The sequence below is a fragment of the Lolium rigidum genome, chromosome 2 (assembly GCF_022539505.1).
Source record: "Lolium rigidum isolate FL_2022 chromosome 2, APGP_CSIRO_Lrig_0.1, whole genome shotgun sequence".
Lineage (NCBI taxonomy): Eukaryota > Viridiplantae > Streptophyta > Magnoliopsida > Poales > Poaceae > Lolium > Lolium rigidum.
The window spans coordinates 128,026,420-128,098,508 of NC_061509.1; the positions used below are offsets into that span (position 1 = coordinate 128,026,420).

Here is a 72,089-nt window from a genome sequence, read left to right on the forward strand (position 1 = left end):
ACCTCCCATATGTGGGAAACCTACTCAAGGAGGGAGTCCTACCCAAGGTGGGACTCCCACCTTTCCTTGAGGTGGGTTGGCCGGCCACCCTAGAGGAGTCCACCTTGGACTCCTCCCCTTTAGGGTTGGCTGGCCATGCAAGGTGGAGTCCCTCCGGGACTCTACTTTCCATGGTGATTTCTTCCGGACTTTTCTAGAACCTTCTAGAACCTGCCATAAATGCACCGGATCATTTCCAAACTTGGAATATGACTTCCTATATATGAATCTTATTCTCCGGACCATTCCGGAACTCCTCGTGATGTCCGGGATCTCATCCGGGACTTCGAACAAATATTCGAACTCCATTCCATATTCAAGTTCTACCATTTCAACATCAAACCTTAAGTGTGTCACCCTACGGTTCGCGAACTATGCGGACATGGTTGAGTACTCACTCCGACCAATAACCAATAGCGGGATCTGGAGATCCATAATGGCTCCTACATATTCAACGATGACTTCAGTGATCGAATGAACCATTCACATACGATACCAATTCCCTTTGTCACGCGATATTTTACTTGTCCGAGGTTTGATCATCGGTATCACTCTATACCTTGTTCAACCTCGTCTCCTGACAAGTACTCTTTACTCGTACCATGGTATGTGGTCTCTTATGAACTTATTCATATGCTTGCAAGACATTAGACGACATTCCACCGAGAGGGCCCAGAGTATATCTATCCGTCATCGGGATGGACAAATCCCACTCGTTGATCCATATGCCTCAACTCATACTTTCCGGATACTTAATCCCACCTTTATAACCACCCATTTACGCAGTGGCGTTTGATGTAATCAAAGTACCTTTCCGGTATAAGTGATTTACATGATCTCATGGTCATAAGGACTAGGTAACTATGTATCGAAAGCTTATAGCAAATAACTCAATGACGTGATCTTATGCTATGCTTAATTGGGTGTGTCCATTATATCATTCATACAATGATATAACCTTGTTATTAATAACATCCAATGTTCATGATTATGAAACTAATCATCCATTAATCAACAAGCTAGTTTAAGAGGCATACTAGGGACTTCTTTGTTTGTCTACATATCACACAGGTACTAATGTTTCGGTTAATACAATTATAGCATGATATATAAACATTTATCATAAACATAAAGATATAAATAATAACCACTTTATTATTGCCTCTAGGGCATATCTCCTTCAGACAATCACTGCCCAGACCCCTGGTGAAATCAACAACGCCGCAGCTACCACTAGCATGGCGAAGAAGCCAGAAGATGCTGTCGAAGATGAGAAGGACCCCTTCCTTGATTAAGCACCTCCTTAGCATTTAAATTTTTTCCCTTTACTTTACACGTGGCCTCCTCGTTTCGCCCTCTAGTTTCGTACTTACTCTATTAATGAGCACTTAAGTTTCGATTCCTTGTTGAGCATTGCAGTAATTTAAAGCATCTATGACCGCACCACCGTGAACCTTGCTTACAAGCAACGGTACAACGTAACGCGCGGCAGAAGATCGCGCCCCAAGGGAAAAAGCTTCTACGATCGCCGCAAAGAAAAACAAGGACATTAATCCTTCCCTCTCGCTTTAGATGCCTCCACGAGTGCCGTAAAAAGCAAGAGTTTGGAAAACATATACACAACCCACGTTCGATATTTTACTTATGGAAATATCATTGAACAACGGGCTCATCGGCAGAATCATTGCACCCGAACTATTCGGGAGTGACTGTCGAAACTTACAATCGGTTGAAAGCAAAGTTGCGCATACAACAGGTTTAGCAAAACCTGCAACACGAGCTGATCACTCATAATGATTTGCTGACCAACCAGTATACATGCATATAACGGGCAATTAAGATTTGCTCCTTCAAAAACTTGCCAACGGCACGGTAAAAGTACATATCCATGTATTTACCAACTAACAAGTTTCGGCTTAACAATCCTAACACTTGGATGGATTAGCCAATGCAATTCATACACCCTAACGTCACCCTTGCGGAGTTTCCCTTTCTTCAGGTACATTTGACTCCTCCTCAAGCCTGTCGACAATTATGTTGGCGGGCACTAAAACCTTCGGGTACAATTCTTCAAAATCACCAGTTGCGTTGGCGATAGATAGCAAACATGCTGAGGATAACGAGCAAGCACAAGGGCAAGCGTACACTTGGCCCCTGCGAAAACTTGAGCTCGCACCAAATCCCGAACCTTCTTGGCGTTTCCAAACTCGGACATCAAAGTCAAAAGCGTGGGGGGAACTGCATTCAAAGGAAACATTGTCTTCCAAACCACTCTCATAGCTTTATAGCACTTATCAAAGAACTGGTAGACTTGTTGGACCCGATCCTGAAATTTTGCAACAGCCGAAGCCTTCGAGTGATCCCGCCAGAAAATCTCTTCGGATGAGGAAAGCTGGGTTAAAGCATGCACTCACTCGTGTATCCGCTTGTTCTCTTCCGCACGGTTCAACGCTATGACTGGCAAAATAATCAGTAAAGAGTCAGACAAGGTGTTGTTAGCAAAAGGGCAAAGGAATCAGGAAACTTACAGTTCAAACTCTCGGTAGCTTTATGCAGCTCAGTAAGAGTGTACCGTTCCACGTCGGCTGCAATCTCGCTCTTCTTACTGACAATAGCAGCTAAGGCATAAGTGCTGCGCAGGTCCTTTTCCATCTTCGTAATCCGATCCTTCATGCGCTGGATCCGATCACTTTCAGGAAGGGCACCCGAAGAGTCGTCAACAAATGAGGGTACTGGGAAGACCTGCAGGAAACACCGTTACAAAAGGATGATGGATATGGTACAGCTGAACATCCGAAATAACTCCCATCGAGAGAAGTACAAGAAGAAATATCATAACAAAAGTGTGCTAACAACATTGATAGCACGGAGTTTATTACAAGCATAAGTTTTGCGGTAGAATAATGTTTCACATCAGTTCAAGCATAAAGTTTGCTACAAGAATCAAGGGGCTTGGGTCTGAGTCGATAAACTGGGTCCAGCCGACGATTTCCTTGATGAAACCAGTTCAAGGAGCTGGCGGGCACAGGTAAGGGCGGACGCTTTAAAAGCGCTTAAATCAACAAGCTGCCCGTCTTGCTCTTTCGGCAGCTCCTTGGTCATTTCTTCGATGTCACCCTTAAAGTCGTAACCCATCATAAGCTGGAAGGCAAGGACGGCACCATAAGTGCGCGATGTACGCTTGAATACCTCGATAACCTCCTTGGTGTCAACCGCGAAGGCATCGACCAGCTGCCCTGTGGTCTTCTCCCGCTTGATCTTGGGGAAAATCATCGAGTGCATCCGCGCCAGGGCACCCTTCCCCTTTACAAGAAGCTCCCGCGTAAGCCGGTGAGAGGCAAGAATCATCGACATAGCATTTGCTCGGAGAGTTGTTTGGAACTCTGTCCGGGGCATCGGCAGGGATATTCGCCGCTTCACAGGAAAAAGAAAGTAAAAAGTACATTGGCAAAAGGATCGAATCCATAAGTACATCAATCGACAGAGGTGTATAAAAATTATCAAGCAAGGCCAAAGAAGACTGACGAAGGACTTCATCCTTTTCGGCTGCCCGAGCTTCAGCCACCAGCCTGGATGCTTCCTCCTCCTTCAACTTCTCTTTCAGCTTGCCCAGTTCCACCTTCGGAGAGTCAACCTCTTGGCGAGCCTCGGCAGCCTATCTTGATCTGCGCCATCCAATTTCAAGGAGGAAGATTTGACTTCCTCTTGTAGCCGAGCCTTGTCAGCTTCCAGAGAAGTGAATTGGGAGGCGAAAGCCTCCAAAGAGGAAATAACGCCTCGCAAGTCCTTAAGAAAGAAGGATATTTTACCAGAAATTGTCAAGCAAAGCACGCTCCAAGAGATTGGCATCACAGTTAGAAAAAGACTTACAGAAGGAGGAGTCGCGGTGGCAGCGGTTGGAGAGACGTCTCTCCCTTTGGAAACGGAAGAAGTAGTCGATGCTTGAGCCATAGGGGCAGTCTTAGGAGCCGAAGCTTCGGAAGCCACTACGACCGGCGAAGCAGCATCAGATTTGGCTTTTTTAGACGGAGGCTCGATAAAGCCTTCGTCGCTGCAAAGGTGAAAGGTCGACAATGAAGAGTAAGAAAAATAAAAGGGCAAAGTATAACTTCAGAAAAGAAACTACTTACATGTCGAAGAGATCATCTTCATCGGCAAAGCCGCCGGTTGATCTCTTCACAGGTGAAGCCCTGGCCTCCTCAGCAGCTGCATCAACAAAGGTATCATGATCGGCGTCGTCATTACGCATTGATCCATCTCGCGACACCAGCGTCATCGGCCGAGGAAGGAAGGTCGGTGTGGGCAACTTCAAAATCTATCGGACCATTATATTTGTCCTCTCGGGCTCGTGTGCTCGACAAGTGTGAAAATCTACGGGGATTGAGGATCCTCTCCCCTCGAAGTATCACCCGGCGAATCATGCATATTTTCAGAAACTATGGGGATCTGTCAAAGAAAATAACAAGTAAGAACAATGGAAACCATGTCAGCCAAGAAAAAGCAGCCTAATGAGGACGCGAAGAAAGAAAAATACCTTTGATGGTGGATGGTCAGTGTCAAGGGGAGTATAAGAAGAAACCAACGGAATCGAGTCTTCCTGGGTAAAGGAAGTAAGACGACGGACTTCATCAAGCAACTCCTTTTCCGACAGATCGGCAGCGTTAATCCTGGTCTCGTCCTTTGGACCTGAGTACAACCACATCGACGTTTCAAGAATACCGCTGCCACCTCTGTGCCGATCATAGTTTGGCCATCGGCCTCTTTGATTCGAAGGAATTTGGTAAATAGTTCTTCGGTTGCTACTCTTTCATCGGGTGAGAGGATATTCTTCCAGGAATTCTTGGGCTTGGCTTCGGAAACATCGGCAAAGCAAGGAAGCTGAGATTCAGGTGACAGGGAGTCCTTGATATAAAACCATTTCAGCCTCCACCCTTGCACGGACTCTCTCATTGGGAAATTGAAGTAATTGACCTCCGAACGAGCTACAAACCCCACTCCTCCGGTGACAAAGTATCCATTGCTGCTGCTGTATCTCTTCACATAGAAGATCTTTTTCCACAGCCCGAAATGAGGTTCGATACCCAGAAACGCCTCGCAAAGGGTGATGAACACAACAACCTGGAGGATTGAGTTGGGGGTAAGTTGCCATAGTTGAATTTCGTACGTCCGCAAGAGGTGGAGGAGGAATCCATGAGTAGGAAGCGAAAGGCCTCGGTACAGGAAAGATAAGAACATCACGGTAAAGCCAGCAGGGGGATCAGGCCGAGAAATCGCACCTGGAAGGATCACGTTTCCCTCTTCGGAAGAAATCAATCCCAGGCTTCGGGATCTCTTCTCGTCACGCTTGGTGACGGTTGATGCCACCCAATCTCCGGGCTTGACCTTTGAACTCGACGGCGCTGGCGGCGCCGGAGCTGGGGGGAGGAGCGCTCCCCTTCGGAAGAGAAGAAGAGGACTTGGCGGCGGCGCCTCCGCTGGTGGAACTGGCAGCGGCGGCAGGATTCTTCTTCTTCACCATTGTGAGATCTGATGAAGATTGGAAAAGCAGTGGTGGCGGCGCAGCAACAGCAAAGGGAGGAAGAAGGAGAAGAATGAGAAGACGCTACGGAAAACGTGGAGAAGTTTAGAGATTTCTTGCCCTTTGGAGATTTTGAGGAAAAGATAAGTGTTGTGTAAGCACGTGGCGCTTGAAGAAAGAGTGGAACCGGCGGCCCATTGTTCCCACGTTGTGCGAAAATCGAGGAGACACCTCGATCGCCACGCGTGCAATGGTCAAGCCCTAAAAACTGCCCTCGCAGAACTAGGGTAGGCCCGTCAGGTCACGTCCTGTCAATCAGCTCACAGCAATTACACGTCATCAGTGACGTCATAAAAAACTAGAAGCATTCGAAGGGAAAATGGAAAGTTATCGGATGAAGGACTTAAGTCTACGCACGGATTGTAAGCATCCGTACCTAGACTCGAGGGCTACTCCCATCGGGAGCGCCGACGCGCACCCGATAAAATGAAGACTCGACAGAACGAGTAGTCGAAGGAAGAAGGTTTGAGTCTGCACTCGGTTGCAAGCGCTCGCACCCAGACACTCGGGGGCTACTACTCCCATCGGGAGCGCGTGATGCTCACCCGATAGAAGTTTTTTGCACTCCAGGATCATGCCCGGGGACTTGATTCTGTGTAGGGTAACGTTGTTTTGCCATCGGCAGTTAACCGACAAAAGTTGGGCACGTTACTCATTATCCCTTGCATAAAGAAAATATGTCGAAAAACTTCGGCAGAAGAGAACATTCGAGTGGTACAACTTGAGTCTACGCACGGATTGCAAGCATCCGTACCTAGACTCGGGGGCTACTCCCATCGGGAGCGCTGATGCGCACCCGACAGAAGAAGATGAAGCAGATTCAAGATGAACAAGGGCAATGAAGGAGAAGGACATCAGGAGAAGACATGTTTTAGTCTCTACCCGAACTATCTTCGGCTAGACACTCGGGGGCTACTGATGTGGGCACTACCCTTCGTCTAATCGACATTGTCCTATCCTATATTGACTAATTGGAAGCCCATGAAGACACCCGAAGGCGAGATGGGCCACCTGGACGGCGCACCAGAGGAATCCTTGGCGAGCAAGACAAGGAAGCACCCGAACAAGGAAAGATTAGATCTAAAAGTACTGTAAACCTAGTCGTACTCGGTTAGGACTCTTGAGACCTGGCCTCCTATATAAAGGCCAGGAGAGGGGCTGCCGAGGGACACAATCAATCTTAGCAATCTTAGCCAGAAGAAGTTTAGAGCTAGGTCACCTTAGCAATAGCCATCTCGACGAGATCTCAGCCGAACTATTCGGCACCCCATTGTAACCCATTATCATCATAATCAAGAACAGACGAGCAGGACGTAAGGGTTTTACCTCATCGAGGGCCCCGAACCTGGGTAAATCGCTCTCCCCGCTTGTCTGTGAACCGATGTCTCGTGTCAGCTTGCAGGATTCCATCAACCCTAAGCCCCTATCGGAGGGCATTGGCGAGGAGTACCCTCGACAACAGTAGTAGCAGATAATTTCTTCAAATAGCCAAAGAATAAGCCAGTAACCAGCTACTAGCATTTAATTGATCAAATGGATCAATTAGATCAAGCCAAGACATAGTAGAGCATCATAAGCATGCAGTAATCCAAGGATTGGATCAACTGCAACCTATAAGCCATGGGTGAGCATCACTGACACTAAAGTGTCAGTAGTGCAAACCTAGGTCAATCACAAGTCTAATAAGTCTATGAATTAACCAGTAAGCCTATGAGCAAGTCAATGAGCATAGGAACAAGCCAGTAGACAGATGAACATGAGACAGTAAGCAATTGCACAACACAGAGTCATGCACATAGAGATTGAGCACATCACAGTGAGCCAGTAGGCATAGGCATAACATCAACAAGCTTAGGAGTAAAGCATAGCATGCGCAGCAGCACAACAGCATGGCATGAACAGCAAGAACATCAGCACAGGCAGTAGCATGGCAAGCATGGCAGCATATCAAGCTTAGCAGCAGCATACGCTGGATAGCAGCAGGCATAGATCGAGTAGACGTAGAAGGAGCAGAAGAGGTAGCCAGAGGAGGTAGAAGAAGCATAAGGGGTTACCTGGTGAGGACGGGCGGTAGTAATGGCGGCACGGTGGCACAGGCCAGCCACGGCGGCGCCAAACCGCGGCCAGGCCCGTGCCAGGCCACGCACACCACCAGGGAAGGCGGCGAACCACTAGGAACGACGAGGAAGCGCAGATCGGCGGAGATCGCCATGGATCCGCCGGTGTCTGCGAGCACCGCACACGCGCGCGCACGGTCGAGGACGAGATCGATGAAACTACTCGGACAAGCAGATGCGCCGTCGCGAGTTACGTCGGCGAGCACCACGGAGGGCCTTGGTTCAGTCGGAGTTGGCTGGAGCACGGCGGCGACCATGGTGGCGACGCGGTCGCCACCGAATCGCCTAGGGTTAGGGTTCGCGAGCGAGCGAAGCGGTGAGCGAGAGAGAGAGAGAGGGTGGGCCGAGTAACTCGATGCCACCGAGTCGTTTTGGACTGGCCCTGGTGGGCTATCCAGATGGGCCTAAACGGTGGGCCGGCCCAATTGGGCTAGGGAGTATTTTAGTCTTTTCAATTTTTGAAACAACTCTTGAATTCTACCAAATAAAAATAAATGGAAAATACCTCTAAAATTCTAAAATATGATTAATGAATAACAAATTATTCTTAACCAGAATAAAATAAGAAATGGAAATATGTTAGACAATTTCAAATTTTGAAATTTTTGAATTCAAAATTAAACTTTAAATTTTAATTGTAATTTTCCTTGGATTTAAAAATCAAGGAAAATTCAAAAAAATGAATTAAAATAATTATTATTCAAATAATTTCAAAGGGAATTCTATTATTCCAAGTCATTTCTTTTAAAGATTCATATTTTCCAAAAAGGGAAATATCTTAATAATTCCAACTCCATGAATAATTCCAAAATGAGGAAAATTCTATTTTCAAATTCCTTATTTTGAATTAAATATTTTCCAAAGGAAAATATTAACTATATTTCATTATTTTCTTAATAGAAAAGAAAACCATGTTAAAGTACTTAAAGAATTATAAAGTACCACCAAAGGAACCAATCCTTAACTCAACCCTAAATTTGTAATAACCATGTCGGGGTAAGGGATTCAACATGAAATAATATATCCATTCATGCATCATTTGGATCTTATAACATTGTATTTACCAGACAATGATGCTTCTTTACAGAACCCGAGGTTCAGGTTCAATCCAACACTTCGAACTGCATTATCTCGCAGTCACCAGGCAAGTTCACTCTTGCTCGTGTCACCTTGATTATTTTCTATCAATTTACCGCAAAAGTACTATACTTATCATTCCTGCATTGAAAAGCAGAATGTTACTTTTCCAATTATGAATATGACTATGTGGTGGGCAATGGAACCATGGTATGTGTTGATATGGTGGAGGTTCCATTGCAAGGGTTCTATAAATCTAGGACTAATCACCAATGCTGTCTAGTGATTCTAGCGCCGTTCAATTCGCGTTAACCATAAGATCTATAATGACTCTGGGGAAGTCAGTTGTATCTTTTCCCTCTTGCATATCAACGGACCTGGTGGAGCCTGGTTGGGTGTTGGAGATAACACTGCAGTAGGTTGGGAAATCCTTTAAAATCCCCATCCATGTGGATGAGAGGCTCTATCATCTATGAGGGATCGTCTGTAGTACACCAGGGGTAAAGCCGTGTGAGTGGGAGATGTATACCGGGGGTGTACGGATGGACAAAAGGGTGGGTATGCAAGGTCGCGGAGAAGGCAGTGATTGGCTTGGATCTTACACCTGGCCCCACACCAAGGAAGGGTGGACGAGAAACGCGTCTCGGTTGGTATCAAGGTTAAGTTCTCTTATGGGAAAAGTAATGCACCTCTGCAGAGGGTATCAAACTGTGGCAGTCACTCCTTGTTCCGGGAAGGTAACTACGAACGCGGCAGGAAAGGAACTCCATGAAGTTCTATTCAACCTGTGAAGACTGACAGGCATAGTTTTCTGAATAAAATAAACCTTTTGAAGAAATGTTTGTGAAACATGCATTGACCTGAGATTTTCTGATCAATGGTCGTAGCTAGTGCATCAAACACATTTTCCCTTTTGAGCTTGCTGAGTACCTCTGTACTCACTTTCTTTCGACACCCTTGCTAGACTGTGAGAATGAAGTGGAGGCCATTGACGGAGCACCGGAAGGCGACTACGAGCTGGTCTACAAAGAACCTGATCTGTCTGGAGGAGTGGAAGACGTGGACTATGGAATAGTCTACGGGGCCGACAACAATGAGGCAGAGCAGTAGCGTCTTACTCTAATATCATAGAGCCGAGCAGCGTAGAAGCTTACCTAAATAAGTTGCTGAGCTCAGTTTACTATTTATGCTGGTTTGTAATGAAACTTAAGTAGTATCTTAGGGTGTTCTCATCGGACCTGTGAGAATACCAACTTGTAAGTTTGTGATTGTAATATAATCTCGAGTGTTATAACCTGCAATGTTTCTGTTGTACCACTCTGAGGGATGTGATATTTGTGAAGAAGTCCCTTCAAGATCATATCAACGACTTGTATACTACAACATGCAGTGGTATGCTAGGTCACCGCATAGGGCCACCAGGCCTCCATCGACCTCGCCCTTCCGCCTATATAAAGCGCCCGATGCAAAAACCCTAAATATACAAGCCTCCGTCCACGAAAAGTTCCGTAGCTCCGCCTCCGTCGCAGACAAGATCTGGGGGACAAAAGTCTCTGTTCCGGCACCCTGCCGGGACAAGGAATTGCCCCTGGAGCCATCTCCATCGACTCCACCGCCATCTCCATTGCCGTTGCTGACTCCCATGATGAGGAGTGAGTAGTTCTCCCCCGGGGCTGAGGGCTCTACCGGTAGCTATGTGGTTTATCTCTCTCTCCCATGGTGTGATCTTTATGTGACCATTAGCTTTGTAATCTAGATGCCGTTATGCTATTCAAGTGGATTTTACTTACGCGATCTCCGGATACTCCTTGTCCCATGTGTGTAAAGGTGACGGTGTGTGTACCGTGTGGGTCTCTTAGGCTATATTTCACAGAATAATTGTTCACTGAATTATGATTTGAGTTGGATGTCTCTATGAAATTGTGGTGTGTTAGTACCTCCTATGAATGCTCAAAGTGACAGAGTGTGGTGTTCATTAGTACTTGGAAATACATCTTTAAGGTTTGCTTTTGTATCCCTACGTTCGTTATCCAACCGGAGAGTAGTTCAGAGTAGCATAGTGAAGTGCTTATATTTATATTCCTTTATGATATCATTGTTGAGAGTGACCACTAGTGAAAGTATGATCCCTAGGCCTTGTTTCCAAACATCGAATCACCGTTTATTTACTGTTTTACTGCATGTTTACTTGCTGCCATATTTATTTCAGATTGTTATTACCACTCATATTCATCCATATCACGTGCATTTTACTATCTCTTTGCCGAACTAGTGCACCTATACATATGACACGTGTATTGGGTATGTTGGGGATACAAGAGACTTCTTGTATCGTAATTGGAGGGTTGCTTGAGAGGGATATCTTTTACCTCTACCTCCCTGAGTTCGATAAACCTTGGGTGATCCACTTAAGGGAAATTTGATGTTGTTCTACAAACCTCAGCACTTGGAGGCCCAACACTGTCTACAAGAATAGAAGCGTGCGTAGACATCACGAAGCTGGCGACCAAGCCTTCACACGAAGTTTCCCTGGACCTCCTTGAAGCGTCCATTGTCGTGTTTTGCGTTTTCCCTGCCCCCTATGTCGTGGCACCTACAAGGTGTTCAACACTGGGTGTGGACGTCAGCAGTGGCAGAAACCCTGCAGCGCTCACCTCTACGTCATGGGGTTGCACAGAAGCAGCGCTCCTGGCACCCCTGGAGTCCTCACTGGACAAGCACGTCGACCTCGAGTTCAACATGTTTAGATCCACCAATGGTTGCTCAACTAATTGAGGCCACGAGGACACCGACAACCTCAAGCCAAACATGCTGACACCTACCAACTGGAGTTCTTCCCCGAACCATCCTCTGCTGGTTGGTGCCAACTTTGGTCCCACGTCACCCGTCCCGTTGTTCGAATGGGTACTAACATCAGCTTTCATCTTGCATCTCGCACGATTGACAGAGTGACTGATGAGGTGTTCACTCATGTGGGAGGCATGTCCTTGTTTTCGGAGCTTGATATGCATGATAATGCTAGTAGGACAATGCCTATGGTTTCTCACGGTGTGACTCGTACAATAAATGTGGCGGGTGTTTTTGCATACTGCAACCCCACGACATTGTTCTCGGTGGATCCAGTGTGTGACAATGCCGAGGACGTCGCTGCATATGGGTTGTTCGAGGAAGTGTTGCAGCGCGATGATGTCACGTGGGAACCATGGGTTATGAAAATAGCTTGTATCATCTCTCTCGGTGTTATTCAGTAATTAAAGCCACATGAGCTGCCATATATAACTGTGGTTATATATGTTGAATGGATCGTAGCGAACAATTTTTATGCCTTTTTCAATTTTAGTGCGATGCATAAGTAAAGGTGGGGACTTTGGTGATAGGGGTGTTCCTAGTATGATCCTGGCTATGCAACGAGTAAAGGAACTGAACAAGATAGTAAAGAGAGGGAGCGAAACAACCGGGGACGCGGAGACGAGGCGAGGTTTGTTTCTCGCAGTTCCTCCCACAAAAGGGAGTACGTCTGTGTTGAGGAGGTGCTAACCGCGAAGGCTAGGCGGCCACGAAGGCCTCACCTTGTTCCTCGAGAAAGCCCCACGAAGGAGCTTCCCCTTCTCCACTAAGTAGTCGGTCGAAGCGGCGGTTCCTTCACAAGGTTGGGGCGAGCTCCACAAACACCAGAGGCTCCCAACACCCTGTGGGGCTAGCACAACTCCAAGCTAGCCTCCATAGGAGCACTTCCTCCAAGATCCCACCATAGGAACCCTAACTCCAGTATCCACTAAGGACTAGATGATATTGGTGAAATCTATCTTGGTAGAACAATAGATCGGGGTCTCCTCCACCGCTCCTCAAAGTTTGGGCAAGATTGATTGGGTAGGTAGGGAGAACCTCAAGGTTTGAGCTCAGAAACAATGGAGGAGAGAGAGAGAAGAGATAAAATCGAGCTAGGGAAGAAGGGGCCCTTTTATAGGCCCCCCAATTCCAATCGTTATGTGCTTATTCCGCACGACCGGTACTACCATTTAGGCAAGCGGTAGTACCGCTCTGGATTCGAATTCTGCCCACAGATCTGCCACGTGGGCTCGAAGCGGTAGTACCGCTGCCGGTACCGCTGAGGTACCCACTACTAGGAAAAGGCTTACCGCCGGCGACCTGAAAAGACTTACCGCCGGCGTTTTCGGATTCGCCGGCGATAACCTTGCCGGTGGTATAGTCCTACCGCTGGCGCTTTTGTAACCGCCGGGGGTATTCCTCTACACCACCATCGCATCAAGTTATGTAGTTACGTTCGCCGGCGCTACGTTATTTTGGAAATAAAAAAAAACTGGTCCACCGCCCGCTCCGCATCTCTGCACATGGTTGCAGACTACATGCAGTCCACAACATTTACAATTAGTAAGTAAATTTACAGAGAACACCCTGAGAAGAAAATAAAAAAGCAATCAAGTGTCACGCCCTTGCCACGCTGTTGGCCGGAGCTTCGTGCCGCTGACCTTGCTGATGTCTAGGCACGCTTCTATTCCTGTAGACAGTGTTGGGCCTCCAGGAGCAGAGGTTTGTAGAACAGCAGCAAGTTTCCCTTAAGTGAATCACCCAAGAGATAGTGAAATACAAGTGATATGGATGAATATGAGTGGTAATAACAATCTGAATAAAATATGACAGCGAGTAAACATGCAACAGAACAGTAAGTAAACAGAGTTTCGATATTCGGAAACAAGTCCTAGGGATCATACTTTCACTAGTGGACACTCTCAACATTGATCACATAACTGAATAAACAAATACTACTTTCTCCACACTCTCTTGTTGGATGACAAACACCATTCATTGTGTAGGGCTACAAGAGCTCCCTCAAGCCGGAGTTAACAAGCTCCACAACATTCGGTGTTCATATTTAAGTAACCTTAGAGTGCACGATAGACCATTGCAATTTAGACCGAGTACTAACATAGCATACACACTGTCAACAATAGCTATGAAAGGGGGAATAGATCGCATCAATACTATCATAGTAATAGTTAACTTCATAATCTACAAGAGATCACAATCATAGCTTATACCAAGTACTACATGATGCACACACTGTCAACATTACATCATGAAGGAGGAATAGACTACTTTAATAACATCACTAGAGTAGCACATAGATGATATTCAACTAGATCACAAAGCTCATGATCACATAAATATCACATGGGAGAGAGAGATGAACCACATAGCTACGGTACAGCCCTTAGCCTCGGGGGAGAACTACTCCCTCCTCATCATGGAAGACAGCGATGGCGATGAAGATGGCGGTGGTGTCGATGGAGATGACTCCGGGGGCAATTCCCCGTCCCGGCAGGGTGCCGGAACAGAGACTTCTATCCCCCGAATTGGAGTTTCACGATGGCGGCGGCGTTCCTGGAGTCTTTCTGGAGTTTCGTCAATCGGTGTCGAAGTTTTAGGTCACGAAGGCTTAAATACGCGAAGAGGCGGAGTCGGAAGGGTCCTGGGGCCACCAGACCATAGGGGGGCGCCCCCCCTTGGCCGCGCCGCCTTGTGGGGTGGGGCCCCCGGCTCCTCTCCGGCCCCTCTTCGGTGCTCGGAAGCTTCCGGGAAAAATAAGATATTGGGCATTGATTTCGTCCGATTCAGAGAATATTTCCTTTGTAGGATTTCTGAAACCAAAAACAGCGAGAAAACAACAAGCTGGCTCTTCGGCATCTCGTCGATAGGTTAGTTCTGGAAAATGCGTAAATATGACATAAAGTGTGTATAAAACATGTGAGTATCATCATAAAAGTAGCATGGAACATAAGAAATTATAGATACGTTTGAGACGTATCAAGCATCCCCAAGCTTAGTTCCTACTCGCCCTCGAGTAGGTAAACGATAACAAAGATAATTTCTTAAGTGACATGCTATCATAATCTTGATCAATACTATTGTAAAGCATATGAGATGAATGTACCGATTCGAAGCAATGGTAAAGATAATGAATAAACAATTGAATCATATAGCAAAGACTTTTCATGAATAATAATTTCAAGACAAGCATCAATAAGACTTGCATAAGAGTTAACTCGTAAAGCAATAAATTCTTAGTAGAAAGCTTTGAAGCAACACAAAGGAAGATATAAGTTTCAGCAGTTGCTTTCAACTTCAACATGTATATCTCATGGATAATTGTCAACACAAAGTAATATAACAAGTGCAATAGGTAAACATGTAAGAATCAATGCACACAGTTCACACAAGTGTTTGCTTCTAAGATAGAAAGAAGTAGGTAAACTGACTCAACAATAAAGTAAAAGATAGGTCCTTCGCAGAGGGAAGCATGGATTACTATTTTTGTGCTAGAGCTTTTCATTTTGAAAGCATAGAAACAATTTTGTCAATGGTAGTAATAAAGCATATCTGTTATGTATAAGATATCCTATAAGCTACCAGCCTCATGCATAGTATACCAATAGTGCCCGCACCTTGTCCTAATTAGCTTGGATTTACATGGATTATCATTGCATAACATATGTTTCAACCAAGTGTCACAAAGGGGTACCTCTATGTCGCCTGTACAAAGGTCTAAGGAGAAAGCTCGCATTGGATTTCTCGCTTTTGATTATTCTCAACTTAGACATCCATACCGGGACAACAAGGACAACAGATAATGGACTCCTCTTTAATGCATAAGCACTCAACAACAGATAATATTCTCATAAGAGATTGAGGATTAATTGTCCAAACTGAAACTTCCACCATGGATCATGGCTTTAGTTAGCGGCCCAATGTTCTTCTCTAACAATATGCATACTCAAACCATTTGATCATGAAAATCGCCCTTACTTCGAGACAAGACGAACATGCATAGCAACTCACATGATATTCAACAAAGGTGAAATAGTTGATGGCGTCCCCAGAAACATGGTTACCGCTCAACAAGCAACTTATTAAGAAATAAGATACATAACTACATATTCTTCACCACAATAGTTTTTAAGGCTATTTTCCCATGAGCTATATATTGCAAAGACAAGGAATGAAGTTTTAAAGGTAGCACTCAAGTAATTTACTTTGGAATGGCAGAGAAAAACCATGTAGTAGGTAGGTATGGTGGACACAAATGGCATAGTTTTTGGCTCAAGGATTTGGATGCACGAGAAGAATTCCTCTCAATACAAGGCTAGGCTAGCAAGGTTGTTTGAAGCAAACTCAAGTATAAAACGGTACAACAAAACTTACATACGAACATATTGCAAGCATTATAAGACTCTACACTGTCTTCCTTGTTGTTCAAACACCTTAACTAGAAAATATCTAGACTCTAGAGAGACCAATCATGCAAACCAAATTTCAACAAGCTCTACAGTATTTCTTCATTAATAGGTGAAAAGTACATGATGCAAGAGCTTAAACATGATCTATTTGAGCACAACAATTGCCAAGTATCAAGTTATTCAAGACATTATACCAATTACCACATGCAGCATTTTCTGTTTCCAACCATATAACAATGAACGAAGCAGTTTCAACCTTCGCCATGAACATTAAAAGTAAAACGAAGAACACAAGTGTTCATATGAAAAAGAGGAGCATGTCTCTCTCCCACACAAGCATGAATTTATTCAGAGAATGAAAATAAAAAAATGAAAATAAAAGCACACAGACGCTCCAAGTAAAGCACATAAGATGTGACGGAATAAAAATATAGTTTCACTAGAGGTGACTCGATAAGTTGTCGATGAAGAAGGGATGCCTTGGGCATCCCCAAGCTTAGATGCTTGAGTCTTCTTAAAATATGCAGGGATGAACCACGGGGCATCCCCAAGCTTAGAATTTTCACTCTTCTTGATCATATTGTATCATCCTCCTCTCTTGACCCTTGAAAACTTCCTCCACACCAAACTCAAAACAAACTCATTAGAGGGTTAGTGCATAATTGAAAATTCATATATTCAGAGGTGACATAATCATTCTTAACACTTCTGGACATTGCACAAAGCTACTGAAAGTTAATGGAACAAAGAAATCCATCAAACATAGCAAAACAGGCAATGCGAAATGAAAGGCAGAATCTGTCAAAACAGAACAGTCCGTAAAGCCGAATTTTTCAGGGGCACTTAACTTGCTCAGATGAAAAAGCTCAAATTGAATGAAAGTTGCGTACATATCTGAGGATCACGCACGTAAATTGGCAGATATTTCCGAGTTACCTACAGACGGGGCTGCTAAATTTCATGTCAGCAAGAAATCTGTTTCTCCGCAGTAATCCAAATCTAGTATCAACCTTACTATCAAAGACTTTACTTGGCACAACAATGCAATAAAATAAAGATAAGGAGAGGTTGCTACAGTAGTAACAACTTCCAAGACACAACAAAACAGTATTAAAATAAAAACATGGGTTATCTCCCAAGAAGTGCTTTCTTTATAGCCATTAAGATGGGCTCAGTAATTTTAATGATGCACTCGCAAGAAACAAGAGTTGAAGCAAAAGAGAGCATCAAAAGCAAGTATGAAACAAATTTAAGCCTAACCCACTTCCTATGGGAAGGAATCTTGTACACAAATAAATTCATGAGGAGCAAAGTGATAAGCATAGGAAGATAAAACACGAGTAACTTCAAGATTCTCAACATAGAGAGGGGAAACTTAATATTATTAAGATGCATATAACCATGTTTCCTTTTCTCATAATAATTCAGTAGCATCATTGATGAAATCCACAATATAACCATCACTTAAAACATTCTTATCATGGTTCATATGCATAAAAGTATCATTAATTTTGGCATAAGAAGAATTCTTCTCATTAATAGTAATTGGAGGCAGGATCATTATCAAGAATTTGAACATGGTAAACAAGTTGCATACTAAGGGAATTGTTTTTGGCAATCCAATCATAACTATGACAAGTTTCATAAGGATAATTATAACCTATGTCATAGCATTCTTTATAATAATTATCAAAGATTGGAGGCATAGTGTCATCATAAGAAATAGAATAGTTATCTTTCATAGTATGTTCATCTGTAACCATACCATCATTGTTACTAGAAGGAGATGTATCAAACATATAATCATCAGTAGCAAAAGGATTTTCAAACACCTCATCCCCAAGCTTAGAGCTTTCTATATCATTATGGGAAGAAGCATGGATAATACTAATATAATGGCAATTATTAACATCATCATTTTCAGAATTTGTTTCCCAGAGATTTTCAATATCAAAAGTAGTGTGCTCTTCTAAATCATAATCACTAATATAGGTAAAGGGCATAGGAAGATCATTGTACTCAGATTCATTATCATAATAATCATTAGGAGCAACATACTTACGGTTACCTATCGTTATCTCATACACGCGGGGATATGCCGTTACCTCTTTCTTTTTATTTCCCCTCTTCTTCTTCTTCGTTCCCTTCTTCTTCTTCTTCTTTTCCTTCTCCTCGTTCCCTTCTTTAGAGGGGAGAGGCTTGATGAGGGCTCCTCCACATAACCTGATTTATTTCCGAAACAATAGAAGAAACTTGGGAGGATTCCTCCTTTTCGATAATAAGTTCAAAACACACGAGCGGTCCTATCATATTTTGGCAAAGTGTCATCTTCTAAAATATTTTGTATGTAAGTATTTGTATGGAAATTATCAATGCAATAAGAAAGACACTCATGCAGGACATCATCAATATCAAGATCACTCACATGTAACAAAGAGATTTTTCTTGATAACTCTTCACACCACAAAAATAAAGTAAGTTCGTCATGCTGATTAGGAGTAATTTCATCATCACAATACAAATTTGCAGCACTCATGGGGTTCGAATTATCATTGGAGGAGCATTGAAAATTAAAATGACCCACTCTATGGCAAAGTTCACAAATAAAAGGATAGAGGGCACAAACTTTTTTACCAAGATCATCTAGAGCTCTAGACCACTTTCTAGTTTTTTCATTCCCATGATGGATACAATATTCATCTTCGATTTGATTAATTCCACAAGGTCTATGCATTCCACAAAAATTAACATGCTTATAAGAAATAGTATTTTCAGAAGTTTGGGCATGCTTATTGCAATCATTAATAACAATTTCATCCTTCATGCAAGCGTCTTTAAAAGGTTCATGATACTTATCAAAATTCTTCATAGGCAATTCAAAATGAGAGGCAAAAGCTTTATAAAGATTTGCAACAACTTGAGAGTCAAGACCATAAGTAGAACTCATATTTCGAATTTTATCGAGTATCCATAAAAGTTTCAATGCATTCATAATCATAATTTATACTGACTCTTTACCTTTGTTGTTCTCCCATCCTTCGGTATTCTCCTGAATCCGATCAAGAAGGTCCCTTTTAAACTCTTCTTCATTGCGTGTAAATGATCCAGAACAAGTAGTATCCGAGCAAGGTTTTATCTTGAAAAGAAAGTCTTGCATAGAAATTATCAATGATGATATTACCAGGAAGCTCATGAATGGGGCATTTGAGCATTAAAGACTTCAATCTCCCCATGCTTGGGCAATACTCTCTCCATCATGAGGCCAGAAATTATATATGCGGTTCCGGTCTTTGTGAATTTCACTTGGAGGATAGAATTTAGAGTAAAATAGAGGCACAATATCCTTCCAATCAAGAGAATCCCCATTCTTCAGCAATTTATACCAATGCGCCGCTTTACCAGACAGCGATATAGAGAATAGTTTCTTCCTAACTTCATCCATAGAGATACATGCACACTTGAATAACCCGCATAATTCATGCAAAAACAGTAAATGATCTCCAGGATGGACAGTTCCATCCCCTTCATAGCGGTTATCCATAACATGTTCAATAATTTTCATAGGTATTTTATATGGAATACTTTCGACGGGTGGATTTAAAATATCAGAAGCATCATTAAAGTTATCGCATATGGGAGATAAAGCATTATCAGAGCAAAATATTTCTTCCAAAGCTGAGGAGCAAAAAAGATTATTTTTATATAAACTAGCTTCCCCAAGCTTAGACTTTTCCATAGCATTGGTAGTAATTGCATTCATACTAATAACATTGCTACTATCATGCAGATAAAGTTCCATAGGTTTTTTAATTTTCGCATCAAACAATTCATGTCTTAACTCAGGAAATAGATTAAAAAGCTCACTGTTGTTTTCCATTATGCCTAACTAGTGAAAAATAAAAACAAGAAACAAAAAAATGCAATTGCAGGATCTAAAGGAAATAGCTTCGAGCACTCACACACCAGCAACAATGCTAGGAAATAGCTTAGTAGTCGGAGGATGTGAATACATTTTACCTTACCTCCCCGGCAACGGCGCCAGAAAATAGCTTGATGTCTACGCACGCTTCTATTCACGTAGACGAGTGTTGGGCCTCCAAGAGCGAGAGGTTTGTAGAACAGCGAGCAAGTTTCCCTTAAGTGAATCACCCAAGGTTTATCGAACTCAGGGAGGTAGAGGTCAAAGATATCCCTCTCAAGCAACCCTGCAATTACAATACAAGAAGTCTCTTGTGTCCCCAACACACCTAATACACTTGTCAGATGTATAGGTGCACTAGTTCGGCGAAGAGATAGTGAAATACAAGTGATATGGATGAATATGAGTGGTAATAACAATCTGAATAAAATATGGCAGCGAGTAAACATGCAACAGAACAGTAAGTAAACGGAGTTTCGATATTCGGAAACAAGGCCTAGGGATCATACTTTCACTAGTGGACACTCTCAACATTGATCACATAACTGAATAAACAAATACTACTTTCTCCACACTCTCTTGTTGGATGACAAACACCATTCATTGTGTAGGGCTACAAGAGCTCCCTCAAGCCGGAGTTAACAAGCTCCACAACATTTGGTGTTCATATTTAAGTAACCTTAGAGTGAATGATAGACCATTGCAATTTAGACCGAGTACTAACATAGCATACACACTGTCAACAATAGCTATGAAAGGGGGAATAGATCGCATCAATACTATCATAGTATTAGTTAACTTCATAATCTACAAGAGATCACAATCATAGCTTATACCAAGTACTACATGATGCACACACTCGTCAACATTACATCATGAAGGAGGAATAGACTACTTTAATAACATCACTAGAGTAGCACATAGATGATATTCAACTAGATCACAAAGCTCATGATCACATAAACATCACATGGGAGAGAGAGATGAACCACATAGCTACGGTACAACCCTTAGCCTCAGGGGAGACAGCGATGGCGATGAAGATGGCGGTGGTGTCGATGGAGATGACTCCGGGGGCAATTCCCCGTCCCGGCAGGGTGCCGGAACAGAGACTTCTGTCCCCCGAATTGGAGTTTCGCGATGGCGGCGGCGTTCCTGGAGTCTTTCTGGAGTTTCGTCAATCGGTGTCGAAGTTTTAGGTCACGAAGGCTTAAATAGGCGAAGAGGCGGAGTCGGAAGGGTCCTGGGGCCACCAGACCATAGGGGGGCGCGCCCCCCCTTGGCCGCGCCGCCTTGTGGGGTGGGGCCCCCTGGCTCCTCTCTGGCCCCTCTTCGGTGCTCTGGAAGCTTCCGGGAAAAATAAGATATTGGGCGTTGATTTCGTCCGATTCCGAGAATATTTCCTTTGTAGGATTTCTGAAACCAAAAACAGCGAGAAAACAACAATCGGCTCTTCGGCATCTCGTCAATAGGTTAGTGCCGGAAAATGCATAAATATGACATAAAGTGTGTATAAAACATGTGAGTATCATCATAAAAGTAGCATGGAACATAAGAAATTATAGATACGTTTGAGACGTATCACTTGCCACGCCGGCGCTCGCGCTTGGATTCATCGACGATGAAGACGAAGCATCCTCCGGAGCCCTCGACGAGGAGCGAGCCACCACGGCCCTTCACGAGGTTGAGGTCCGGGTCGACCTCGTCAGCGCTGTCGATGGAGAGGTGGCCTCTGCGGCGTCCGCCAGCACCGTGTGCTCGTCGGGGGAGTCCCCGTGCCGGAGACGGAGGTCTCCGCCTCGCGCTCGTCGGCGGAAAGCTCCTTCTCGTGCTCGTCGGCGGCGGGCCGACGGGCTGACGCTGCGTGCTGGTCGGTGGAGTCCCCGCGCTCCTTGCAGAGATCTCTGGAGAAAGAATCCATCCATCGTGAGGCAGCGAGATGTCGACCTCGGCGGCAGAGGTGTTCTGCCGCGGCGATCGAGGGTTCGGGGCGGGGCAGGGCGGGACGATCTGGGCCTGGATGGGGAGGGAGGAGGCGGCGGCGGATTTTCTCCCGTGGGAGTTTGACCGAGAGAGACAGAGAGGGGAGAGGAACGATGGACATGAGAAGATGAGGAAGAGATAAGGCTGGTGCGATCGATAAGTCGCGTGGATGCGGTAATTTTGGCTCGGATGGCCCATACGAGCACGTCACCCCCGGCGCTCTGGACGCGGTTTCGCTGGTGGCAGGGCCCATTACCGCCGGCACCTACGGCCCGCAAATGCCAGCGGTAAGTGCAGCCTGGGTGGCCCACCCTGCTACCCGTTGCCCCCGACATCTTCGTTTCAAGCTCGCCGGTGATATGCAGGTACCCCCGGCATCTTCGTTTCAAACTCGCCGGCGGTAGGGTGAGGCGACCCTGGAAGGCCTTACCGCCAACATCTTTAAATCGAACTCGCCGGCGGTAATAAATCCGGCTATAAGCTTATTCCTAGTAGTGACCGGCAGGGCCTCTACGAGCCCTGGACTCCACCCAGTACCAGAGCGGTACCAGGGCGGTAGTTCCGTATCTCATAGTTACTGTACCAAAGCGGTACCTTGACGGAACTACCGCTCGAGAGCGGTACTTCCGGTCGAGGTACCGTCGAGGTACCGTAACATGTATTGTGGGCATATCGTCGTGCAAGTCCAGAGCGGTACCACTGACCGGTACCAATAGGGTAGCGGTACTACCTCTCTTGGTACCGGTAGTACCGGTCATGCAGATTCAGCTTTTTCCTCTTTCTCTCTCCAACCACGTCCCAAGATTGAAAGAATTAAAGTCTCAGAAACCCATGCCCCCATCTTTCTTCGGGTAGCAAAGCTTCCACCATGCCATCCAATGCATCTTCTTGGAGTTTTCATCATCGCCCTGGGATATAGCATCCATCATTCCTTTACACACTCCCTTGGGCAATTGGAATACAGACATGGCATACACCGGAATAGCCTGCACCACTGCCTTTAGGAGGATCTATTTTCCACCCATATAAAGCAATTTTTCCTTCCATCCATTAATTCTCTGTATTATCCTTTCAATAAAGTGTTTGAAGCAGTCGCTCCTATCAGCCCCAACTAAAGCCGGAAGCCCGAGATATTTATCCGAGAGAGCTTCTGTGTCAATATGAAGCACGATACAAATTTCTGATCTCACCAATGCATTTGTGTTAGGAGAAAAGAAGATACTCAACTTTGTCAAACTCACCATCTGGCCTGAATTTGCGTAGTAGGAGTCTAGAACATGTTGCAAGGAAGTTGCATTATTCATATCCGCCTTCATGAGAATAAGGGAATCATCAGCAATTAATAGGTGTGAAACTGATGGTGCATTTCTGCACACCCTGACCCCATCAATTCCACCAACTTCTTCTTCATGCAACAACAAACTAGACAAACCATCCGCACAAAAGAGGAACAAATAGGGAGAAAGGGGGTCCCCTTGTCGAAGGCCCCTAGTAGGTACAAACATCTCCGTTTCTTCAGAATTGAACCTTACTTGGTAATAGACTGAACTAACACATGCCATCATCATACTAATCCAGCTTTCAGAAAAACCAAACCTCCTCATCATACTTTCGAGGAAAATCCACTCCACCCGATCATAAGCCTTGTGCATATCAAGTTTTACTGCACAAGTCCCATTACTTCCAGATCTTTTATTTTTTATTGAGTGTACACATTCATAAGCCACTAGCACATTATCTGTAATAAGACGTCCAGGGACAAAGGCACTTTGCGTAGGAGCAATAACATCAGGGAGAACTTCCTTCAGGCGAATAGCAAGCATCTTAGAGATTATTTTATATATAACGTTGCACATGCTTATAGGCCTAAACTGAATAATTCTCTCTGGATCATCCACCTTAGGAATAAGGACAACTGTGGTATCGTTCCACCCTTCTGGGATCACTCCTGAGTTAATGGCCGATAAAACTTCTTAGGTAATCTCCGTACCACAAACATCCCAAAATTGTTTATATAACACAACATGCAACCCATCCGGACCGGGAGCTTTAAAGTCTCCAATACTGAAAATCGTTTTTTTTTGACATCATCCGCTGAAAAGGGGCCAGAAAGCTTTTCATTCATAATGTCAGAAACTCTCAGTTGGACTTTATCCATCATATTCGGATCAATAGCCTGAACTTCCGAAGTGAAAAGATTAGCAAAATAATCAAAAACGAGAGGTTTTAGGCAGTTGTACCTTCCACCCACACATTAGCATCATTTAACAGTTTCTTGATGTAATTCTTCTTTCGCCTAGCCGAGGCATAGTGATGAAAGAAAGAAGTGTTTCGGTCGCCAAATTGGAGCCAATTAGACCTGGACCGTTGAAACCAATGGATTTCCTCCTGTTCGAGCAACAACTCCACTAAGCTCGCCAACTCTTTAGCCAGATTCTCATTTTCTTCAGTTAAGGGACCATTCATCGCATTTTCTAGCTTATGCTGAGCATCACGGAGGCGTCGCTTCGGCTTCCTCAGAATAGAACGATCCCATGCATGCAGGGCTTCATGCATATGGCCCAGTTTGCTCAACACTCCATCAGACGTAGCCAAGCCCGCCGAGGCCCAGGCCTGCTCGACCGTATGAGGGAAATCTCGCTCGCGTAACCACTTAGCCTCAAAGCGCTTTGGGCCCATATGTCTCTGCGTCGGAACCTGCTGATCCTCAGTTTCAAGCAGAATTGGTCGATGGTCTGATTTTATAAACTCCAGATGCTTGAGAGATACTCCAGGGAACAAGAATCTCCACTCATTATTAACCACAACTCTGTCCAGCCGTTCTCTTATCCTTCCTCATTTCCAAGTAAAAGGTTCACCGGTGAATCCTAGATCTTCCAACCCACAATCAGGTTGACAGCCTCCTTCTTTTTCATGTGAGAAAAGGATCTCATTGAAGTCGCCCATGATAATCCAAGGTAAGTTGAACTGACCATTTAATTCCCTTTGCTTATCCCAATACTTGTATTTATCCTCCCATTTTGGTTCCCCATAGAACCTAGTAAATCTCCATATTTTATCAGGGCTTTCAATCACTTTTACATCAATATATTTTGGAGCAGAAAAAATTTGTTCAATAGTAACCCCCCTTCTCCGAATAAGAACAACACCACCACTTCTACCATCACTCGGGTTTACAATTTTTGAGTCCATATTCAGCCTTCTTCTTAAGCACTCTGCCGGAAAACGTCAAGGTGCGTCTCCGACAAAAACAACACCTCGGGGTTATACCGCCTTCGGACATCCGAAAGCGCATGAACTGTCGGCTCATTACCCAAACCCTGACAGTTCAGGCCTAATATCCTCATTGCGACCGGACAGAGTCCTCTCGGGACTCCGCCGATCCTAATGAAGGGGAGTTAGCTCCGTCCTTCTTGGTGCGTTTCTTCCTATCCTTCTCAACCTTGTCTGCATCTAGGCCATCAGTTTTGTTGTCGTCCAAGATCATTGCAGCGTTATTCTTTTGTCCATGGTCACTTGGCCGACCCTTCTCAGCCTCTGGGTCACCCATCTCTAACGTTCTCTTAGCACCTTGATTTGTTAGATCCCTCTTATCCAGGTCCATATTCTTCGATTTTCCCGGACTAGTAGCAGTATCATCAAGCTCAGTCTCTGAATTAGACAGACTCGTGGTAAAAGTTGCATTGTGACGCCACGGGATCACAGATCGGCCACGTCCACCAGGGTCACGTCCTCCTCTATTACCCATTCCTTCTCCAAACCGACCTGAACGACCAGCCGCACGTCCTCCCCCACGCATCATGGTAGAGCTTCGACCGTGCCAGGTCTCCCAGTCAGCTTTTAGGAAGTCGTCCCATTTAAGTTTTTCCTCATCATGCTCCCTAGAACCACACTCCAGGTGGCTATGTCCAAACATACCGCAAGCCCCACAGAAGCGAGGGACCTTCTCATACTATATTTGATAAATTTCCCGTTCACCGCCTCTCGCAACCGAGACAAACCTAGCCAGAACCTTTCTCACATCCAATCTTACTTTGACACGCACAAAGTTACCCATACCTTGGACATTAGTTTCAACCTTCAAAACTTTCCCTACTTTCTTCTCCGTGAGATTTTTAATCAGATCCTCCTTACGGTATCCAATAGGCAACTTGTGAATTTGCAGCCAAGTATCAAAAAAGTTGAGGTCAACTGAATCAGGATTAACCAGCCCATCATACTCCTCCAAACAGACAATATTCTGACGAAATAACCACGGTCCGCCTTCTATAACCTTCAGCCAATCACCCAAACAAAAACACTGCACCGTAAAGAGGTTCCCTTCAAGATGATTGAATTCAATTTGCTTCGCCGGAGACCATGCGTTTCGCATATGCTGCTCGAAAGCTAAAGGACTGAAGTTATTTGTTGTGTGTACCTTTGTTAGAGCCATCCACCTCATACCGTGGATTGGAGCAGAATCCTCCTCTTCGAAACCAAGTCATCTAGTTCATCGTCCTCAATACCAAGCCGTTTCAGCATGTCGCCGATCGCCTCCTCCCTCTTACTACCAGAACCGCTGGCTTGATTGGTGGAGTTCGCAGGACTTGCCATGTTGTAGACGTCAATCAGATCAATCTCCGCCGAAACCCTAGAAACTACCAGGAGCCAACTCCTCGTCTAGGGCGAAACTAGTAGGATCTAAGAACACCACGAGCAGAATCCAAGACGGAGGCGGAAGGCCCCAGGGGAGATCTATCCACGGACTGGGTAGGAATAATCCCTCGCCGGAGCGAACTCCATCACCGAGGTCAGAGAAACCCTAGCGCGCCGCGGGAGCGCCTAGGTCCAGGAGAAACCCTAGCGCGGAGGGGATCTTCCTGGAGACTCCATTGATCATCATATTAGTAATAAATAAATGCTTATGCTACTATTTTAATCTAGCAACATTGTTTACTCACTGTTTGGTTGTGGGGCGAAAGAAGTCTAGATAACCCCCTATGTTTCAGAGTTGGGACGTTTGACCCCCCAGATTTAAAGTGGAGCACATAACCCCTCAGGTATCCATTACCGGTTAATTGACCCGCTGAAGCTTTTGATGGCTGTTTTAGGCTGACTTGGACAGTGGTTTTGCCACGTAGATTACGGTTTAAAAGATGGGGAAGGAAAGTGCAGTCCTTGCCATTCCGTGTCTCTCGCCCGTACAATTCCCCACCACTCTGTACAACTGCGCGTTCCTGGAGGACGAGGATGGCGAGCGCGGCAGGCTGGCGGCGGCCGGCGGCGTCGCGGATGGCGAGCCCAGGTGAGTAGACACCTGTGGTGGCCAGCGCAGGTGTTCGACCCGGCGGACGCGTCCGCGCTCGCGCTCAGGGAACGCCAGTGGCGCGGATCCCCACCGGTCGCCTGCTTCGTCAGGGACGCGCACGGGGCGGTGGTGAACGTCGCCTTCACCAGAGACGCGCTCAAAAGGCGATGCCTTGGTGGGGAACCTCTGCGCGCCTGAGCCTCGCCAGCTCCGGCGGCCACCAAAGAAGAAGCCGTGGAGCTCAACTGTGGAAAAAGTTCCAGAGTAGAGTTTTAGCCATCTCGCATTGCAATTACAGAGAAGATGTAGAGTAATAGAGTTACGCCTCCTTTCTCTGTAAAATCCGGCGTGCTGTTCTTGAGACTGTGCTGTAGTTTGTTGGGAACAATTTGCTGCCACCACGGAAGCTCCTCCTCTTACTTGCTCACTGTTAATCCAATAATCTGAAATATACTCCTACCTGATATAGTTTTGTCACCATGAACCATAATTTCACTCGTTTATGCGTTCCTACCTAATATACTTTCAGAGAAGATTGTATCCAGCTCAAAACAAAACAAAAAGGCTGGAATGTGGCGATATGTAATATATAGAACACTGTAACTTGAAACTGTTATTTCCAGAACACTGAAATTTTTTAAGTAGAGTATAACTATGGAAAGATAAGAGGCACAGGGAAAATAGCCAAATAGTAATATGAACATTTTCTAATTGGGCAGCAAAACCATAATGGGCAACAGCTTGTTAATTAGAAAATTTTGACTACCAACACCAAATTAATGGGCAACTGGTTAGCCATTCAGAGCATTTTTTATGAGCTGAAAATATTAGCCTTCTGTAAAAAAATCTATCCATAACTCAAGATTAAATGACTACACTATTGCACATGTAGGAATAGTTTCACGGTGCAAACTGCTGGTTAGTAATTCATACAGATTTCAACGCTGAAGTGTCAAACACTTCAGTTGATGTAATACAGCTAAAATCTGTATAAAACAATCTCAGGTATAGAGATCCATATGAAATAGAAACACCATTACTAATAATCTAGACAGGCCAGAGATAGATGGCACCGGACGCGACGCGCACCATCTATTCTTTGAACGGATTCAGTCGAAATCCTCCAAACTTCAAAATAGTATAGAAGAACTGTAAAAAACCTAGCCTTTTTCTGTCATACCCGGTAATCCAAACTCGAAATCACCTATTGTCCCACAAAATCGCAAGAGAAACAAGCAGTACTGACACTAAAACCTACCCCAAATTCAATCCCCCGATTTTCATACCCAAGTCAACCCGTCCTCGAGCCCATCCTCTTCCAGACCATCCTTGAGTCCTCTCCACAGAAAGAGCGAAAGGAGTAGCTATTTTAAGGAGGAAGGAGCGCGAACCACTGATTGGAGGACCGCCCACGAATTCAGCTTCCGATCATGGAGAGACGAGCGGTGCGGTGCGGGAGAGAGACGAGCGGAGCGGAAGAGCAGAGACGAGCAGATACGAGCGGAGCGGCTTGACCTCGGCCAGGTGCCAACTCTCTAAAAGCGTTGCCTACACGTGGACCAAAACCGCTCTCTAAAACAGCCATTAGCCTCAAAAACCACTTGGAGGGGGTAATTTAACCGGTAAGTCATACTTGAGGGGTTATGTGCTCCACTTTAAACATGAGGGGGTTAAACGTCCCAAATCTTAAACCTGAGGGGGTTATATAGACTTCTTTCGTTGTGGGGCCGACTGAACTGGTGCTTGTCTCATCCCCAGCCCGGTTCGGCGCAGCGCAAGCCACGCCGGATTCCGACTCCGCCACCGCGATGATAACCCATTACCCCTCCCTGCTCCGCGCACCCCTCCCCGCCGGCCTCCGCCACCTGACTCCCCACGCTTTCCATTTCACCGCCACCGCTTACTCCCGTCTTCCGCCGCCACCCTTCCGCGTGCGGCCTCTGCGCGCCGCCGCTGGAGGAGGCTCACCGGTAACTCCCCAACGGAACACACTATCCTAATCCTACTCTCGTCACTTGCTTCGTTCCAACTCAAATCGCTCGTGGCGCCGCAGGTAGCTGGTGATGGAGGCAAACGCGCCACGCCTCCCCCGCTGGGAGCCGCGGTGCTCGACTTCGTGCGGAGCAACTTCCTCCCTCTAGGTAACTTTCCTGTTTACACGCGATGTCAGCTGGTTCCTCGTTGCATACTTTGTTTATATGTGATTTCGTACCGCCAATTCCTCTGTGGAATGTAATGCGCGTGTACGGTGTATAGTTGCGATCCAATTCAGCCAAAATTGAAACACAAGTATTCACTCGCCTGAACTTTGCTTGTACAGTATGTGAACCGAGTACAGCTTAATTCATTGAATCATATTTGCTGTGGAGACGTTACCACATAGTTTGTGCAAATCTCAGGTTGTGAACTTTAATTGGATTGATTGTCTTTCTTATCATAGCTCTAATCGGTGGGATTGCTTTGGCCCTCCTGGATCCAACTCTTGGATGCCTTGCTCACAAATATTCCCTGTCAAAATACAGCACTTTTGGGATATTCATTATCTCAGGTTTGCTTTCTTAACCTAATGCACATGCTGATGTGTCTTTCCTACACTAATGGCTTCCTCTTGCATAGGACTGACTCTGCGTACCAAGGAGCTTGGTGCAGCGTTACAAGCTTGGCCTGCTGGACTATTTGGACTAGTATGACTATGACCCAATGTTTAGTCCTTGGCTGTTGCTCTTGCTGATATACCACTACCATGCGTCTGTAACTGTGTCTATGATTTTTGTAGTTCTTACTCCCGATATTATGATCTATATGTTATTGCAGATCACATTTCACATTTCACTCTATTAGTTGTTCAAGCAACTTTCTGGCATTTATGTTGTTTACTTGGGGTCAACTGTTGCCTTTGTAACTTTATAGAACAAGCTCTGTAGTCTGCTGAACTATTTTGTTGTTATGCTTCTGATTGCAGGGCTCAATTTTGCTGTTGACGCCCTTTCTTGCAAAATTTATTGTGCAAATTCAGTTCTTCCCTCGTGAATTTATCACTGGTATAAGGTTCAGCTTCATCACTATTTTTCCAGTTCACTTGAGGGTTTCTCAATTCTCATCCCGTCATTTCATGTTGCTATGTGATAGCTCATACCTTTGTAACTACAGCTTTTTATTTATTTATTTATTTTAACAACACATCTTGCAGGGTTGGCCATGTTTTGTTGCATGCCAACAACATTATCAAGTGGAGTCACACTAACACAGGTGCTACTCCTCTCTAATCATCATCAATGAACACCCGCTACTATATACAGATAGTTAGTACCTAGCACCATTCGAATCTAACACAATTTTATCTTTGCCATGTAGCTTGCCGGTGGTAATTCTGCACTTGCTCTTGCAATGACAGTCATATCCAATCTGCTGGGCATTATATTTGTAAGTGCAACTTTGTTATGATTTTTTAATTTGTTGTCAAGTATCATCAATGATTGAAACAATTAATCCAGTATTGAGTTTGACTTAAATTTGTTGAGTGTTTGAAAGTTCAAATTAGATAGCAACATATTGTTTAATTTTCTCATCTTCCAGTTTGAGTTTGGAAATTCATTATAGTCTTGATCTCTATTTATATTTTATGAGATTCACCTCCTGTGTGGAAGCTACTAAATGCGATGGTCAGTCCTGTATACTCCCTCCGTTTGAAAATAGGTGCCCCAACTTTATCTAGATATGGATGTATCTCTGACTAAAATGGATGTAGATACGTTCGTATATAGACAAAAGCGAGACACCTATTTTTCGACGGAGGGAGTATTAAACTAGATAAACTAGACTGTTACTAAAATCTGGCATAATGATATGCAATAAACTTCTATAAGTTTGGCACAAAGAATTCTACAGATGTTGAAGTATTGTGGGTGTGATCAATATTTTTCTGAGTAACATTAGATCTCCTAGTTTTAGTTTACGGTTTAGGATAACCATCTTGGCTTAATTTTGTCTTTTCCTTTCCACAGGCTAAAACTTCTCTTGCTTAGTAAACCGGCTCATGTATCCTTTAATCATGAATTAGGTACCTCTTTCACTTGCAAAGTACATTGGCGCTGGTGCTGGGGTGTCTTTGCCTACAGAGAAACTGTTCAAAAGTCTGGTCAGCACCCTTTTAATACCCCTTATTTTAGGCAAGGTATGTACCTCTTAATATCTCTATACTCCACATCATAGCTTGTGGTCTATTATTTCAGTATAACATATCATGCCGCCTATTTTATTTTGCTCATGTGTGTAGATTTATAACTACGTCCATGGTAATTTTTTTATGACAATCGAGTCAGTTCTGGTCCATTTGAATTTGCCTTTAGTGCAAATATGATATCAATGCTTACTATGATATACATTGCATCTTATTTTAGTCGATTTCGTGGCACAGAATATTCAGGAGTTCAGGAGTGCCTGCATTTGAACTTATCTCCTTCAAATGCATAATATTATTTTTCTTTGAACTTTGAATGTCACTCAGTTTGAATCCCTGTTTTCAAAGTAACCGTGGCACACTTAATTTTGAATTCATTGGACATTACATACTTGATTCTCATTATTGTAGTTCAGATCTATGCAAAATTTGACTGCTCTAGTGTAAGCCTGAAATAGTGGAAACTACACTTACGGTGGTTTGTTCTTTTGTCAGGTTGCCCGAGAAACCTCAAAAGGTGAGCATATTTTAAAATCTCTCTATAAATCACTGTCGCTTAGCAAGTCATTGATATGGAGTCCTTATTGTATTTCTTATGTAGATATTGCTGAATTTGTTGATGGGAATCGCCAGGGACTTTCAGTTATAAGTGCTGTTCTTCTCAGCCTAGTACGTCTCTCACATGAAACACGTTTGACACATGTTTTTTTCAAGGAACTGGCAAGAGCAGTGCCTTTCTATTAGAAGAAAAGTGTTAACTTATTATTAAGTCAACTTGTTTGCTGTACCAGTTTATCCTGTTGTGCATAGTTAGCTTCTACTACAAGTGCTTTCAGTGATGATTTACTTAAGATTAAAAAGATGGGCTAATTGTTGTAGCTGTTTTTTTTCGTAAAAGATTGAATAGAGAGAACACATAACAGATCAAGGCAAAGAGAAATGATGATGGATAATCAATTTTAGGAAAATGGTCTGGAGTAGTGCAAGCTTTGTAATATTTTGTGACTTCTTATAATCTAGACATGCAATGTTTCAAATACAGGAGGTTTACATAAACGAGACTCACATTTTGGCTTTACATGAGGGGCTGTTTAGGGAGTTGCTCTTACTTTATGTTGTTTTCTTTTATTTTTGTTGAATCTAGTTCAAATTGGCTTATCTACACTGATTGGAGGACACTCTTTAAGTATCTCCATTTCACAGGTCCCATGGATACAAGTAAGTAGATCAAGATCAATGCTCTTGTCCGTGCAGGCAAAAGCTTTTGCTATTACTGTGACCATTGGAGTGTACGTATGCATTTTTATCTGACCTTACTGTAGTTTTTTTTTACGTTGGAATGCTGATATGAAACTTAAAAACACAGCTTCTATCAGGGAATGTTTGTGCTCGTCATCTGTAGAATACTATATGCCCTGGCTATGTTATGACATTATGTTACTTGACAGATGAAGTTTTTGAGTGAAATCACTTTTTATATTATCAAGCTTGCAGTATCTTTTTTCTTTCAAAATTATCAATCCATTTACAGTTGTCACCACTTCTCTAGTCTAGAATGAATATAACTGTATGTTTTCACATAGGGACACCTACAGGTGTTATTTGGAGATAAATTACTCCTTCCGGTATATACCCGCGCCAATTAATTTGGGCCAGAGGAAGTAGTTATAATGATACCTTTTGCATACTGTTTTCTGGTAGTGTCATTTTGTTCGGATTTGGCACCATTACTCACTTTACACAGCCTTACCAGAAACCTAGTGGAAGCAGAGCGATTCTCATAAGAAGAATAAAGGAATGAAAATTGTCCTGCTTGGTTCGTTAAAAAAAATTATATCCTGTTTCATGCATATAGTGACTTATAACTACACATTTGTTTGGCTACTTGAGAGCTATAACATTTTCTGCTTTGGATATGATCTGTGATATATTATGGATGTGAATCTAGCATCATATCTTATTTCTAACTGCGGGATATTTCCTGTCATAGGCTTTTACATCTTGCTCTGTTGGCTTTCAATGCTACAGCACTGCAGCTCTTGTCGTGTCTTAAACAGAAGGAAGAATCGGTCTTCACAAGCAAAGAATATTCACGAGCTGTCATTTTGGTGGCCAGTCAGGTCAGTCTTTATCATCAGCAGCAGAAATTAAAATTTGAGCAAATTGCAGTTTGACACCACTTCAATTGACCCAAGTTGCTAACAACATTAAGGTTAGATGAAATGTAACACCGGGTAAATTGATATAGAATTGTAAGATGCACCTGCTTGGAAAAATCTAGGCTAAAATAGCATTACTCAAAAAGAAGATATTTTCTTAACCAAGGAATCACTGATCACGGGATTACACTTGGCACAGAGTATCGGAACCATTCGATGAAGCGCGTTGTCATGTTCTAGTTGGACTGCATCCTCGTGGTTCCTCTGGGAAGTAGACAATCATCCCTAGAGTTTCAACAACAACACTGATGGGGCCTAAGGCCACGTGGGTTGCCCGATCTCACGAATTGACCGAGAGAAAGGTGGGGGAGAGGAAGAACACGAAGAACACGGTGATGAACACGATGAACACACGCAAACGCACACCAAACCGATACAATTTCGGTTTACTCTCGATAGCCCGAACCACTATCCCGATAGAATCTCTCAAGGGAAAGACACGAGGTTGAATCCCCGAAAGAAAGACCGTTATACGATCGATAGAGTCACACGAGTGAGAGACCGAAGTAGAATCACTAGTATGAAAGATCAATCATATGAGGAGTGCCTTGTACAATAGATTTGGGTAATCTAAGGAGGGGGTTTCCCTAATCCCAAAGGGATGGTGGAGGCATGAGCCAAATTCTAGTTCATTCCTAGTCTATTAATGAAAGGGGGAGGTGGGAGCCTATATAGGGAGCCACTAAGGAGGGGTAGTTTAGGCATAGAAGGGGGTACATGGGCCTTGGCCCTAATTGACTTGTGGCTAGCGCTTCACATAGTCCGGAGACTCTCGTGTATGTAGGCCGGAGACTCTGTTCTTGATCTTCATGGGCCGGAGACTCCGGTGTGAGTTGGCGAGGCCGGCGACTCCGGTGTAGCTACGCCTGGAGCTTCTTCCATGCTTCCACGACCTCGGTCTTGAGTCCTCGAGAATCCATGGCGTCATCCACTTCCTCCGTACTTGGCGATGTATTCCTAACATGGTAATATGACGGAGGATGAAGTAGCATACCATTCACGAGAGACAATTGTAGGCACGGATAAAGGAGAAGATTCACCTTTGTGTGACGTGGCGGCATTGACGCACATGATGCGGTGGAGACCGAAGTTCGGGCTGCATCAAACACCTTCAAGGTATATTCTTCTTGAGTTGATAGCACAATAGATGTGTCCAAGGAGGACCTTGCCATGAAGCAATGTGCATTCTTGATATGAGAATTCTCATTGGGGGATTCAAAGAGAGATGAAGAGGGAATGTTGGTGGTGACAATGGCGGCCACTTCCTTTGAGCTTTCATCATCATCATCACTAGAGCTTTCAACTTCATCGGAAGAATATTCTTCCCTAGTCACTAGCACAATTTTTGAGGGCCTCTTGCCCTTCTTGGTCTTGTTGTTGTAGAATTTCTTCTTGGGGGCTTTTGAAAATTTGCCCTTTGAGTCTTTGCTCTTGTCTTTGGGAATGAGCCTTCCACCATGAGCTTCCCTATTCTCATAGGGGCACTCGGCAATGAAATGGCGCTTGTCATCACAATTGTAGCAAGATCTTGTCCTTGGGCCCGAACTTGTGAACCCCCTTGAGTTGTTTCTCTTGATGTTGTCTTCCTTGGCCTTGGATGGGTCAACCCAAAAAGAGTTAGCATGGAATGCCATGTGGTCATGGTAGTGGTGTTCCAAGTCTTCCGGATAGGACATACTCCAAGATGCCCTATAAGATTCTTGAGGAATCACTTCTTCAACAAAGTTGACCGCCAAGGCAAGGTTGGACCCTTTTGTCATCCCAAGAGCTCGATTGCGAGAATCATGAGAGTTTTGCTCAAGCACCTTGAGAGCTTGCATCTCGTGCACGACTTGTTGAGAAGTGAGAGAGGAATAGCATTCTCTCCCGACAAGAGTCTTGACATCAATGGGTACAAACGGCATCATGCATTCAATGTACTTCTCCTTGATCCAAGAGTCATTGATGTGGGTGGCACCAATAAGCCGGAAGGAATCGGCAACGGTGAGAAGTCTTCCATACATGACTTCATGATCTTCATCCGGTAGCCTCATGAATCCTTCGGCTTTATTCCGAAGAGCATTATACTTGTTCCTTCTCGTGCTCTCACTTCCAATGCAACTAGCGGCCAAACCATCCCAAGCTTCCTTGGCGGTGGTGTAGTTCCGAACACGAGACAAATCCTTTGTCCCCACACTAGTTTGAATCATGTGCAAGGCGGTGTTGTTGAGTTGACTATCAACCGCTTCTCTTCTAGTCAACTTGTCGGGGTTGTAAGGCTTGAAGCCTTCCACGATGATTCTCCAAAGTTCATTGGAGGCACTCGCAAACATGAGAGCGAAACTCAAATTGCCAAGTATCGAAATTATCAACGGAAAACTTAGGTGGGTCGCCCCGAATGTTCATATGGGGATGGGGAACCGGTATATCTGGAGATAGAAAAGGTGGAGCTACTCGATTGTAGCTCTCACCTCCACTAGTTCCCCTAGGAGATGCAATGGGAGATTTGATAGTGTTTAAGTTATCACCTTCCACGGGTTTGGTAGAGGAGGGTAATGCCGAAGCATCTCCCTCTTCTAACGCACCCGTGTCCTTTACCTCTACGATGGGAGCCTTGGGGAGGGTGGACCGGAGTCAAAAGCTCGGCAATCATCTTTTTCATGCTTTCCATTTGGGCTTCCATGGAGGACTTCAACGAATTGAAGTCTTCCATGGAGACCGTCTTAGCGGCCCCTTCCGAAGGCTCCTCGTCCGGCATACTCTTAGGCGGTTAAGCCCGAAATAAGAGCCGAGGCTCTGATACCAATTGAAAGGATCGTATGCCGCACCTAGAGGGGGGTGAATAGGTGCTAACCAATTTTTAGTTCTTTTTCAATTTAGGCTTGACACAAAGGTAAATTCTCTAGATATGCAACTAAGTGAATTTACCTATATGACAAGATAAGCAACTAAGCAAGATATAGCTACGCAATATAAGATATAGATTTGGATAGAGGTAACCGAGAGTGGAGCACGCGATGACACGGAGATGATTCCCGTAGTTCCCTTCCTTTGCAAGAAGGTACGTCTACGTTTGGAGGAGTGTGGTTGCTACGAAAGCCAAACCAACAGCCACGAAGGCTTCACTCGGATCTCCGGTGAGCAACGCCACGAAGGCCTAGCCCACTTCCACTAAGGGATTTCCTCGAGGCGGAAACCGGGCCTTTACAAGGTTCTTGGGGCACACATCCACAACCGAATTGGAGGCTCCCAAATCTGTAACAATACAACAATCAACAACAACACATCAACACAAATCAACTAGGGAACCAAATAGGAACACTAGCATGAGATCCCTCAAACAAATGAGGGGGAAATGAAAAACGCTTCGGTGAGGATGTAGATCGGTGTCTTCTCCTTCGAATCTCCAAAGATCAAGAGCTTTGGTTGGGGAGGAAGGAGATCTTGTAAATCTTGTGTTCTTGAGGTGGCTCTAATAGAGGTGAGGCTTGGCAGATTTCTTGTGCAATGATTGAGCAAAGGGGGAAGGAAGAAGAAGAGGGGTATAAATACCCCTCCCCAAAATCCAGCCGTTGGGGCTTCCGGGGCCGGATATTCCGGCCTAAGTAAGGGCCGGATAATCCCCCCCCCCCCGGATAATCCGGCCTCAGGTACAAAACCGGGAGAATGTCCGGCCAAATATCCGGCCACTATCCTGACTTGCTTTTCTTCAGGTCCTTAGCCATTTTCGAGGGGGGCCGGATATTTCTGAAATGTCCTCCCCGGATAATCCGGCCTTGGGACAAAACCGGGACAATATCCGGGCAAATGTCCGGCCCCTATCCAGAAGCATACTGAGCCGCAAATCCTCAAGTCCTTAGCCGAAAAACTGGGGGCCGGATATTTTGGAAATATCCGGCCCGGATTATCCGGCCTGATAATCTTTTTGCTGCTTCTTTTTGACAGAACTGACCACATCCAACACACATAAAAAAGTATCTATATAATCCCTGTACCACTCAAACAAACATTAGTGTATCACATACATTGACATCAAACACACAAAACATTATGAGAGATGTTCTTTCACGGTGGAGATGCTCTTAGAGATGGGGTGGGCTCGCTGATGAGAGAATAAGAACATGCTCCTTGACATACTGCAATGTTTTTCTCGAAGTGGCATGTGGGACATTAGCAATGTCTCTAATGATGCAACTATGATCACTAATCAAATAAAGTTGTAATATTGTGGTTTCCAGAAATAATTGAAGGCATGGCTTTCATATGGCTGATCTGAAAATGCATAATATTTTATTAGCTAAATTTTAAATAGGACGGCCTCTTTGGGGAATACAGAAAATGCATGATTTCAATGGCATGCCCTTTTCAATCCCTACAGGATTGGAAGCCATAGGAATTGACCTATCCCCGAGTCTAGACTAATAGAGAATTTCCTTTGGAATAGAGTGCAAAATTTTCCACAGAAGAAAAAACCCTAAGGTTTCCAATCCTACAAATCATACAATCTCTATAGCAAAAACTCATAAACCTTGAAGTCAACAATATTCCTTTGAAATTCCTCTAATCTAAAGGCCTTAGATTTCATATCTGCTAGGATGATGTATTGTTACTAGAGGAGAGTACATGTTTCTATCCATTACTGAGCTAGTCATCTTAGAAAACTACTAGTATTAAAAACTTAGTAGTTAATGCACAGGAACCTGGTTATAAAACTCTGTTCGAGAAAGCATCTGGTTGAATTAAAAGTGTGATTGAAAGTAGTATTCATAATAGCAAAGTAATGCCTATATATGCAATTATTATTCTGTGACAGAAAAAATCTGTATCTTCTGGCTTCTTGCTTAACTCTCTTGATGCCGCACAGAAAACACTGCCGGTGTTGGTTGCTGTGGTTGAGCAGCTTGGAGGTGCTTTGGGAGAGTCCGGATTTCTTGTCATCCCATGTGTTGCTGCCCACATTAATCAGGTAGTTATTGCACTTGCAGTGTTGCTATTTACACTTGCTTTCTGTCAACTCAGGAGTCAATTCTGATGTATCGTACAAATCATTTTGCAGATCATTATCGATTCTATCCTAGTAAATTGGTGGCGCCAGAGAGACCAACAATCTACTAATGCAAAATAACTCAGAATTCGAATTTGATAATAAGTTGAACAGTAATCCGGAACTACTCTGGGAAGTTTGTCACCGAGTGAAATTAAGGTTACAGCATATTCAGTCATTTTGTAAGGAAACATCCATTGATATTTTCTTCTTCTTTAGAACACCTGGGCTGCTTAAAGCACTGCCCTTTCAGATGGTAGAACAACTAATGAGAATGCAGTTTCAGCTTGTGGTTTAGAAAGTGCCGTAAACGCAATGATCAATCAGTATCTTTATTTGCAAAGCTGATTTTGTGAAAATATGATGCATCTTATGGTGCCCTGTTAAACTGGATTTGCTAGTTTTATGCGCTCCTAGTTGCTAATGTTGCCCGGGCGCCTTCAGTGGTGCACTATACATCTATCTTTGTTGTGGACTAGTTAATTAATCTTTCATGTGGTATTAAGGTGACAAGTTGGTATTACAAAATGCCAGGGTTATTATGCGCTCCTAGTTGCTAGATGGGGTTTCACGGAGAGGCAAACCAGGGTGTGGATCCGTCATGGGCCAGACATTATTAGACAGGCTTGTATTCAGGATGGAACCTTTATCGAAAAGAAAAAAAAATTCAGGATGGAACTCCCATTCCTTGATTAATAAATTTCCCTTGTCGCAAAAAAAGGTGACAATTTGGTATTACAAAATACAAATACATGTGTAGGTAAACCATATCGCTTATGTTATGATTACGGTAATGCTGACCGGCTGTTTAATGTCAATTTCATGTATACTACTGTTCCTTTCCATTCCAGAGTGCAGGCGATCAGATCTCATCAAAGCATGCGTGCCCTTTGGACTACTCGCTAGACTTCTATTATTTGCATGACCCAGAGAAGCAGCATTTTTGCCTGGACCCGTTCCAAGTGTCCTGCATCTCCACCACGCGACACATATGGCTCTGCGCCTGTATTTTTCTTTGGAAAAAGATTGAGGCGATTCGTCTGGCCAGCTTCTTCTGGCAAGATGCAGTGTTTGGATTGTTCATCCAGAGTCCAGGGGTACGAGCTCTGTGGACATGAGTTGGAACTGGTGTTGTGCTGGGCGCAATGGACAAGGACGGGTCCCCGGGGCAAGCGCCTGGGAGCCGACATCTATGCCACCATCCTTTTTTTGGAGCCCTGTTTGAGGAGAAAAAGCACGGTGCTGGTACTTCCACTTGCAGGGGCACTTGGTACAACATGTTCGTCCCTGTCATATCCACCATGTGCTGTGCTGGGCGTGCATATGCAGTGCATTCTCATCATCTCCTTGTATGCCTGAATTGCAGGTTATGTGCACAGGAAGAGCTCCTGCGATCCCGTCTCTCTGCCCCTATTGGTGCTCCATTAGCTGTGATTTCCACAACTGTTACAATGGTAATGTCGCCAGGTGACAGTAAACGATGTCAATTTGATTAAGAACTTTTATCTAAATCTGAGCTCTTGAGCCTGGACTCCTGGAGGCTGGAGTCGAAGCGTGAATGGATTTGCAATTTCGCATGTGATGCGCATGCATGTCAGGTGGAGTAGGGGGTGGCGGCTCTTCAGTTTCGGAATGGTCAATTTCTTCCCTTTTATTGGGATCTGTGGACTGTGGAGATGAGGTTACAAGACGGAAATGCTTCCAGGGGTCGACACGTCTGCGAGGCTAGCGGTTTTCAACTTGCTGTAGGCTCTGAGGAATATCCTGTGGCAAGGACCAACTTACCCTATCAAGTCCACAGGTCATCTCGGGATGTTACGGCCAGCATCGCCTTCGCATCCTCTGTAGAACACGTTTCGTCGCCTGCAAAGGTTTCGCAGTTGGTTCGGTGTGCCCTATGTGAGTTGCACAGTGTCGTGATTGAACTGTTTTTTTCTTTTCTTTTGTTCTATGTTACCTTGGATTAACTCATAGAACTGCTACTTTGTTCCGTAAATGACATGTTTACAGTATTTTCAAGCTTTTCGGCCGTGCTTTGCTTCTGAATAGTTGGATTTGGGCCTGCATTTGGTATCAAGAAACTTCTTCAAGGAGACTAGCAAATTTTGTCCCGTTCAAGGAGACTAGCAGACTTGGGCTCTGCATTCTCTCTCCTATTTTCTATTATTGTCTTGTTCTTTTTATATAAAATATATGAATTAGTTCATAGGTGTCAGTAATTTGCGAAAATGCATAAAAAAATACCGCCATTTGTAACCTACAAAGAAAAGGGAAGATTTACAAAACATATGGATATTTTTTTTTGTATAGGTCAATTCATATTTTGTTATCAGTTTTGCTGGTGCGCATTGTATATCATGACTTGTGTCCATACATTATTTCAAAATTTTCTAAAATTCGAAAAGATGAAATTAGAGGAGGGCACATGCAAAATTACTTTGACTGACTCATACATGTATGTACTTCATTGCCATTGGTACCGCATCCAGAATTTCTCTATGGAACTTTATCCTACTGTATTTTGTTTCTGTTGCTGTCATGACACATGTCAATTTTGACTCAGTTGCACAACTGCATGTGTGTCAATGTTGCAGCAAATATGTTGATTTACAACTACTTTTCAAATATGTCAGCTTCTGCATGTATCCTTTTTTTTTCTTTACCGTGAGCACTTCCTCTTGGATGACCTTTTATTTGTTGCCTCTTTCCACTAATAAGAAGGTAGTTTTGGTACAGACGACATAAAAGGGTCAGTAAGGGATTACTCTCCTAATATTACAAAACTCTTTTTTTTACACCCGCGGCGATCCAAAGATTTTCTCTCTCTTCAACGAGTCAAGGACAATGGCCGGCGGCTTGGATTTGTTGAGTAAGACTCTCGTATTACACTTGTTTCAAATCGTCCAACAACTAAGCATGGTGATATAGGCCTTGGCTTTACGATTTGGCATGGCTCTATTATACATCCGCGTCCATCAATCCTTGAGGGAGAGCTTCGTAGACTAATTAGATCACAATGGAGCACAACCCAATCCAATCCTTCACCATTGTCCACACCCTTTTTGGAAAACCGGTGTTGGAAGAAGAGGTTTGCCGCCGTCTTTTGAGTTTGTTGCAAAGGGGACAAAGCCCCCAATTTTTCCATCCTCTTTTCTCAAGACGATCATCCATCCATAGCCTATTTTAGATTGCTAACCAAGCACACCATTTTATTTTAGGAGGAGCCTAAGGCTTCCAAATCTATTCGTTCATGGCCGTGTTGTTGACCTGAGTGCCTTGTAAGGCGAGGAGAAAAGGTATTCTCCATTTGTCGTGAGGTTATTGAGTCGTCCTCATCCTGTGAAGATGCACATTTGTAATCTCGACCCACAAGGAGATGTATTGGCTTGAAAAGTTGGCGTCCATCTTGATCTTTGAGATACACGCATTCTCCCTAATTACTTGGGAGACACTCCGATTTTTTCTTGTAGATGCCTCAAAAATTAGTTGTGCTATGTCTTGGGCATTCTCCCATTAAGCCATGGCGAGGTCCAAAATGGCGCGATCTTCCCATTGACAATTGTGATGGTAGTGGACACGCAAAAGAGGGACATGTTGACCTCATCGCACGGTTGCCCATTCGCACCCATAATTTCTTAGGGCTCTCCATTCGAATCATGGACATCTTAAACTAAGTGCGCGAGCAAACTTCTCTGGGAGAAGAATACAGAGACCACCAAGCTTGGTAGGCTGGCAAACCAACTCCCAATTAATCTTGCACTTGCCTCCTGAGACTTTGCTAGTACCGACCCATAAAAAGGCACGCTCGATCTTGTTCATGTTGTGAAGGCATCTTGGAGGTATCTTGAGCGGTGTGAGGTGAAAGATGGCTTGTGAAGTGAAGACAAATTTGAGAAGAGCTCCCCGGTCGCGTGTGTTGATGTTTTTCCTGTTCCAAGTAACAAACTTTGCTGCCATCGGCCATCTTATCCTCGAGTGGTTGAAAATCTACTCTTTTTAGTTACCACACCGAAAGCGTAAGACCGAGATATTTCATGGGGAAGGATGCACGTATAACATGTAGTCCATGGAGCACCTCATCCAACTCAACATCATCATACCAAATGGAACCGAGCTCTTTTGAAAGTTTGTCTCCAAACCGGTGACATGACCGAACGGTGCAAGTATGGTGGATAGGTTTTGAATGCCCTCCACAGGTGGTGCCACGAAAACAACCATGTCGTCCGCATGTAATGAAGTTCGGAGGACGGTTCCGCACCCGCTTATCTTGTGGAGAAGGTCATTGTCGGTGGGTAGCTCAAGAATTATTTCTGGGGGGGGGGGGTCCTTGTCTTAAACCTCTCCCATGCTTTATAGGGTCTTAGGCCACCCCATTGAGGAGCACCCTAGAGTAGGAGGTGTTAAGATTGTTGAGATCCAATAGTGGAATTTAAGAGAGAACACACACATTTTCAATAGCTCAAGGTTGAACTCCCATCTTATGGAGTCAAACTACAGATGTCAAGCTTGAATAAGAGAGAAGGGATTATGCTCTTGTGAAGCCTTCTCGCAAGATTGCGTACATACACAAAGTTATCGTAAATGCTTATTTTCTCGATGAAAGCACTTTGTGTGTTGGAGACAGGGCCATTCATGGGAGAGGCAAGCCGGAAAGCAAGCATTTTGACAATAATTTTGGTGGTTGTATAGATAAGGCTAATGGGTCTATGGACCACCTTTGAGTTATCCCAATTTAGAGACCTTCTCTGCCCAATATCATACATGTAGTCTATAACTGGCAAAAGTTGTGGCTGAGCTCAACCTTAGGTATAACTCTTACAAATTATCACTTGATTTGATCACAAATAATTGTCCTTTTCCACATTAAAATGATCTCAAAACTTGCAAACATATCTTTGACCAGTAATTTGCATTGGGACTAAATGCACCTGATCCTAATGGTCTTGCGGTAATTATGGGTGCAGATACTACTGCTCTATGGTTTGCCAAATCATACATATAGACGACTGAAATGATCGATGGGCAAAAGGAGGCCAGTCCGCCAGAGGATAGATTCTGCCTCTTGTTTCGGGCTCCACTATATTATCGCCTTGACCAGCGGTGAAGATCTGGGCCAGATTGGGTGGCGTTGGGGAAAACTCCAGATCTTGATCTGGGTGATTCCCGTGCTGCCTATCCGGTCTTCTTCGCTGCATGGTTGGGCCGGTCTGGTCGGGGTCGACCCTGCTTGGTCGTCGCCGTTCTCTTTGCTGCCTCTTGGCCGCTGGTAGAGTGCAGCGTCCGCGGCGGAGCAGGTTGCTGGCGGGCGGCGGCGAGGGGGGGCTGCCGTTCTGCCTAATAATGGTGGCAGTCCTAGGGTTTCTCTCGCGCCAACTGAAGATCGTTCGGAAGCTTCTTCCCACCGAGCTTGCTGGATTGTCGTGTTCCGGAAGGTCCTGCCGGCGAAATTCATTGTACGATCAATGCCTGAAGATTGCTGGATTGGGTGTTTTCGGTCGAGCGCACCCATGTTTTTTATCTGACCGTTTGGTTTCAGAGGGAGCGCTTCGAAGCTCTGCTGACTGTTAATATCATGGAGCTTGTTTTCTTTCCATGGTGCTGGCGGAGAAGGTCATGAAAGTCAAGATTGGTGGAAGAGCAATGGTGGTCGGATATTGGTGGTGAGATGGAACTGGCTTGGTGTTCCGGGCTTCACAGCAGCGGTATGAAAGTGGGGGCGACAACGTATGTGAAGTTCAGAGTCCTACCTTTCAGGGTGAAAACCCAAGGTCTGGCCTTAACTGGTTGTGCCTGGCAATGACCTTGTTGGAGGTATTGTTTTGAGAACGGGGACTATCTTCAGGGTGAAACCCTAAGATCTTTGATCGGGCGATGACGGTGTTAGAGCACTGTTCCCTTCTTGAAGGCGTCGTTTTTTGAGAGTCTGTATTTCAGGTGTTGTCTTGGCGGTGGATGTATTGCTGTTGTTAGGCCCGAGATACTCTAGCGAGACTTTTGTTTCTTAGTTTTCTTTTCTTTTTTGGCTGTGTGCATCCGTAGTGCCATTAGGGTGGTGCGTTGTTGCAGAGGCTGGGTGTAATTGGTATCTTTTGATATTAATATATTCCCTTTATCGAAAAAAGCTGAGATGTGGATACGATCGAGCTAGCCAAGCAATACGCCGATTGAGCAAGGGTTCCCCATCCATATAAATAGACAAATTATATGCATGTCATGTCACTGAAAAGTGACATAAAGATCGAAGTAAAAGTAACTGGGCATGGATTACAGAAAACAAGCATCGGGTAGTAGTCAGCGAGTCTAGTGATGACATGCAAGATCAGACAAAAGTACGCTGCAAATCCAATGAAGGAAAACCACATAACAGAATACCACCCCCGTTTCAAGGAATAAAGCGTGCGTATTCTAAGATGAACTTTGACCATACAAATTGAGCAGCAAAATCTTGATTATGTTATATGTAATTAGCACCGTTGGATTCGTATTGAAAAGCGCTTTCTAATGATGGTATTTTTTTACAAATAATCTTTATATATTTAAAGTAATTCATGGTCAAACAAAAAGCACGTAAAATGAGGACGCCTTATTCCTTGAAACGGAGGTAGTAGTAGGTAGGGGAATACTAGAGCCATGTCCACTTCTTCCCCTCCCTTTGGGCACTCGACACGTAAATTATACTCCCTGACGACTATTATTGCTTCAAATCTTGCACTTTTTTCTCAGTCAACACTGCAATCTCTTCCCAATCATCGATCTTGTCACATTCACAAAAATTAACTAAATGGGCAACGGCTACGTACTAGTAGGGAGCAGCTTTCTCGTGCAAACAGCTAATTTACCGGTGTGTTTTATTCAGACATTGTGCATGCTTGGATGTAGCAGGAAAGGCCATCGAAGCTAGCTAATAGGTGATTGTACGCAGTTCGTTTTATCATGTAGCTAGATCAGGTACATAGTAGGGGGGTGTTGGTTGGTTGGTTCGGTTGCCGTTGAGCTATCGCCGGCGGGCGGCCGTCTCCCGCTGCGCGTTGAAGTAGACAGCGGCGACAGGGAGGCCGAGCTCGTTATCCTTGGCGAACTCGCGGGTCCTGAAGCGGTCCCTGGACGACGGTGTGTTCTTTACCGAGCCCCGGTGCGTCTGCTGGAACAGCACGAGGATGAACCTGTGGATGCCGATGTTTGGCTTTGGGCTCTCGTAGTGCACCACCTCCTTCCCTGAATGAATGTAGGTATGCCATGCATCAGAAAAAAAATGTGCAGAGAGAGGAAGAAGATAAAGAAACTACTGATCCCACGGCAGTGAATGCGTGACAAGAAACCTCAAACAAACCAACAATATAAGATACACAAACTTCTGGTCAATTAATTACTCCGATTGAATCAAATTTGAACTAAAATCATGACAAGAATTATGAAATAAACGGAGTAGTATACACCGCCGCCACCTTTTAGCCATTTGTTTCTCTGTGCAGCATGATCTATCCCTGTACTCTCCCTCACGGAACTAGCAAACGCTAAAGCAGGATGTACAATAAAAAGACTTACCAAAAGAAGCATCAGTAGTCCCAGGAATATCAGTAACAATCCTGCAAAAAGGGTGGTCCAGTCAAAAGCTCGTTTGATAACCTACATCTACATGTATTCTACTAATGTCTGGGAATTAATCTGAAATCCGAGACCATGCTTGCATGTTAATATATGTGTATAATATGTACTAATGTCCCGTATCTTGTAGTAGGCAGTGATCATGACTCAGTCTAGCTATATATAGAGTTAGAGAGTAGAGACGCATGCATGGAAGCATACTTAACTAGCTTTGATCAGTTTTGTTAATTAGCCAGGTGATCTAATCTCTTGGAATAGGCTTTAATAAGATTAAATATGCTTGTATTGGTTACCAGTGAAGATGCTCCCTCAGGTACGGATCACTGGGTCCTGGCACATCAGGGTCAGTCATCACCTGAAGAACCATAAGAATAGCACATGGGCATGGTTACCTTCCCTTGGGAGATATGGCACTAGGGCCAAAAACATATGGGCATGTGCACATCCTGTGTGAGTGAATAGATACATGAAATACCCACCAATGTGAAGAAGGATCTAAGGTCGCCCCCCTGAACCTCGACACGCGGCTTAGCGGCGATGGCTGAGGGGAAGAACTCATGGCCGTTGAACACCTGCTTGTTGGAGCTGTAGGTTGCCGTCATCTTCACGGTGGGGTTGAAGCTGTCCAGCACCTCACCAATCACCTTCCCCACAACGAGAGGCTCCAACGCCCTTGACATGTTGATGCCTTGAAATCGGAACCCGAGGGATGATCAGTGTGCGTGTGTTCCTCTTTGCTGAATGGAAGCTCAGGTAATTATGTATGTGCTGCTGCAGGGATGTTGCAAGACGAAGGCCCTCTATTTATAGACGTGGAACAGACGAGAGCCTATCCATCCGGCTAGCTAGCTAGCTATTTCAAACAGAAGCCTATCTAGAAAAGTACTTCTGGGGATATCTCTACCTCCCGGGGTAGCGATCACATTAACATGTTAGATTGTTTTGGTCATTTTCCTCCAGGTGTGGAGTATAAAATTTACACTTGCAAAAAAATACCTGCTTATCCGATTCCATATAATGTATCTTACAGATATTTATTCTGTGCAGAAGATTGAGGGCTATGAAGGCTAAAATAATATACGTGCCTAGAATCCAGATTTGACAGAAAAAGAAAAGGTCGTTTCTCATCCATTCATTGCAATATTTCTTTACAACATTAAGCACCACCTGAAATTAAGTCTATGAAAAAAACGCTTCGCTCCTGCGCGTCGCTCCCGCGGGCGACGCCAGGGGCGAACCCTAGCTCGCGCGTCCCGACCTCCCCCCTCCCTCCTCCTCCGCCGCCGCCGGCGAGAGCCGCCGGGCAAAGCCCGCGCGGTGCTGGCGGCGGCGGGACTTTCCTTACCCGCTCGCAGGGGCCCTGCGCGAGGTAGGCGCGGTCGGCGGCGGTGCACCTAGGGGCTTGTGGAGCTCGGGCCGGCGGCGACGGTGAGGCTTGGCGGCGGCTGTTCTCGGCGGAGGTGCGGGCTGGCGCAGCGTATGGCGGAGGGCGACAGCGGAGGAGGCTGGCCGGCGGCGGCGGCCCGGGTTTGGGCCAGGCGGGCCCCGATCTGGGCCAGGCTTGCCGCATCCAGGGCCAGGAGGGCCGTGGAGGTAGCCAGCGCCGGCGGGGCTCCTCCCAGGTTGCACCGCCGTTGGTGCCAGACCTGGGCCAGGTGGGCCCAGATCCGGCAGTCCTCGGCAGTATGGCTGCGCGGTCCATCTTCTGTCCGGGAGGGCCGAGGTGAGGCTCTTGCTCGAGTTCGGTGGCGAGTTCTTCGATGCCGACAAAGTGTTCGGCTTGACCGGCGGCATGGCGCGTCGACAACGGCGCGGCTCTGTCCCCGGGCGTCGCGGCAGGGGTGCTTCTTGGCGGCGGTGCGTGGTCTCGACCAAGGCCGTTTGCGAGGAGTGAGGTTGCGGCGACGCCGCTCATGGTGTCTGGTTAGCACGTGGCAGGTCGATGGTGGCAAGGGTTGGTCCGGCTCGGTGCTGCAGGTGGATCGCGACGACGACCTAGGCGTAGCAGTGTGGTGGCACGGCTAATGGGGTGATCGAGGCCTGGCAGGCGGCCGGACCTGATTTAGGCCACATTGACCATGCTACTGCGTCCGGACGGCGGGCACCTCGGGTGTCGGAGGGTGGTTCCTCTCCCTTGGGCTGCCGTGTGCTTTGATGGCTGCTGTCAATGGTGCCTTCCTTCCCTGCTCAATTCGAGTTGCGACGTGCTGGTTAATCCATGGGCTCGAGTGCGTGGGGATGCCGGGGCGGCGGCCCTGGAAGGTGGACTGCGCGGTTGGCTCTTCGGCGGGCAACGCGGCGGTGGTGGTGGTCTCTCTCTTCGGTCATGAGGATGGCGTGGAGCGGACGGTGGGGGATCCTAGTGTTGGCGGCGTTTCGGCCTCGGCAACCCCCAGATCGTGTTTGGGATGCCCAACTTAGGGACGGCGGGCGGCTGTGTTGTCGGGCGTGGTGTGTGGATGCTTCCGGGCGAAAGCTCAGCGCCTCGGCGCCAACGACGGCGGTGCCTGCGGGTATCGCAACCCTCTTGGGGGCGTCGTTGTGGGTATCCGCCCCACGGTACGGCTCCGGGTGAAAGCCCTTGACCTCATGGTCTCGACGGCGGCGGCGCAATGCGCCGTTTTCCCTCTTGGGGGCGTCGTTGTGGAGCCCCGTTTTGACTCGGTCTCGTGTCAATGTCCTCGTGGCAACTTTGGGTCTCTGTGTTCTTTTTTGATTTTCTTTGATCTGCTTTGTAAGAGGTTCTCTTCTCCACCTTGTATCGGTTCGGCCGTTGCGGCTTTATTTATAAAGCGGGCGAAAGCCTATTTTGAGGAAATTAAGTCTATGCATTTTGTACTATATCATGGCATAGTTCTGTGATGGAAGGTGAAATAAGCTAGGGACTCAACTATCTATCTGAAATTAAGTCTACGCATTTTGTACTATATCATGGCATAGTTTATTGATGGAAGGTGAAATAGGCTAGGGACTCAACTATCTATGTACATTGCACCTGAAAGCAGTAACATGATCAAATATGCCAAGGTACCATCTCATCAAAAGGAAAATTGGCGATGTGCAGTTTGCCAGCGAGCTAACTAAAAATACTTGGTGCTTAGCAGAGCACTAGAGAATCTTCGTCGCAGGATGCTTCATTTTATTTTTAGAAAATCATCAGGACATAAATGTGTGGTGGTGAATGTATAAACCATGTCAAAGATGGCAGCTTATAATAAATATGCTAATTCTGCTTCTGTTTCTTCTGTCCCTCCTTTAGTTTTCTCCTTTGTTCTTCCTTTTTCTAAAGAAGCATGCAACGTTAATGTGAATTCTCTGTGTCGACTGTCCTTTTGCTTACATATACATTAATCTCTCTCTGAAACATATATATATTCATGTCCTTTGCAGCTAGAGTTAGCTTGGACATCCTCAAAGTTGCATAGCACAACTCCACCACAAGCATCTTTTTCTCTTGAGGAAAGAAAGCAATGCCTGCTGAATCATCACGCGCGCTCTGCTGAGCTATGAATTGCAAAGAACATACCCTAAACAGCATTGCACTAGCAAGGACTTGCCAATCCTGGCGATTATTCCTTCGAGGCAAGTGCAAGAGAGCATAAGTTATGCTCTCGAGTGGACTAGGCGTCCCTCCACTACTACACAAAGCGCCCCTCTGCCAAAGCTCTCTGCTTATAACACACTTTGCAGAGAAAAGGAGATCCCCAATTATGAGCTCTTCATTAGGCAAAGCTTAGTGCTCTTGTTTCCCTAAATGGTGGAGCCATCTCCATTCGTACGCATGTTCTTTGCCCATCCTAATCTCCTCTTCTCATGTACTCGCTCATGTGCTTCTCCATGCTGTGCTACTGGCTAACTAAAGCAACACATACATATGCCATCTTATATTCTTGCATCGCTAGTGCCGAGCCTGACGTTCTGAAGCTGCCAAGTTTTTCCCTGCCATTGGGAGTTACTTTCTGAAGGAAAAATAGACACCCTACTGTGAAGCCATATTAAGGGAAAGTAAATTATAAAGATGATACCCTGTTAGTGTTCCATGGAAATTTTGGCTGCATAGATTATTTGTCCATAATTACTGTGTAAGCGCAAAATTTAGCTCCTCTCATCTAGAGTCAAAAAGGTTCCCTTTCTCCCCGAAACTGATGATGGGGGTTTTTCCCATTCATAATGAGAGGTTAGTAAAACAGGGCAAATCTCGTTGTTCCTTGAAGGTTGTGTTTATGAGTATGTGATAACTCATGTCCATATGTGTGGTAAGATTTTAGTCTGACATAAATTAGCTATGTGGCTAATTTGGCTAGTATATAACCCTTCAGCACTAATTTATATTCAGATTGATAACAATTATCGGTACCATCTCTTGTGCTGCAGAGGGAAAAAGACATTTTCTGCTATAAGGTGTATTATAATTCCACTCCGAATGTAAGGACACCGACAAGGGATATTGAAATCAGGTGCTCTGCAGAGCGTTGATCTTCAAGGTGCACCAGCGAAGGTACAAATGCCAAATCATTTTACCATTTCTGGGCACATTCTAGCTCTGTTGAATGTTCTCGTGTTCCCAAATGGAAAAGGGCAAAGGTGATCTTAATTAAAAAGGGAAGCATTTCTCAAAGCAGAGCGCCATGTTGTAAAGTTGTCATCGTCTAATTAGCTTAGTCGCCGAGAAGAGAAGTATGTGACACACCATTTTTAGGTGAATATCTGTCAGGCTTGCAGAGGCTGGGGCTTTTTCCCCATTTCGAAAAAAAAAGATCCCAATTTTCATCATTCATCTGGTACCAGCGGTGGAAGAATGCTTGAACATGTCATTTGAGTTGCACTAGAGCGGCTGTGACACTCACCGCTCACTGCTCACGTTTTTTGACAAATAGACAGCGGGAAACTGTTTTTCATTGATGAAGTACAGATAGCAATAAAGTAGAGAAATGAAAATTTGTCCTCCGGTGCTGGCCACGGGAACATACAACCAGCTGTTCAAAAGATCACGGAAAAGCTCAAGGAGGCCGGAACAGTCTTGTGATGGGCTGCAATCGGGCTGATCTCCATGCTTGTGCCTCGCCAACCATCTGGAGACTCATGTTATGTAAAAAAAAAAAAGTCGAGAAGAAAAGTTGTCCTCCGGTGCTGGCTACCGAAACATACAACCAGTTGAGCAAAAGATCATGAAAAAGTTCATGGAGTTTGGAACATTCCTGGCTTTGGGGCATCACCCTCCTGGCTCCCCCCGTAGTCGCTCCGCGTTGCCCCCATGGCGACAGGGGCGACCCATCCTCCTCCCCGCCTCAGCCCTCCTCCCCCGTCCTTCCCCGCTGCCGCCGCCGGCGAGAGCCGCCGGGCAAAGCCCGCGTGGTGCCGGTGGTGGTGGCTCTTCTTGGGTATTCTGTTCCCGATGGGATGGTTTGTCGTCTTCGACGTTCTCTCTATGGTCTCAAACAGGCCCCTCGTGCCTGGTTTGAGCGTTTCGCCTCTGTGGTGACTGCTGCTGGTTTCTCTCCTAGTTTTCATGATCCAGCACTTTTCGTTCACACTTCTTCTCATGGACGCACCCTTCTTCTTCTCTATGTTGATGATATGATCATTGCTGGTGATGATCCTGAGTATATTGTCTTTGTCAAGTCTCGTCTTCGAGATCAGTTTCTTATGACTGATCTTGGTCCTCTTCGCTATTTTCTTGGCTTTGAGGTTTCTTCCACTTCTGATGGCTTTTCTATCTATTAGGAAAAGTATATTCAGGATCTTCTTGCCCGTGCTGCTCTTGATGAGCAGCGCACGGTTGATACTCCTATGGAGCTTAATGTTAAGCTTCGTCCTACTGATGGTGATCCTCTTCCTGATCCCACTCGTTATCGCCATCTTGTTGGGAGTCTTGTTTATCTTGATGTCACTCATCCTGATATTTCTTATCCTGTTCATATTATGAGTCAGTTTGTCTCAGCTCCTACCACTATTCACTACAGTCATCTCCTCCATGTTCTTCGTTATCTTCGTGGCACGATCACTCGTCGCCTTTTCTTTCCCCGTTCCAGTTCTCTCCAGCTCCAGTGCTACTCGAATGCTACGTGGGCGAGTGATACTACGGATCGTTGTTCACTTTCTGCTTACTGTGTGTTTCTTGGTGGTTCGCTTGTTGCTTGGAAGAAGAAGAAACAGGTAGCAGTTTCCCGTTTGAGTGTTGAGGCTGAGTTGCGGGCTATGACTTTGTTGATTGCTGAGGTGACCTGGTTACGGTGGTTGCTTGCAGATTTTGGGGTCTCTGTTACGACACCCACTCCACTTTTGTCTGACAGTACATGTGCTATCAGTATTGCACGTGATCCGGTCAAGCATGAGCTGACCAAGCATATTGGTGTTGATGCTTTTTATACACGTGCTCAGGTGCAGGATGAGGTTTTTGCGGTTCATTATGTGCCTTCAGATTTGCAGTTGGCGGATTTCTTTACGAAGGCACAGACTCGAGCGCAGCATGACTTCTTACACTCCAAACTCAGTGTTGTGGATCCACCATGAGTTTGAGGAGGGGGGGGGGGTGTTAGATATATATATGTATACTGTAGTTTCCCATATGTTAGGGGGCTTCCTGCATATTTGCACCTGTACATGTACTATATATTGTGGCCTTTGGCCCCCTGGTAATACAACAAGCATATTGCCCTAACAAACCTGCTCAATTTCGAGCTCATGGCCAGCTGACGTCAGCATGACGTCATGCTGACGCCATATTTCTTTTTCTTATTTTCTTATATTAATTTCTGTATTTCTTTAAATAGGAAATAATATGACAGGTGGACCCCATCTGTCAGGATTTTAATAATTTAGGAAATATTTTAGAAAAGAATTAAATTATGACATGTGGGTCCAAATTTTTAAACTTTTAATATTTTTGTAGAAATTTCAGAAATTGATTTAAAATAAATTAAACTTCAGAATTTCATAATTAATTCATTTTAAATCAGAAAAATATAAAATTATATATTAAAATGACCAGAAAAACATTTAATAGCTGTTTATCCATGTTTCATACATGCTTGACCCAATTAAATGTGGACCCTTAGTAGAAACCCTAAATCGACCCCCCTTATGGCGGGATCGATGCCGAACCCCTCTAAATTCCGGTTGATGAATCAGAGCTACGAATGAACCTAGTTTGACAGGATGACGTGGTAAGATCAGTGATGATGTTAATAAACATGCTAAAGGCTTGGATGGGCCACTGTGACGCCCCGGAACCGGTACCATGAGGATCCCAGCGAACCCGCCGAAATCCGCATGATATCGATTCAGAGACGCCCTCCGACACGACGTGCGCGACGAATCACACACGTGATGCCAGAGGAATTAACACGAGCGGTAACATTACAACAGGATTACAATAGAGCCCACAAGATACATATATATTACAACAACGACTCCAACGAGTCAAGATACAAATATACAATACAAAGATCCAAATCATACAGTAAGATCGAATATGTCCGAGTACGGACAAGATACAAATTGGACTAAGAGTCCCGAAGATAACCAAGTGGCGTCCATAACCCCGCCTAGGCCAAGCCGGAAGGGTAACCTTGCTAACGTCGTCTTCATCAAACATATCTTCATACCTGCCCGGTTATATCCCGTAGAAGCAAGCAATAAGTACGGGTTCGTACTTAACAAGACTTCAAGACGTATAAGAATTCGTCAACCAGTCGTCCTTTGTACTTGAGGCACGCAGGGGACTTAGAGGACGCAAGAGGAACGTCATAGGCAATATGGTGGAGTTAAGCGGCAGCGCGCAAGCACTAAAAACCTATAGGAACACTCTACAACATTCGTCTAATCAGAGAAGGTGAGAGAGCGCATAAGGTAACAGATAAAATACTACACAAACATAACCCAACCGATTACACATATCCCCTCCAACAATTGCGAAGAGGCAATGTAAAAGGCACTCAATGGTGGACAAGTTTTATTGGGTAACGGTTGTAGTAAGGCTATATTACTACACAAGTTATTATCAGGTTATTAGCAACAAGATATAGGTGTAAGTTGTTCTATGATCAAGCTATACAGCTCCAAGTCGTCCATAACCGCGGACACGGCTTATCGATAAGATGTACACCCTGCAGGGGTTGCCCAAATGTAACCATATGCATGCTCGAACCCGCTTAATTACGGCGGAGTCTCACAACAAGACCGTTCCCAGTTCAACAAGAAAGTCTAGGGGGGCCACCCAACTAAGCTACCCGTGATGAAGTCCGGCCGTACTCCGAGACGGACCCAGAGGTTGCGTAGGCGTCTAGGCGGGCACTAACGGCCAAGCACTAGATAAGTCGTCTAGCAATTATGCGATGCGATACAGTAAATAAACCACCCGAAGGCAACAGAAGTAAACACCCGAAGGCAACAGTAATAAATATGCGTGCACCAAATAAAACCAAGGTTGTGGCCCCCTTTTCAACTAACTTGAGAAAAGGTAATGGGTGAGGGGGGTCCCAGTGAATCCCCACGCATGGGTAGAGCGCTCAATCTCGGAACAGATAACAAGAACTCGGGTCCTAGGGGACATTAGCGAGTCAAAGTTCCGATGCTTTCGCAAAGGGGCTCACAGATGCCTCTGCTTATAATTTTAGTTGTTAACAATTAAGTAAAGCATGTGAATCTCCAACAACTGATATAGCATGTGATAACCTCCCAACAACCCAACATATCCCGATAAGGTAACAGCAACGGTAACGAGATAAAACAGCACTAGCATGCACTACGACTCGCAAGGCAGACCCGATAACCAAACAATAGCTGTAGGTGGTTGGTGGAGTCAATATAGGCTGCTTGAGGTAACAAGTGGAAGGGACACGTGACAAGAACGCAACTTAAGGATAGCATGAGGGAGAAGGCAAAATAAAATAGGTGAGCGACTTCGCAGAGGCGTAAGTATAGGGGAAATGCTTGCCTGTTAAAGCTTGCCGAGGAACATCCGGAGAACTTGGCGTATCTCACCGCACCACTTCGTGATCCTATCCGGGAAGAAGCAAATGCTACAACAAACAACGGATGCAAATCTTACAACTACGGATAAAGAAGATCCAGCATGATCAAGATGACATGTATGACATGGCAGAGATGGTGCAATGCATCTTATCCAAATTAATCGGAGTCGGAACCCCGGACAAACAAATTAGGTTGGAGTTGCATTTTCTACCGTCAAAGTTAAGGGTGGATTAGCATGGCACAACATGGCAGGGGTGTGCTACTTCAAAGTTAAATGGAACCGGGACAACATTTATATAGTATCCCTCATATTCCATATGTTACATATTAGGTGATAATGCAAACTAGCACGAATTTATATGATGCACGATGCAACAGCAAGCATGGATGGCATATTCATGTTCCTCACATTTTTCTGATCAATTTTCATATATAACACTTTTAATTTGGAGTTACAGATTAAAAGTTATTCACATATTAGTTTTTATCAATTTTTAATAGCAAAACAGAAATATTTAAATAGGAAAAGGACCCAGAAAACATATCAGTCGGGGGGAAGGACCCCGGGTTGCTTTTCACAAGTTTCAGGGGGTTTTGAAGAAAAGCGTCAGCGCTGGGGGCTGCGGGTTAAGCAGGAAAAAGTTGCAGGGGGCTAAAAGCTAAACGGTCCAGATCTGGATCTGAGGGTTTAATCTCACCGAGCGGGGTCTTAGCCCGAGTGGCTGACGGGTGGGTCCCAGATCCACGTCAGCGCCACGCTGGCGAACCTTGGTTGCACTGCACGGGAGGTGTTCGACGGGGCGCGCGGTGACCACTGCGGGCCGGCATGGCGCGCGCGGGTGAAGCAGGGCGCCCCAGGATGCGAGGTAAGGCGCGCTAGGCTCGCCTCACTGGCGCGGACCAGAAGGTGGCGGTGGCGACGTCAGGAGCTCGCCGGAGTGACGCCGGCGGCGAGGATCTGTGGAGGAGATGGTCGGTTCAGCGACGGGAGAGCGATTGAGGAAGCAAGGGAGAGGGCGAAGGTGTCCAGGGGGTAGAGACAGGTACCGAGAACTCGAAGGATGGGTCGGGGAAGGCTCGCAGCGACCGGAGACGTCGAACCTCGCCGGCGGCAGGAGCGGGGGAACGAGGTCCGTGGCGTCGTTTCGCAGCGCCCGCGCTCGATTCCTTTGGTGAGGAGGATCAAGGTGACGAGGCGCATCTGATGGTGGTGGCGGCGCAGCTTGGGGCAGACGGAGATGGCCGGGCGGTGGAGGACTGCGGCGGAGGCGATGGGGGTTTCTCCAGTTCGTTTCTTGCCGTGGAGAGGAAGAAAGGAAAAGGAGAGGGAGCAGGTGAGAAGATAGGGACGGAGAGGGGTGCGGTCCAAGCAATCATCATCGAGAAGATAAGGGAGGAGGGCAGGTGAGGGGGAGGACCACGGCAGCGCCATGTGCGTGCTCGCTCGGGTTCCTTTCCAGCAAGGACGAACGGAAAAAGAAGAGAGGGGCCGAAGGGGTACGGCAAAGGTGGGCTGGACTTGGGCTGAAAGGGAGTGGCCGTCTCGGGCCAGAGGAGGAAGAGGCCAAAGAGAGAAGAGAGAAAGAGAGGGAGAGAGGTGGGCTGCGCGGTCGCGGGATGGGCGCCGGCTGGGCCTTGGCTGGGCCTGGCCGGTTGGGAGTGCTGCTCCCTTTTTTTATTTTAAAAACTGTTTTCTTTTCTCTCTTATTTTCAAAACTGATTTGGTATTTGAAAACAAAACCAAACAAAGCCAAACCATTTTTAAATCTGTAAAACATTTGAAATAGTTTTGTTTATTTATATAGTTTTGATTGTTAGGGATTTTGTGTAAAGAAAGGATAAAGAGAGGGTTTAATATAACCCATATGAGAGGGATTCCGAAATAGCAAGGGTTTGAAAATTAGTTTTATTTAGTAAAAACATGGAAGAGATATGATGCATATGCCATGATGATGCACAAAAGAAAAAGAACAAACAAATCTATTAGGGGGTGTTTTCCGGGGCCGTTACAATCGACACCACTAACAAGGAACCTCGCCCCGAGGTTCCACGTCAAGCCAAGGGGAAGTTGGTTAAACTATCGAGTCTTCTTGTACCATGTTGACAATCACCCGACCTTGAGGTGGAACCTTCTTCTGGCGAACTGTTGATCTTCTCGACACCACTAACAAGAATTGTTGCTCCATGTAGAACGGTCGACACCACCAACAAGAAGTTGGTGTTCCGATGTTGATGATGCATTTCTATCGGATCCTCCAAAGATCGGACCTAATAGGTGAGGGGCAAAGATCGTCCAACCCGCGTGGAATTCTAAGACTCAGAAACACAGATAAGAGATAAGACTCAAAGTCGCAAAGGTAAGAGGAGAAAGAATATAGGTAAGGAGAAAAATCAGAACTAATCAGATCTATCCAACGAGTTTTAGAAAATAGTTTGGACTCTAAACTCAACGACCGTTGGCAAGGTTATCCTAAAGGCTGAACTAGTGGGGTACCGTCAACCTGAGCTCTGATACCAACTTGTGACGCCCCGGAACCGGTACCATGAGGATCCCAGCGAACCCGCCGAAATCCGCATGATATCGATTCAGACACACCCTCCGACACGACGTGCGCGACGAATCACACACGTGATGCCAGAGGAATTAACACGAGCGGTAACATTACAACAGGATTACAATAGAGCCCACAAGATACATATATATTACAACAACGACTCCAACGAGTCAAGATACAAATATACAATACAAAGATCCAAATCATACAGAAGATCGAATATGTCCGGTACGGACAAGATACAAATTGGACTAAGAGTCCTGAAGATAACCAGTGGCGTCCATAACCCTGCCCAGGCCAAGCCGGAAGGGTAACCTTGCTAACGTCGTCTTCATCAAACATATCTTCATACCTGCCCGGTTATATCCCGTAGAAGCAGCAATAAGTACGGGTTCGTACTTAACAAGACTTCAAGACGTATAAGCATTCGTCAACCAGTCATCCTTTGTACTTGAGGCACGCAGGGGACTTAGAGGACGCAAGAGGAACGTCATAGGCAATATGGTGGAGTTAAGCGGCAGCGCGCAAGCACTAAAAACCTATAGGGACACTCTACAACATTCGTCTAATCAGAGAAGGTGAGAGAGCGCATAAGGTAACAGATAAAATACTACACAAACATAACCCAGCCGATTACACATATCCCCTCCAACAATTGCGAAGAGGCAATGTAAAAGGCACTCAACGGTGGACAAGTTTTATTGGGTAACGGTTGTAGTAAGACTATATTACTACGCAAGTTATTATCAGGTTATTAGCAACAAGATAACGGTGTAAGTTGTTCTATGATCAAGCTATACAGCTCCAAGTCGTCCATAACCGCGGACACGGCTTATCGATAAGATGTACACCCTGCAGGGGTTGCCCAAATGTAACCATACGCATGCTCGAACCCGCTTAATTACGGCGGAGTCTTACAACAAGACCGTTCCCAGTTCAACAAGAAAGTCTAGGGGGGCCACCCAACTAAGCTACCCGTGACGAAGTCCGGCCGTACTCCGAGACGGACCCAGAGGTTGCGTAGGCATCTAGGCGGGCACTAACGGCCAAGCACTAGATAAGTCATCTAGAAATTATGCAGTGCAGTACAGAAATAAACCACCCGAAGGCAACAGGAAGTAAACACCCGAAGGCAACAGTAATAAATATGCGTGCACCAAATAAAACCAAGGTTGTGGCCCCCTTTTCAACTAACTTGAGAAAAGGTAATGGGTGAGGGGGTCCCGAGTGAATCCCCACGCATGGGTAGAGCGCTCAATCTCGGAACAGATAACAAGAACTCGGGTCCTAGGGGACATTAGCGAGTCAAAGTCCCGATGCTTTCGCAAAGGGGCTCACAGATGCCTCTGCTTACAATTTTAGTTGTTAACAATTAAGTAAAGCATGTGAATCTCCAACAACTGATATAGCATGTGATAACCTCCCAACAACCCAACGTATCCCGATAAGGTAACAACAACGGTAACGAGATAAAACAGCACTAGCATGCACTACGACTCGCAAGGCAGACCCGATAACCAAACAATAGCTGTAGGTGGTTGGTGGAGTCAATATAGGCTGCTTGAGGTAACAAGTGGAAGGGACACGTGACAAGAACGCAACTTAAGGATAGAATGAGGGAGAAGGCAAAATAAAATAGGTGAGCGACTTCTGCAGAGGCAGAAGTATAGGGGAAATGCTTGCCTGTTAAAGCTTGCCGAGGAACATCCGGAGAACTTGGCGTATCTCACCGCACCACTTCGTGATCCTATCCGGGAAGAAGCAAATGCTACAACAAACAACGGATTCAAATCTTACAACTACGGATAAAGAAGATCCAGCATGATCAAGATGACATGTATGGCATGGCAGAGATGGTGCAATGCATCTTATCCAAATTAATCGGAGTCGGAACCCCGGACAAACAAATTAGGTTGGAGTTGCATTTTCTACCGTCAAAGTTAAGGGTGGATTAGCATGGCACAACATGGCAGGGGTGTGCTACTTCAAAGTTAAATGGAACCGGGACAACATTTATATAGTATCCCTCATATTCCATATGTTACATATTAGGTGATAATGCAAACTAGCACGAATTTATATGATGCACGATGCAACAGCAAGCATGGATGGCATATTCATGTTCCTCACATTTTTCTGATCAATTTTCATATATAACACTTTTAATTTGGAGTTACAGATTAAAAGTTATTCACATATTAGTTTTTATCAATTTTTAATAGCAAAACAGAAATATTTAAATAGGAAAAGGACCCAGAAAACATATCAGTCGGGGAAGGACCCCGGGTTGCTTTTCACAAGTTTCAGGGGGTTTTGAAGAAAAGCGTCGCCGCCGGGGGCTGCGGGTTAAGCAGAAAAAGCTGCGTGGGGCTAAAAGCTAAACGGTCCAGATCTGGATCTGAGGGTTTAATTTCACCGAGCGGGGTCTTAGCCCGAGTGGCTGACGGGTGGGTCCCAGATCCACGTCAGCGCCACGCTGGCGAACCTTGGCTGCACTGCACGGGAGGTGTTCGACGGGGGCGCGCGGTGACCACTGCGGGCCGGCATGGCGCGCGTGGGTGAAGCAGGGCGCCCCAGGATGCGAGGTAAGGCGCGCTAGGCTCGCCTCACTGGCGCGGACCAGAAGGTGGCGGTGGCGACGTCAGGAGCTCGCCGGAGTGACGCCGGCGGCGAGGATCTGTGGAGGAGATGGTCGGTTCAGCGACGGGAGAGCGATTGAGGAAGCAAGGGAGAGGGCGAAGGTGTCCAGGGGGTAGAGACAGGTACCAGGAACTCGAAGGATGGGTCGGGGAAGGCTCGCAGCAGCCGGAGACGTCGAATTTCGCCGGCGGCAGGAGCGGGGGAACGAGGTCCGTGGCGTCGTTTCGCAGCGCCCGCGCTCGATTCCTTTGGTGAGGAGGATCACGGTGACGAGGCTCATCTGATGGTGGTGGCGGCGCAGCTTGGGGCAGACGGAGATGGCCGGGCGGTGGAGGACTGCGGCGGAGGCGATGGGGGTTTCTCCAGTTCGTTTCTTGCCGTGGAGAGGAAGAAAGGAAAAGGAGAGGGAGCAGGTGAGAAGATAGGGACGGAGAGGGGTGCGGTCCAGGCAATCATCATCGAGAAGATAAGGGAGGAGGGCAGGTGAGGGGGAGGACCACGGCAGCGCCATGTGCGTGCTCGCTCGGGTTCCTTTCCAGCGAGGACGAACGGAAAAAGAAGAGAGGGGCCGAAGGGGTACGGCAGAGGTGGGCTGGACTTGGGCTGAAAGGGAGTGGCCGTCTCGGGCCAGAGGAGGAAGAGGCCAAAGAGAGAAGAGAGAAAGAGAGGGAGAGAGGTGGGCTGCGGCTGCGGGATGGCTGCCGGCTGGGCCTTGCCAGGCCTGGCCGGTTGGGAGGCTTCTCCCCCCTTTTTTTATTTTAAAAACTGTTTTCTTTTCTCTCTTATTTTCAAAACTGATTTGGTATTTGAAAACAAAACCAAACAAAGCCAAACCATTTTTAAATCTGTAAAACATTTGAAATAGTTTTGTTTATTTATATAGTTTTGATTGTTAGGGATTTTGTGTAAAGAAAGGATAAAGAGAGGGTTTAATATAAACCCATATGAGAGGGAAACCGAAATAGCAAGGGTTTGAAAATTAGTTTTATTTAGTAAAAACATGGAAGAGATATGATGCATATGCCATGATGATGCACAAAAGAAAAAGAACAAACAAATCTATTAGGGGGTGTTTTCCGGGGCCGTTACAGCCACCACATGGGGATGTGGTGATTTGACTCGTTCTCGTCGATACTAGGACCTGAGTTCTCGCCTTCGGAACCAAGACTGAGCGTACAGCCACACGGGGCCCATGGGAACCCCTTGGCCCGAACTTACCTAGCTTACCCATGAGTCAATTAGTTTGAGCAAGATTGAACATCTGCGAAAGTCGTCTCGAAGCTCTGACTCTCGAGAGAAAGTCTTGCCTACCAGTGACTTATTTTACTGAATAAGAATGCCTACTGTACTAGCTCCTTTCTTGACTCCATTAACTCAGTTTACAGAAAGGAATCCGTCCAGTCCAGTAAGAAGGAATAGAGAAGAAGAAAGTCACTCATCAACTCCTACTTTGGTTATTGAGACTTGCCCGCGTATATGATCTATGTGTACCTATTCCCTAGCCTAAGTAGCTTACCCACTATCCTAATAACTGTCTGTCAATCCGGTAGCTTGCCCTACTGCCTATCGACGCTACTGTCCTAAGTCGCGAGTTCCATTTGCCATATGCATGGGGAAAAGGTGGAAAAGGTTTTCAAAGTGCATCATACAGGGCGTGGCTAGGGTGAAGGATGCTGGAGGCATTGAACTGGATCCCCTGCGCATAATGACCGGGACCGCCTCAGAGAATGACTACCTACGATGACGGAGCTTCGCAGTTAGTTTGACTCATGGAATAGGCGAAGTAAGGGAAAGGTTTTGGCCTTCCACCCTCTGCCACCACACCAAGGAAGTGTGTTAATTTATAGTGGCAATTAAGAGTCGGTCGACGCATGTGGGTAAAGTTGTACACCCCTGCAGGGTAAATCTTTTCGAAAAGCCGTGTCCACGGTTATGGACGACTTGGTGATGGATTCTGTGATCATAGACAACTTGAACGTACTCGTAAAAATTGATATCTATGTGTGAATAAGGATCCCTTCTCAGGGTGTCGAGGGGGTGATCCTAGGTAACAAGTTCAGGTGATGATGAAGATTCAGTGGATTCAACATGATGATCTTAGAATTAGAGTTGTTATCGCTCTCTTACCCCTTTTGAAAATGGTCTGAATAGACAAGCTTCTGCTCCCTCCTATTTACAAAGGAAAACTAGCTTTTCGCAAAATAAGCTCCACATAAAGCGTCGCATAACCGCTTTGCTAAAAGGTTGTGCTAAGTCTTGCTGAGTCCCTTTACTCAGTCTTGCATGCTTTGTTTCAGACGAAGTCCTTCCAACTGATGGTGGGTTCTACCTCGACGTCGACGAGTAGTTCGGAGTTCCTCAGGCGGCAGCCTCAGACTTATGGGCTGGGACGTCGCCTTATGTTATGGCCTCTTAGGCCCTTTGCGACCTTGTTATATAGATAACATAATTTGCTTTCCGTTGCTTGTTGAATTGTGGTCGGTGACCTCGCGTGTAGTAAATTTGGATCTTAACTCGCTAAGAGTTGTAATATATTTGCTTTCGGTCGTAGAGTCACTGTTGTGTTACCGATTCTCACCCTGTAGGCCCTAGAGATCTAGGTTAGACTTATGCCAGATGTGATATCTGGGTTTGCCTAGCCCCGACCTCCGGGGTTGCGACATGTTTTGGTATCAGAGCAGGACTGCCTATAGGAAACCCTTTCGACTGGTCGATGTTGAGTCTAGTAGTTGTGAAAACTATTTGAAAGCTAAAAGTATTTGCAAAAGCATCTGAATAGGATTCTTTTTACTCCTTATCTAGTGTCATTCTAATGCTGAGTCATTGATACGTCTCAAACGTATCTATAATTTCTTATGTTCCATGCTAGTTTTATGACAATACTCACATGTTTTACATACACTTTATATCATTTTGATGCATTTTCCGGCACTAACCTATTAACAAGATGCCGAAGCGCCGGCTCATGTTTTCTCGCTGTTTTTGGTTTCAGAAATCCTACACAGGAAATATTCTCGGAATTGGACGAAACAAAAGCCCACGGTCTTATTTTCCACGGAGGCTTCCAGAACACCGAAGAGGAGACGAAGAGGAGCCACGAGGCGGCCACACCATAGGGGGGCGCGGCCCCACCCCTGGCCGCGCCGCCATATGGGGTGGGCCCCTCGGGACTCCACCGACATCGCCCCTTCGCCTATATATTCCTTTCGTCGCGAAAACCCTAAAGGAAGAAGTCATATTCCACGAAGAGTTCCGTAGCCGCCGCCATCGCGAAGACAAGTTTCGGGGGACATAGTCTCTGTTCCGGCACGCCGCCGGGACGGGGAAGTGCCCCCGGAATCCATCGATTCCACCGCCATCTTCATCGCCGTTGCTGTCTCCCATGATGAGGAGGGAGTAGTTCTCCCCCGAGGCTGAGGGCTCTACCGGTAGCTATGTGGTTCATCTCTCTCTCCCATGGTGTGATCTTTATGTGATCATGAGCTTTGTATCACTATTAATCTATGTGCTACTCTAGTGATGTTATTAAAGTAGTCTATTCCTCCTCCATGATGTAAAGAGGACAGTGTGTGCATCATGTAGTACTTGGCGTAGGTTATGATTGTAATCTCTTGTGGATTATGAAGTTAACTATTACTATGATAGTATTGATGTGATCTATTCCCCTTTCATAGCTATTGTTGACAAGTGTGTATGCTATGTTAGTACTCGGTCTAAATTGCAACGGTATTATCTTGGATTATGATTTGATGAGGATATCCCTATGAGTGGTGTTTGTCAAGTACTTGATGAACTTTGAGTGGAGCTTCTGTAGCCACTACGTGATGATTAGTGATTCCAATAGGAGAGTAATTCAGAGTAGCACAAGTGAAGAGAAGTTATCTAATTGTCCAATTATGTGATCTTTGTTGAGAGTGTCCACTAGTGAAAGTATGATCCCTAGGCCTTGTTTCTAAGCATTGAAACACCGTTTCCAACAAGTTCTGCTACATGTTCGCTTGCTGCCATTTTTATTTCAGATTGCAATTACTACTTACAATCATCCATATTACTTGTATTTCACTATCTCTTCGCCGAACTAGTGCACCTATACATCTGTCAAGTGTATTAGGTGTGTTGGGGACACAAGAGACTTCTTGTATCTTAATTGCAGGGTTGCTTGAGAGGGATATCTTTGACCTCTACCTCCCCGAGTTCGATAAACCTTGGGTGATTCACTTAAGGGAAACTTGCTGCTGTTCTACAAACCTCTGCTCTTGGAGGCCCAACACTGTCTACGGGAATAGAAGCGTGCGTAGACATCAAGCTATTTTCTGGCGCCGTTGCCGGGGAGGTAAGGTTAAAGGTATTCACATCCTCCGACTACTAAGCTATTTCCTAGCACTGTTGCCGGTGTGTGAGTACTCGAAGTTATTTCCTTTAGATCCTGCAATTATATCTTTTTGTTTCTTGTTTTTATTTTCACTAGTTAGGCTTAATGGAAAACAACAAAAAAATTAGAGATCTTTATGAACTTTATATTGAATTAGGACATGATGTGTTTGAAGAGAGAATTAAAAAACCCATGGAACTTTGTTTGCAAAATAGTTGTAGCAATGTTATTAGCATGAACTCTTTGAACACTATTATTGCTAATGCTATGGAAGAATTTAAGCTTGGGGAAGCTGATAGTGGTATTTTGGTGCCACCTACTATGGAGGATAAAGTTTATTATGATTATACCATGCCTTCAATTTATGATGATTACAATGATAGTTGTGATAGTTTTACTCCCACTATTACTAATAAAACTGATTATGCTTATGTAGAGAGTAATGATACTTTTATGCATGTGAATAAGAATGTTTTATGTGATAGTTATATTGTTGAGTTTGTTCATGATGCTATTGGAAATTATTATGAGAGAGGAAAATATGGTTGTAGAAATTTTCATGGTACTAAAACACCTTTCTACATGCTGAAAATTTTGAAGTTACTCGTGTTTTATCTTCCTATGCTTGTCACTTTGTTCTTCATGAATTTATTTGTGTACAAGATTTCTATGCATAGGAAGCGGGTTAGGCTTAAATTTGTTTTGAATTTGCTTCTTGATGCTCCTTTTGCTTCATTTTCTATTTTCATGAGAGCATCATTAAAATCTACTGAACCCATCTTAATGGCTATAAAGAAAGCACTTCTTGGGAGATAACCCATGTTTTTATTTTGCTAATGTTTTGTTGTGTCTTGGAAGTTGTTACTACTGTAGCAAACTCTCCTTATCTTTACTTTATTGCATTGTTGTGCCAAGTAAAGAGAGTTGATACTAGATTTGGATTTCTGCGCAGAAACATATTTTTAGCTGTCACGAATTTGAGTTGATCTCTCTGTAGGAGAGTCTAAAAATTCTGCAAAAATTCATGAGTAATCCTCAGATATGTACGCAACTTTCATTCAATTTGAGCTTCTTCATCTGAGCATGTTAAGTGCCTCGAAAAATTCGTCTTTACGGACTGTTCTGTTTTGACAGATTCTGCCTTTTATTTCACATTGCCTCTTTTACTGTGTTTGAGTGGATTTCTTTGCTCCATTAAATTTCAGTAGCCTTGGGTAATGTCCAGAAGTGTTGGGAATGATTGTGTCCTTGCTGAACATGTGAATTTTTGATTACGCACTAACCCTCTAATAAGATTGTTTTGAGTTTGGTGTGAAGGAAGTTTTCAAGGATCAAGAGAGGAGGATGATATAATATGATAAAGAAGAGTGAAAAGTCTAAGCTTGGGGATGCCCCCGTGGTTCATCCCTGCATAATTCAAGAAGACTCAAGCATCTAAGCTTGGGGATTCCCAAGGCATCCCCTTCTTCATCAACAACTTATCAGGTCACCTCTAGTGAAACTATATTTTTATTCCGTCACATCTTATGTGCTTTACTTGGAGCGTCTGTGTGCTTTTATTTTTGTTTGTGTTTGAATAAATTCGGATCCTATCATGCTTGTGTGGGAGAGAGACACGCTCCGCTTTTTTCATTTGAACACTTGTGTTCTTCGTTTTACCTTTAATATTCATGGCGAAAGCTGAAAGCCTCAGCATTGATTGTTATTTGGTTGGAAACAGAAAATGCTTCATGTGGTAATTGATATATTGTCTTGAATAATTTGATACTTGGCAATTGTTTTGAGCTCTCAAGTAGATCATGTTTAAGCTCTTGCATCATGTAGTTTAAACCTATTAGTGGAGAACTACCGCAGAGCTTGTTGAAATTTGGTGTGGTCTCTCTAAAGTCTAGATATTTTCTGGTAAAAGTGTTTGAACAACAAGGAAGACATTGTAGAGTCTTATAATGTTTGCAATATGTTCTTATGTAAGTTTTGCTATACCGGTTCATACTTGTGTTTGCTTCAAACAACCTTGCTAGCCAATGCCTTGTACTGAGAGGGAATGCTTCTCGTGCATCCAAAACCTTGAGCCAAAACTTATGCCATTTGTGTCCACCATAAATACCTACTATGTGGTATTTTTCTGCCATTCCAAAGTAAATTGCTTGCGTGCTACCTTTAAAAATTTCATTCCTTGTCTTTGCAATACATAGCTCATGGGAAAGTAGCCTAAAAAACTATTGTGGCAATGAATATGTCGCTTATGTATCTTATTTCTTATAAGTTGCTTGTTGAGCGGTAACCATGTTTCTGGGACGCCATCAACCCGTTACACCTTTGTTGAATATCATGTGAGTTGCTATGCATGTTCGTCTTGTCCGAAGTAAGGGAGATTTGCCATGAGTTGAATGGTTTGAGTATGCATATTGTTAGAGAAGAACATTGGGCCGCCAACCAAAGCCATGTATCATGGTGGAAGTTTCAGACTTGGACATTAATCCTCAAATCTCTTATGAGAATATTATCTCGTTGTTGAATGCTTAAAGCATAAAAGAGGAGTCCATTATCTGTTTTCTATGTTGTCCCGGTATGGATGTCCTCAAGTTGAGATCTATCAAAATCGAGAAATCAAATGCGATTTATCTCCTTGGACCTTTGTACAGGTGGCATAGAGGTACCCCTTTGTGACACTTGGTTGAAACATATGTAATGCAATGATAATCCATGGAAGTCTGAGCTAATTAGGACAAGGTGCGGGCACTATTAGTATTCGATGCATGAGGCTTGCAACTTATAGGAAGTTTTATGCATAACACATATGAATTATTGCTACCGTTGACAAAATTGTTTTCAAAATAAAAAGCTCTAGCACATGAGTAATCCCTGCTTCCCTCTGCGAAGGGCCTTTCTTTTACTTTATGTTGAGTCAGTTTACCTACTTCTTTCTATCTTAGAAGCAAACACTTCGTCAATCGTGTGCATTGATTCTTACATACTTGCTTATTTGCACTCATCATATTACTTTGTGTTGACAATTATCCATGAGATATACATGTTGAAAGTTGAAAGCAACTCGCTGAAACTTAAATCTTCCTTTGTGTTGCTTCAAAACCTTCTATTAAGAATCTATTACTTTATGAGTTAACTCTTATGCAAGACTTTTTGATGCTTGTCTTGAAAGTACTATTCATGAAAAGTCTTTGCTACATGATTCAGTTGTTTAGTCATTATCTTTACCATTGCTTTGAATCACTTCATTCATCTCATATGCTTTACAATAGTATTGATCAAGATTATGACAGTAGCATGTCACTTCAGAAATTATCCTTGTTATCGTTTACCTACTCGAGGGCGAGTAGGAACTAAGCTTGGGGATGCTTGATACGTCTCAAACGTATCTATAATTTCTTATGTTCCAATGCTAGTTTTATGACAATACTCACATGTTTTACATACACTCTATATATGATTTTGATGCATTTTCCGGCACTAACCTATTAACAAGATGCCGAATCGCCAGTTCCTGTTTTCTGCTGTTTTTGGTTTCAGAAATCCTACACATGAAATATTCTCGGAATTGGACGAAACAAAAGCCCACGGTCTCATTTTCCACGGAGGCTTCCAGAACACCGAAGAGGAGACGAAGAGGAGCCACGAGGCGGCCACACCATAGGGGGGCGCGGCCCCACCCCTGGCCACGCCGCCATATGGGGTGGGCCCCTCGGGACTCCACCGACATCGCCCCTTCGCCTATATATTCCTTCCGTCGCGAAAACCCTAAAGGAAGAAGTCATATTCCACGAAGAGTTCCGTAGCCGCCGCCATCGCGAAGACAAGTTTCGGGGGACAGAGTCTCTGTTCCGGCACGCCGCCGGGACGGGGAAGTGCCCCCGGAATCCATCTCCATTGATTCCACCGCCATCTTCATCGTCGTTGCTGTCTCCCATGATGAGGAGGGAGTAGTTCTCCCCCGAGGCTGAGGGCTCTACCGGTAGCTATGTGGTTCATCTCTCTCTCCCATGGTGTGATCTTTATGTGATCATGAGCTTTGTATCACTATTAATCTATGTGCTACTCTAGTGATGTTATTAAAGTAGTCTATTCCTCCTCCATGATGTAAAAAGGACAATGTGTGCATCATGTAGTACTTGGCGTAGGTTATGATTGTAATCTCCTGTGGATTATGAAGTTAACTATTACTATGATAGTATTGATGTGATCTATTCCCCCTTTCATAGCTATTGTTGACAGTGTGTATGCTATGTTAGTACTCGGTCTAAATTGCAACGGTATTATCTTGGATTATGATTTGATGAGGATATCCCTATGAGTGGTGTTTGTCAAGTACTTGATGAACTTTGAGTGGAGCTTTTGTAGCCACTACGTGATGATTAGTGATTCCAATAGGAGAGTAATTCGAGTAGCACAAGTGAAGAGAAGTTATCTAATTGTCCAATTATGTGATCATTGTTGAGAGTGTCCACTAGTGAAAGTATGATCCCTAGGCCTTGTTTCTAAGCATTGGAACACCGTTTCCAACAAGTTCTGCTACATGTTCGCTTGCTGCCATTTTTATGTCAGATTGCAATTACTACTTACAATCATCCATATTACTTGTATTTCACTATCTCTTCGCCGAACTAGTGCACCTATACATCTGACAAGTGTATTAGGTGTGTTGGGGACACAAGAGACTTCTTGTATCTTAATTGCGGGGTTGCTTGAGAGGGATATCTTTGACCTCTACCTCCTTGAGTTCGATAAACCTTGGGTGATTCACTTAAGGGAAACTTGTTGCTGTTCTACAAACCTCTGCTCTTGGAGGCCCAACACTGTCTACAGGAATAGAAGCGTGCATAGACATCAGTCATCTTAACTTGTTTTGATTGAAAAAGGTTTTACCTCTACCCTGATATTTCCAAACTCATAGGATCTACGGGTTTGGGTTGTTTTCTCTATAAGTACTCCGTACTTGGTTGCTTAACTCAGTGTTCATAAGATTACATCATTTGATCTGAATCTTGCTCCTTCCATTCAGTGAATGTTACCATTCCGTTAAATTCTTTCCAAGGAATCCATTTCTCATGATCTTTGTCTTTCTCTTCAGGATGGCTGGTCGTGGTCGTAACCGACGTGGACAAAACAATGCTGAACAGGAACTGCTGCCACCTCCCACAATGGCGCAGGTTCTTAACAACATTGAGACCAACCGCCTGAGGAATGAACAAATCCTGGAGCGTGTAGCTCAAAACACAGAGCGTCGTCCCGACAACCGTGTCACACTTGGGGACTTCATCCATGCACTGCCTCCTGTCTTCACCCACCCCAAGGAGCCTCTTGATGCTGATGATTGGCTTCGCACCATCGAGCGCAAGTTCAATGCTCTTCATGTTCCACCAGGTGAACGCGTGAACTTCGCCACCTACCAGTTAGAAGGTGCCGCTGGTTCTTGGTGGGAAGGTTTTCTGGCTCTTCAAGCGCCAGGACATGATGTTACCTGGGAGGAGTTTGTCACAGCTTTCCGTGCAGCCAATATCCCCAAGACTGTCATGGACATCAAAAGGAGGGAGTTCCTGGATTTTTCTCAGGGGAAGCTGGATGTGGAGACATATGGACGTGAGTTCACTCAGCTGTCTCGCTATGCACCCCGTGATGTGGTTGATGATGCTGTCAAGCAAGATCTGTTCCGCAAGGGACTTAACCCTGAGCTTCACTATGAGATGCTGCCTTTCACCTTCCAGTCATTCCATGACCTGCATAATCGTGCTCTTCTGATGGAGAACGGAAGGAAGGATATGGAAAAATTCAAGAAGCGTGAAGAAGGTGATTCTCGTGCGTCTTCCTCTAACAACAAGAAGCGCCGAGTCTGGATCCCTTACAGTGTTGTACCTCGTGCTCCCTATGCACCAAGGTCTTCTGGCAATAACTCTAAGCCACTATCTGGTGGTTCAAGCTATCGTCCTGCCATGGGTACTGTGCCTAGTGGTGCCTGCTACTCTTGTGGTTAGCCTGGCCACTACTCAAAGGAATTCCCCCATAAATCTACTGGTCGTGGATATTCTCAGCCCAAGAAGGATGAAAAATATTCCTCTGGTCGTGCTCGTCTGACCCATGTCTCTGCTGATGAGGCTGAAGAGGATCCAAGCGTCCTAATGGGTAAGCTCTATATAAACTCAATCCCAGCTACAGTTCTGTTTGATTCCGGAGCGTTGCATACATTCATATCTCAAGAGTTTGCAAGAAAGCATGATATACCCTTTGTCAACACCCGGATTTTTATGTCCAGATGCCTATTATGCCATACATCGCAATCCCAGGAAGATTGTTTTTGCGAGACATAATAAGTTCATATCACAGCACATTATTCATCAACACCATAATTTTCTTACAACAAAGGATCACATGATCCACTCTTACAATAATAGTTGATCTAATGATCAATTACAAAACACACACAGCGGAAGAAACGTAGTAGCGGTCCATCTGCTCCACAGGCAACTTTTGACATCAGGAGTAGTCCTAGTTATCATAGACGTCCTGCCGTCCATCTTCCTGGTACTGCTGCTCTTCTTCATAGTCTGGCCATTTGAATAGCCAGGGACACAACCATTAGTACTTTAAAGTACTCGCAAACTAACACTAGTGTAAGCACTATCAACTATATTAATGGATTTCTAAGCTCTAGGTTCATTTGCATAAAGCCAGTTTTATTTCATAAGCATGTAGTAATAAAAGACTCTTCATTTGCCTAACATAACTCAAGTGGGAACATTAGTGTCATTCCCACAACTCTGTTGTGATTCAAAGTCAAAGTCACCTTTCAAATTCAAGTCACAAGTCACGAGTCACATTTTTAAAAGTTCTGATGACGGAACAATATGGCCTTTCCAACTGTCCATGACCGCGGACGCGGCTATTCGAATAGGTTTACACTCTGCAGAGGTTGCACACTTGTGCCACAACATTTGATTACATCCGTCGTGATAGCCCCGAATAATCATAACTCAGCATGCGGATCATCAACCAAGTAACCTTTCACTTACATACCCTAGTATAGGCACCTCTCCCCATGAGCTTGGCCTCCCAAAGTGATAGCAAACCGCCAACTCCGGGAACCGCACAGGGCTTGGGTAGGACATTCACCTCATTTCACGTCATTTCACTTTCAACGGAGGCAGCCTCGGCATAACCTCTATGACGCTTGTTCAGAGGGAACCCATACTAAGACACATAAATTTCCAGCTAAAGCCTTACCCATAATCAGGTATTGTGGGGGTACTC

General features: G+C 44.9%; 2 protein-coding genes across 2 annotated transcripts; one reads left to right on the plus strand and one right to left on the minus strand.

Annotated features, from left to right (window-relative positions):
- Positions 1 to 27,104: 27,104 nt before the first annotated feature.
- On the plus strand, positions 27,105 to 38,975 carry LOC124690092 (probable sodium/metabolite cotransporter BASS4, chloroplastic). Its single transcript, XM_047223528.1, has 16 exons — positions 27,105 to 27,253; positions 28,149 to 28,174; positions 29,015 to 29,226; positions 29,310 to 29,397; positions 29,697 to 29,804; positions 29,873 to 29,940; positions 30,219 to 30,297; positions 30,447 to 30,505; positions 30,611 to 30,679; positions 31,317 to 31,430; positions 31,932 to 31,953; positions 32,038 to 32,105; positions 32,640 to 32,725; positions 33,427 to 33,556; positions 38,499 to 38,600; positions 38,691 to 38,975. Exons 1-16 carry the CDS (start codon positions 27,105 to 27,107, stop codon positions 38,757 to 38,759), a joined length of 1,449 nt encoding a protein of 482 aa, XP_047079484.1. The 3' UTR covers positions 38,760 to 38,975.
- A 6,697-nt stretch (positions 38,976 to 45,672) lies between these two features.
- Positions 45,673 to 46,963, minus strand: LOC124687220 (protein CENTRORADIALIS-like). Its single transcript, XM_047221029.1, has 4 exons — positions 46,763 to 46,963; positions 46,577 to 46,638; positions 46,224 to 46,264; positions 45,673 to 45,893 (listed from the first exon to the last, which is right to left on the minus strand). Exons 1-4 carry the CDS (start codon positions 46,961 to 46,963, stop codon positions 45,673 to 45,675), a joined length of 525 nt encoding a protein of 174 aa, XP_047076985.1.
- Between the last annotated feature and the right edge of the window lie 25,126 nt (positions 46,964 to 72,089).

Bases quoted from the DNA above. Each gene is read 5' to 3' on its own strand.
- LOC124687220 (XM_047221029.1), bottom strand. From the start codon at position 46,963: ATGTCAAGGGCGTTGGAGCCTCTCGTTGTGGGGAAGGTGATTGGTGAG. The intron at 46,639-46,762 runs GTGGGTATTTCA...ATGGTTCTTCAG, and splicing joins TTAGATCCTTCTTCACATTG to GTGATGACTGACCCTGATGT. The intron at 45,894-46,223 runs GTAAGTCTTTTT...ACATTCATTCAG, and splicing joins GACTACTGATGCTTCTTTTG to GGAAGGAGGTGGTGCACTAC.
- LOC124690092 (XM_047223528.1), top strand. From the start codon at position 27,105: ATGGGGAAGGAAAGTGCAGTCCTTGCCATTCCGTGTCTCTCGCCCGTA. The intron at 31,431-31,931 runs GTATGTACCTCT...TTCTTTTGTCAG, and splicing joins TACCCCTTATTTTAGGCAAG to GTTGCCCGAGAAACCTCAAA. The intron at 33,557-38,498 runs GTCAGTCTTTAT...GATGCCGCACAG, and splicing joins TCATTTTGGTGGCCAGTCAG to AAAACACTGCCGGTGTTGGT.